This window comes from Somniosus microcephalus, chromosome 5 (genome assembly GCF_052327205.1).
Source record: "Somniosus microcephalus isolate GS21.2 chromosome 5, FLI_Smic_1.0, whole genome shotgun sequence".
Taxonomy (NCBI): Eukaryota; Metazoa; Chordata; class Chondrichthyes; order Squaliformes; family Somniosidae; genus Somniosus; species Somniosus microcephalus.
Window position 1 is genome coordinate 4,936,234 of NC_140991.1, and position 71,681 is coordinate 5,007,914.

General features: G+C 50.1%; 1 protein-coding gene across 1 annotated transcript; it reads left to right on the forward strand.

Annotated features, from left to right (window-relative positions):
* Positions 1 to 372: 372 nt before the first annotated feature.
* LOC147116827 (uncharacterized) lies at positions 373 to 47,443 on the forward strand. Its single transcript, XM_085987240.1, has 16 exons — positions 373 to 625; positions 1,167 to 1,345; positions 1,503 to 1,600; positions 1,676 to 1,809; positions 1,892 to 2,081; positions 2,325 to 2,472; positions 2,632 to 2,704; positions 3,341 to 3,451; positions 44,905 to 45,083; positions 45,241 to 45,338; positions 45,414 to 45,547; positions 45,630 to 45,819; positions 46,063 to 46,210; positions 46,362 to 46,434; positions 47,070 to 47,180; positions 47,253 to 47,443. Exons 1-16 carry the CDS (start codon positions 403 to 405, stop codon positions 47,402 to 47,404), a joined length of 2,241 nt encoding a protein of 746 aa, XP_085843366.1. The 5' UTR covers positions 373 to 402; the 3' UTR covers positions 47,405 to 47,443.
* Positions 47,444 to 71,681: the final 24,238 nt, after the last annotated feature.

Here is a 71,681-nt window from a genome sequence, read left to right on the forward strand (position 1 = left end):
GTTTACTTTGTAATTGATGAGTTGTGACAAGTACTACCATATTGAAAAAATGTATTATTTTATTTGTATTGTTAATCTTAAAGTTGATTTTTTGTTAAAACTAGCCTTATTGTGGTTAATGAATGTAATGGATTTATTATGAAGTTGATGTATTGTAATAAGTATTACCAGATTTAAATAAAAGATTAGTACTACCATATTTAAATAAATATGTTCGACACAAAAAAAGAAAAAAATAAGTTTAAACAAGGCCCCAATATCTCCGTGTGCCCCGTGGGAATGCGGGTTCACATGGGGAGCCCGTGGGCCAATGAGACCATTCATTTACTGCCGGTTAAACAGGGGATAAAAAGGGGGAGTCGGCTCTACAGCCTCACTTATCTGGGAGCCTTGCTTGTTAGAATGGAGGGGCTGCGGGTTCTGGGCTTGTTCTTTCTTACAATCTGTTCATCTCAGCCGCCCTCTCTCCTTCTCCCCGCCGATCAATGTTGGCTGTCTCCCAAATTCCGCCAAGACTGCGGGTTTGGGGGAATTGAAGGCAGTGAGTGTGTGCGGAGAGGCTGCTGCTTTGATGCCGGGAGCCGGGATGTGCCGTCGTGTTTCTATTCACTCCACAATCTGCCAGGTGGGTGTATTCTCGGCTCGCCTATATTCTGGGCCAGGGCTTCCCAGGACCAGCCGCAATCCAACTGCACTGGGGATTCCCTGGACAGTATCCACTCTCTCTCCTCCTGTCCTGAAACATCAGCTGGAGTCTCCAACCTCTCCAGTCCGGGAGCTGGCGGGTTTAGGAACCGTGTTCAGTTCTACAGTTTGAAAGTCTGATCATTGAGATCCTGACCCAGGATCTCTCCTTCCTTCTCTATGCCACTTGGGACTTCTGATGGTTGAATTGCGCCCCAGGATAGGAGGGCAGAGTGAAGATCAGTCCCTGGCTGGCACTGACCGGACAGGCTGTGGATTTGATGCCGGTCTTGTGTAACCAGTCCAGTAGGGATGGAGTTGGTGACCCGTCTCCATTAGATGGAGAATTGGGGTGTGGACGGGGAGAGAAGGAAACTAGAAGCCGGTGCTGCGCTGGGCGGAGTTTCTCCCCCTCCCGGTAACGGTTCCCTTGCCATTCCCCGTGCAGCAACTAACCGCCTTTCATTGACTCTCTCCTGCAGTGTGCACCAAGGATGGGCGGGTCCTGATCGCCATCTCCAAGGATTTGACGCTGCCTCCTGTAAACCTGACAACGGTCCATCTGAAGGATGGACACGGAGCGGAGTGCAGTCCGACCGTGGCCTCTGCAGACACTGTGCTCTTTCAGTTCGCAGTCACTGAGTGTGGCACTACTCAGCGGGTAGGTATTGTGGGCTGGGAGCCCCATCAATGGCTGTCAGTCGGGTGGGAAAGAGGGGGTCTAAAGGGCAATGGGGGCCCTTAAAGACACTACATGTGATAAGGCAATGGCAGACTTGCTCAATTTCTCTGTAATGATGGTCTTCTGTCTCTTGTAGCTGGACGGGGTGAACGCCGTCTATGAAACGGATGTGTTGGGTCAGTTTGAGATCTTGGATGGAGCTTTGGGATCGGTGACCCGGGACAGCCCCTTCAGGTGAGACTGGGAGCACATGGAGCGGGTAGAGAAGGTGAGGAGCTGAATTCTCCAGCCGTGTCCGTTCTCTTGCAGGCTCCATGTCCAGTGCAGTTACAAGGGGAGCCAGGAGTCTGAATTGCAGGTGAAGCCCAGAGTTTACAGCCTTTCTCCGCCACTGCCTGCCACTGAGGCCGGGATCCTGGTTCTGGAGCTGAGAATAGCGAGAGGTAGCGAGTGCTGCTGATGGTCAGTGTCCAACTTCAGGCTCTTTCTACAAATAGTGGCCGTCCTTCATCTTTCTCTTTCCAGATGGTGGCTTCCGGAGCTGGTACGTGGCCAGTGACTACCCGATCCTGAGTGTGCTCCGGGACCCCGTGTTTGTGGAGGTTCGAGTCCTGAACCGGAACGATCCGTCCCTTGTGCTGGTGCTCAATGACTGCTGGGCGACCCCCACCCCCGAGCCGCATTCGGGGCTCCGATGGGACCTCCTGGTGGGCAGGTAAGGCAGCGAGTGAGGGACCTTGGGGCAGGCTGGTGATCGGGGAGGGGGGCGACATGGACTGGGTGAAGGAACGGCCAATAATCAAACCAATCTGAGCTCCAGGTTGACGATTGGTGACTTGAATGGACTGGTTTCTTTATCCAGTCTAATCTCGGGACTTTGCTTTGATGTGCCGCTGTAACTCTGTAGTTGGGAGTTCCAGGTGCCCTCTCCATATAACCCGCTCTTTCTCTGTTCCAGGTGCCCCTTTACTGGTGACAATTACAAAACCCGCCTCCTCCCGGTAGACGCCGCTTCCCATTCGCCGTTCCCAACTCACCACAATCGGTTTGTAGTCAGCACTTTCGCTTTCTGGGACCGAGTTTCGGGCCGGGCTCTGAGCGGGGAGGTGAGTTTCCTTCAGTCTTTCTCTCTGGCTCTCTTGGTTGAACTTGTTCCCTGGGTCTTGCTCACAGTGAGGAGGCCCCTGTTGACCCTTTGACTGTAGAAGCATGAATCTCCTGACTGGGAGCTGTGGCACTGACCACACCGCACTGTCTCTTTCCAGGTTCACTTCCACTGCAGTGCTGAGGTTTGCTTCCCTTCCACCCGAGAGAACTGCACGGCTCCCTGCAGCCCCAGTAAGTAGCTGGGATCTGACTAGAAACTGAACCCTGATGGGGAGGGGTGGGTGTGGGGCATCTGGACACTGGGCTCACTCGGCAAGGGCCCAACACTGGGCACAGGAGCAGTGTCCTCAATCTGCCCGCTCAACTCTATCCCAGTTAGTCTACAGCAGGATGGCAATCTGGCTCAGCGGCTCTGAGCACATCTTGCACTGGTTCTGAATGGAATCCACCTCTGGCCTTAAACATTGATCTAGCATCCTGCTGTCACCGGGAGTTCCAGGGTGGAACCGAACCGATATCTGGGGGAGACTTGGGCAATGTGTGTATGTCCAGTGTAACCGCTGGTCAAACTAGTGCTTAAAACGGGCCTCTTTCCCTCCCCCCGCCCCCAGGAGACCAGACTGGCCATTGGACCCGTCAACGACTGCAAACTTTGCTGGGTTGAAGCGGGTCTTTCTGAGAATAGGGAGTGAATCTTAGTCTGACAGTGAGGGAACCGTATTTAACTAGTACAATCTCACTCCGGTACTCACTGCCCGAGGGTTTTTGCATTGGGCCATCGGATTGACCATCTGATTTGGGGCTTCAGACAGCTGCACATTGAATCGCCCACCTTGAACTCTTGTCTCTTCCTCTTGTCTCCCCCAGAGAGGCGAAGAAGCGCCGATGACCGGGCTGGGTCCTTGGTGACTGCTGATGGAGCCATCATTTTCCTGGAAGATGAGAGATTGGCTGCTGGGATCCACCGGGAAGAGAAAGGTAAAGGAGGCCCCTGCTACACTCTAGTGATGGAGTAACTAGTGCCCATCTAAGCCTCCCTTCTCCCCACAGATGCTGCTGCTGATTCCCCCTCCCGTGTTCTTCCTGGAGTTGCGGTTGGGGTAGCTCTGCTCTCCGTGGCCCTGTTGGTCGGGACTGTTGCCATGTGGAAAATGGACCATCGCCGCAGGGTGGGCTCCGAGTGCAGCTCCGTGGAACTGTAGATGTGTCTGTTGGATAATAAACCCCTGTTATACATGAAACCTGATCTCGTTATATTCAAAGTTCTGGCTGGATTTTACTGTCCTGGTGTTAATTGGTAGCCTGTTTTGGGAATCTATTGGGCCGCTTCTCTCAGCTGCCTTAACAATTGTGCCTCCCAAAAAGAAATCAGCCAAATTTGAGTTCCAGAGCAGTTTTCTATTCGTTCCTGGGATGTGGGTGTCACTGCAAGGGCCGCGTTTATTGCCCTTGTGGTGGTGGTGAGGTGCCTTCTTGAACTGCTACAGTCTGTGGTGAAGATACACTCCCAGTGCTGTTGGGGAGGGAGTTTCAGGATTTTGACCCAGTGATGAAGGAATAGCGATACTGTATTACCAAGTCAGGATGTTGTGATTTGTAGGTGGTGGTGTTCCCATGCACTTGCTGCCCTTGTCATTCTAGGTGGAAGAGGTCACCGGTTTGGGAGGTGCTGCTGGAGCAGCCTTGGCGAGTTGCTGCAGTGCATCTTGTAGATGGTCCACAGTGCACCGGTGGGGCAGTGATTGTGTAAGATGGTGGATGGGGTGCCAATCAAGTGGGCTGCTTTGTCCTGGATGGAGTAGCGCTTCAAGTGGTGTTGGATCTGTACTCATCCAGGCAAGTGGAGAGTATTCCATCACACTTAGTCTTGAAGTCCAGATGCTTGGAGATTACTGGATCTGTGACTGGAGCCTGGCAGAGATACAGGTCTCCAGGCTCCCGTTGTTTCACTGGTCAGGGGTGATGTGGGTACATGTGACTGGCATTCTCTACAGATAAACTACAATAAATGGTTGGGTTGGGCCTCACTAAAGCGGCAGTGGAAACATTGGGCTAGAAATTCAGTTGTTAGCGCCGGAGAAGTGGGGCGCAAAGCAGCTAGCACCCAGGCATGGCGCGATCTGCGCCTCTCGTGAACTTCAGTCAAGATTTAGCGGCCGCGCAAAACTGCAGTGCCCACTCAGAAGCGCGCACAGATCCTGAAGTCATTTCATGGTGCAACGCCCTTGGTGTGCCCTGATCTGGAACTTCAGTGGCACCCCCTCTGTGCGCCTGGCGCCCCAGCAACTGGTAGGGGGAACGGTTCCCAGTTGCTGCGGGGGGTGCTATTTAAAGGGGACTCCTCCTGCATTATAAGTGGCAGCCATTTTGTGCCAATCCTTCTGGGAGAGACAAGGGGAGAGAGCGTTCTGCTTTGACTCAGTGCTTGCACAGGTACTTCTGGCTTTAGGCCAGAGCTTTGTACTTGGATTTAACTTTCAGTGCCACAGCCTAGAGTCACCACATCTAATAGGGGCTGCAATGGGTGGAAACGTTGGCTTTCTGCATTGCATTCAAACGACTCGGATGCCGTGAGTGCCAATCGTGGCCAGACAGAAGGGCCAACAGGTGTTGGCACAGGAGGCCATACCCACCCAGGCTATACCGCCAGCAGTTCTCATATCTGAACATGTCTGAGGAGTAGTGTTTGGAGGCTGTGATGCAGAAGGGAGGTGGTCACTGAGATCTGCCACCTGCTTCGCAGAGATCTGCAGCCACAGATGAGGAGCAGGATGTCTGTCGGTGGCAGTGAAGGTGATGGTGGCTCAACTTCTATGCCACTGGCTCCTTCCAATCTGCTATTGGGGACATTGCCAATATCTCCCAGTTCGCGGTACATTGCTGCATCCAGCAGGTGACCAATGCCCTTGTCAGAAGACCGAGGTTCTGCTGAGTGAGTTTGAGCAGCTAGGGGTCAAATTAAAAAGCAGAACCACAAGGGTAATAATCTCTGGATTACTACCTGAGCCACGTGCAAATTTGGCTAGGGTAAATAAAATTAGTTAAATATGTGGCTCAAAGCCTGGTGTGGGAGAAATGGGTTTTGCTTCCTTGGACACTGGCATCAGTACTGGGACAAGAGAGAGCTGTTCTGTTGGGATGCACTTCACTTGGCCAGTGCTGGGACGAGTGCTGGCGAATCGAATAACTAGGGCTGTAGAGAGGGCTTTAAACTAATTAGTGGGGGGCGGGGGGGAGGTTTTAAGAGCTAAAAATGACAGCAGAGAAGGCAATAGAGTAAGGTAGCAGTGGGGGAATTAAAAACCAGAGCGTGTCAGGAAGGGACAGAATGTATAATAAAGGTAAAGTAGTAAAAGCAGGAATAAATTGCCAAAACATATTTGAAAGTTCTTTATCTGAATGCACGCAGCATTCGTAACAAAATTGACGAGTTGACGGTACAAATAACTACACATGGGTATGATCTGGTGGCCATTACGGAAACATGGCTGCAAGATAATCATGACTGGGAACTAAACATACAAGGGTATTTAACTATTAGGAAGGACAGACCGGAAGGAAAGGGAGGTGGGGTTGCTATGTTAATCAAGGATGGAATCACTGCAATAGTCAGAAATGATATTGGGTCAAAGGATCAGGGTAGTGAAATAGTTTGGGTGGAGATGAGGAATAAGAAGGGGGGGGGAAAAGTCACTAGTGGGTGTAGTCTATAGGCCTCCTAACAGTTGTAACTCTCTGGGTTGGATTATAAATCCGGAAATAGTTGGGGCTTGTAATAAGGGAACAGCTATAATCATGGGGGATTTTAACTTTCATATTGACTGGACTAATCAAATTGGGCATGGCAGCCTTGAGGAAGAGTTCATAGAGTGTATTAGGGATGGGTTCCTTGAGCAGTATGTAACTGAACCAACCAGGGGGCAGGCAATCTTAGATCTGGTCCTGTGTAATGAGACCGGATTAATAAAAAATGTCCGAGTAAAGGATCCCCTTGGAATGAGTGACCATAATATGGTTGAATTCCAAATTCCGTTTGAGGGTGAGTTGGATCTCAAACCAGCATACTGAGCTTAAATAAAGGAGACTATGAAGGTATGAGAGTAGAATTGACTAAAGTGGACTGGGAAAACAGATTAAAGTGTAAGACGGTACAAGAGCAGTGGTCTACATTCAAGGAGATATTTCACATCTTTCAAGATAAATATATTCCACTGAGGAAAAAGGGAGTAAAAGAAAAGACAGCCATCTATGGCATGGTAAAGTAATAAAGGATAGTATCCAACTGAAAACAAGGGCATATAAAGTAGCCAAATCTAGTGGGAGGATAGAAGATTGGGAAGCATTTAAAAGCCAGCAAACAATAACTAAAAGATTAATTAAGAAAGGGAAGATAGATTATGAAAGTAAACTAGCAAAAAATATAAAAACATAGCAAGAGATTCTACGGCTATATTTAGAAAAAGAAAAAGGGTGGCTAAAGTGAACGTTGGTCCCTTAGAGGATGGGACCGGGACACTACTGGTGGGGAACATGGAGATGGCAAAGATGCTGAACAAATATTTTGCATCAGTCTTTATGGTAGAGGGCACTAAATATCCCAACACTGGACAAACAGGGGGCAATGAGGGGGGAGAGAGGAGCTAAAGACGATTAAAATCACTAAGGAGATGATCTCAGTAAAATAATGGGACTTAAGGCGGATAAATCCCCCGGACCTGATGGCTTACATCCTAGGGTTTTGAGAGAAGTGGCGGTAGGGATTGTGGATGCATTGGTGATTATTTTCCAGAACTCCCTGGACTCGGGAAAGGTCCTGGCAGATTGGAAAACTGCTAATGTAACACCCTTATTTAAGAAGGGAAGTAGACGAAAAAGCTGGAAACTATAGACCAGTTAGCCTAACATCTGTGGTTGGCAAAATGTTGCAGTCCATTATTAAGGAAACAGTAACAGAGCATTTGGATAAACATAATTTAATAGGACAGAGTCAGCATGGTTTTATGAAGGGGAAGTTGATGTGCCTTCAATAACCACGAAACTAGAAGTTTTAGACTTTAACAAGTTGGCTATTAATCACTAAGATCAGAGCTAACATCTCAACACACTGACTGGCTCGCAGGAATGAGTCATACAGATCCTGGGATCTTTATGTAAGAGAAGTCAGGGGCGGAGCCAAGACCTGGAACATTCCAGGTTAGTCAGGAAAGAGGAAGTGAAACTATACACTGTGTGGGGGAGGGTAATATACATGAGTGCAAAAACGAATACAGGCAAGCCAAACACATTTCATTACATTCACCCCTTCTTTAGATTTAGTCCATTGGGGTGATGTTTCTTCAAAGTTGGTATAAGTGAGTCTGTCAGGAGGTTTTGCGGTTCTCGGTGATTGGCGCAAAGCCGGTTGGGGTGCCTCTAGGGGAGTGGATTCTGGTTCCTCTGCTGTCCGGGCCTCCGCAGTGTCTTCCAGGTTATCTGCAGTGTCCTCCAGGTTAAAGTTGGGTATTGATACCTCTGGGCGTCCTGTCTCTTTTTGGTGTAGGTCTTCCTCGGGTAGTCTCTCATCGTTCTCTCCGCTCCCCGAGGGAGCGAGGTCTTTTATGGAAACAGTGTCCTCTCACCCGTCAGAGTATTCGATATAGGCGTACTGAGGGTTTGTATGGAGGAGCTGTACCTTTTCCACAAGGGGGTCCGTTTTATGGCCTCTCGCGTGCTTCCGCAATAGTACTGTCCCCGGAGACATCAGCCACGCGGGTAGAGATATGCCCGAGGTAGATTTCTGGGGGAAAACGAACATCTTTCGTGAGGGGTAGCGTTAGTGGCTGTACATAACAGAGACCTTATGGAGTGGAGCACGTCTGGGAGGACTTCCTGCCAGCGGGAGGTCGGAAGGCCTTTTGACTTTAAGGCTAACGTGACAGCCTTCCAAACAGTAGCATTCTCCCTTTCCACTTGCCCATTACCCCGGGGGTTGTAGCTAGTGGTTCTGCTAGTGGCTATCCCCTTTGAGAGCAAGAACTGGCGCAGTTCGTCACTCATAAATGACGTCCCCCTATCGCTGTGTATGTAGTTCGGCATGCCAAACATGCAGAATAGATTACAGAGACACTTGATGACTGTGGCACTGGTCATGTCTGGGCAGGGAATGGCGAAGGGGAAGCGGGAATATTCATCGATGATATTGAGGAAGTATACGTTACGGTCGGCAGAAGGAAGGGGTCCCTTGAAGTCCACACTTAGGCGCTCGAATGGCCGTGTGGCTTTGATAAGGTGTGCACGGTCAGGCCTGTAGAAACGAGGCTTGCATTCCGCACAGATGCGGCAGGCTCTGGTCATTGCCCTGACCACCTCGATGGAGTGGGGTAGATTGCGGGACTTTATAAAATGGTATAGTCGGGTGACCCCCTGGGTGACAGAGGTCGTTGTGGAGACCCTGTAATTTGTCCGTATGAATGCTGGCACACATTCCCCGTGATAGGGCGTCTGGGGGTTCATTAAGTGCTCCCGGCCTGTACATAATATCATAGTCGAACGTGGATAGTTCGATCCTCCACCTGAGTATTTTGTCATTCTTGATTTTCCCCCTTTGTTTGTTATTAAACATGAAAGCCACCGACCGCTGGTCGGTGAGCAGGGTGAAACGTTTGCCGGCTAGGTAGTGTCTCCAGTGCCGCACTGCCTCCACTATAGCCTGTGCCTCCTTCTCGACAGAAGAGTGCCTGATTTCAGGTCCCTGAAGGGTTCGGGAGAAGAAGGCCACAGGTCTCCCAGCCTGATTGAGGGTCGCAGCTAACGCAAAGCCTCATGCATCGCTTTCGACTTGAAAGGGAATGCTTTCGTCCACTGCACACAGTGCAGCCCTTTCAATGTCCTGTTTGATACTGGTGAAAGCCTCCCGAGCTTCAGCTGATAGTGGGAAGGATGTCGATTTAATGAGGGGTCGGGCCTTATCAGAGTAATTGGGCACCCATTGGGCATAATACGAAAAAAATCCCAGGCACCTTTTTAAAGCTTTGGGATTGTGTGGCAGGGGCAGTTCCTTTAGGGGGCGTAATCGGTCAGGGTCCGGTCCAATTACCCCATCTTCCACCACACAGCCGAGGATACAGAGACGGGTTGTGTTGAAGACACATTTGTCTTCGTTGTAGGTTAGATTCAGCTTTAGGGCAGTTTTTAAAAATCTCGCAAGATTTAGATCGTGGCCTTGCTGGTTGTGCCCGCAGATAGAGACATTCTCCAGATAGGGGTAGGTAGCTTGTAGTTTATTCTCGTCAACCATGCGGTCCATCTCACGTTGGAAGACCGAGACCCCATTTGTTACCCCGAAGGGCACTCTGAGAAAATGGTAGAGGCATCCGTTCGCCTCGAAGGCGGTGTATGGGCGGTCCTCCGTTCTAATGGGGAGCTGGTGATACGCGGATTTGAGGTCGATAGTCGAGAAGACTCGGTATTGCGCGATCTGGTTGACCATTTCTGATATGCGGGGTAAAGGGTAGGCATCCAGCTGGGTATAAATATTAACAGTCTGGCTGTAGTCAATTACCATCCGTTTCTTTTCGCTATTTTTAACTATGACTACTTTGGGCACGCCACGGACTGGTACTGCATTCAATAATGCCTTCCCGCAGGAGTCTGTCCACTTCCGCCTTGATAAAGTGTCTGTCTTCCAGACTGTACCGTCTACTTTTGGTCGCTATGGGCCTACAGTTCGGAGCGAGATTAGCGAATAGAGGGCGGGCTGATTTTTAAGGTTGATAGGCCACAGACTGTGAGTGGCGGCTGGGACCCGCCATATGCTAGCGTGACACTTTCGTGGTGGCACTGGAAGTCCAGGCCCAAGATTACATTAACAGAGTTCTGGCATCACGAGGAGTTTAAAATCCTTGTAGTCCGTGCCTTTTACAGTCAGTGTTACCACACAGTAGCCCAAAATGTCCGAAATGTGGGGCTTAGCAGCCATAGCAATTCTGCTCCGTGTAGGGGTTACCGTTAATGAGTGCTGCCGTACCAGGCTAGGGTGGATAAAACTCTCGGTACTCCCACAGTCAATTAAACATTTCGTTAAATTCCCGTTTACCTGTATGTCCATCATGGATTTTGTCAACGGGTGTGGAATCGCGGACCAATTCGTCAGAGTACACGTTGGCCATCATGGCCTTGCAGTTACAGTCCCGGACCAAGTCCTTTAGGCCCTGTAAGAAATCGTCCATTGATTCCTCAGGTCGCTGCTTGCGTGTAGCCAGCAGATGTCTGGCGTACACTTCGTTTACTGGCCTCTGGTATTGGGCCTTCAGGATAGTGATGGCCTCCATGTAAGAGGTGGCGTCCCGGATGGACGAATAAATCCGATGATTAACGCGAGTAGTCAGTAGACTCAGTTTATCTACCTTGCTAGCGGATGAGGCCCTCGCGAAGAGTTCGAAGCATTTGAGCCAGTGTCCAAATTGATTTGATGCTTCAGCAGAATATGGATCCAAGTCCAGACGCTCTGGTTTTAGGAGTCGATCCACCCTAGTATTCTTCAGTGATTAAAATTGATGTGCCTTCAATAACCACAAAACTAGAAGTTTTAGACTTTAACAAGTTGGCTTTTAATCACTAAGATCAGAGCTAACATCTCAACACACTGGCTCGCAGGAATGAGTCATACAGATCCTGGGATCTTTATGTAAGAGAAGTCAGGGGCGGAGCCAAGAGCCAAGACCTGGAACATTCCAGGTTAGTCAGGAAAGAGGAAGTGAAACTATACACCGTGTGGGGGAGGGTAATATACATGAGTGCAAAACGAATACAGGCAAGCCAAACACATTTCATTACAGAAGTCATGTTTGACAAATTTGCTCGTATTCTTTGAGGATGTAACATACAGTGCGGCATCGGCAGCGGGTGGAGGCGGAGCTGAGCGGCAGAGCGACTACAAGAGGCCCCAGAGGCTCAGGTAGGCCTCCGTGCGGCATCGGCAGTGGGTGGAGGCGGAGTCGGGACCAGCGGGAGCAGCGAGGAGGAGCTCGGGAGAAAACCCGGCGACCAGCGAGGCCCGAGACCAGTCGGGAGCAGTGAGTCGGAGCCCGGTATAAAAACCGGAGAGAGGCGAGGCCCGAGACCACAGCTGGGGCAGTCGGGAGAGCAGGAGGCCAGTAACTGCTGGGGCAGTCGGGAGAGCAGGAGGCCAGTAACTGGAGTTTAAAAGCTCACCTTTCGCGGGCTTTTTCTTTCACAGCTGGTGCAGTCGGGAGAGCAGGAGGCCAGTAACTCTTATATAGGTGGAGCTGTTGCTAAACCCGAAACACTACAGTGTAGTGTCTCCCACCCTTCCACCTCCTCTAACCTTTTAGGGGTTAGGGGAAGTTGAAAAGGTAGGTTCAATTTATTTTATTTCAGGAGCCTAACCTAGGTGGAAAAGGTTCCAGGACAGGAGGCGGCAGTGAAAATACAACACCAGAAAACAGGTAGGTGACTGGTTGGTGAGTACTTTCACAAACTTATTCTAAGTAGAATTCAATAATTAAGCTAAATCATAGTAAATAAAAGGGTATTGTAAGGGTTAAGTCATGGAAGGGCAGCTCAGACCCGTGTCATGCTTCTCCTGTGCCATGTGGGAAATCAGGGACACTGTCCCTGACAACTATGTGTGCAGGAAGTGTGTCCAGCTGCAGCTCCTAGCAGACCGCATGGCGGCGCTGGAGCTGCGAATGGACTCACACTGGAGCATACGCGATGCTGAGGATGTTGTGGATAGCACATTCAGTGAGTTGGTCACACCGCAGGTAAAGGCTAGCTCAGACAGTAAATGGGTGACCAAAAGGCAGGGTAAAGGCAGGAAGGTAGTGCAGGAGTCACCTGCGGTCATCTCCCTCCAAAACAGGTTTACCGTTTTGGGTACTGTTGGGGGAGATGACTTATCAGGGGAAGGCACCAGCAGCCAGGTTCAGGGCACCATGACTGGCTCTGCTGCACAGAAGGGCGGGAAAAAGAGGGATAGGGCTATAGTGATAGGGGATTCAATTGTAAGGGGGATAGATAGGAGTTTCTGTGGCCGAGACCGAGACTCCAAGATGGTATGTTGCCTCCCTGGTGCAAGGGTCAAGGATGCCTCGGAGCGGGTGCAGAGCATTCTGAAGGGGGAGGGGGGATCAGCCAGTTGTCGCGGTACATGTAGGTACCAACGATGTAGGTAAAAAGAGGGAGGAGGTCCTACAAGCTGAATTTAGGGAGTTAGGAGCTAAATTGAAAAGTAGGACTTCAAAGGTAGTAATCTCTGGATTGCTACCAGTGCCACGAGCTAATAAGTTTAGAGAGAGTAAGATAGATAAGCTAAATACGTGGCTTGAGCAGTGGTGCAAGGGAGAGGGATTTAAATTCTTGAGGCATTGGAACCAGTTCTTGGGGAGGAGTGACCTGTACCAAGGGGACGGTCTACACCTGAACTGTGAGGGAACCGATGTCCTCGGGGTAATATTTTCTAGGGCGGTTCGGGAGGATTTAAACTAATTTGGCAGGGGGATGGGAACCTAGGTAGTGGAAAAGAGGGAAGTCATATGAAGTCAGAAATAGATGGTAGAAAGGTGAGAAGCAATAAGCAAAGGAGAGAAACACAAAGGGCCAAACTAATTCATAATGAGAGTGTGAAAAAAGCAAGCCTGAAGGCTTTGTATCTTAATGCTAGAAGCATTAGGAACAAGGTGGATGAATTAGTTGTGGAAATAGAGGTAAACAAGTATGATTTGATTGGGATTACAGAAACGTGGCTGCAGGGTGGGCAAGGCTGGGAACTTAACATCCAGGGATATACAATATTTAGGAAGGATCGGCAAAAAGGTAGGGGAGGTGGGGTAGCATTGCTGGTAAAGGAGGGGATTAATGCAATGGAAAGGAAGGATATTAACTCGGATGAAACGGAATCTATGGGTAGAAATGAGAAATAGCAAGGGGAGGAAAACGTTAGTGGGTGTGATATATAGGCCTCCAAATAGTAATATGGAGGTGAGGGAAGGCATAAAAAAGGAAATTAGAGAAGCGTGCGATAAGAGCACAGCTGTCATCATGGGTGACTTTAATTTACATATTGATTGGACTACCCAAATTAGTAAAAATTCTGAGGAGGAGGAATTCCTGGAATGTTTTCGGGACGGTTATCTGGACCAATATGTCGAGGAGCCGACTCGAGATCAGGCCATTTTAGACTGGGTATTGTGCAATGAGAAGGGACTTATCAGCAATCTTCTTGTACGAGGCCCCTTGGGTCAGAGCGATCATAATATGATCGAGCTCTCAGTCGAGATGGAGAGTGAGGAAATTGAATCAGAGACTAAGGTCCAGAACTTAAATAAAGGGAATTACGAGGGTATGAGACGGGAATTGGGTAAGATTGATTGGGTGGTGTTTCTGGGGGGATTGACAGTGGAGAGACAATGGCAAGCATTCAAAGATAGAATGGAAGAATTCCAGAACATGTTTATACCGGTTTGGCATAAAAATAAACCTAAAAAGGTGACTCAACCGTGGATAACGAGGGAAATTAGGGACAGCATAAAATCAAAAAAAAGGGCATATCAACTGGCAAAAAAAAGCACCAGACCGGAAGATTGGGGGCAGTACAGGATACAGCAAAAGAGGACAAAGGGATTAATCAGGAAGGGGAAAATAGAATACGAAAGTAAACTTGCAGCAAACATAAAGACAGACTGCAAAAGCTTTTATCGGTATATCAGGAGGAAAAGACTGGTAAAATCCCAAGTCGGTCCCTTGCAGTCCGATTCAGGAGAATATATAATGGAGAATAAGGAAATGGCAGACCAATTAAACTCATACTTTGGTTCTGTATTCACAAAGGAGGACACAAATAACCTCCCAGGAATATCGGCAAACATAGGGACTAATGAGAGGGAGGAGCTGACAGAAATTAGTATCTCTAGGGATATGGTGTTGGGTAAGTTGAGGGGACTGAAGGCCGACAAATCCCCGGGGCCTGATAAACTACATCCTAGGGTACTTAGGAGGTGGCCCTGGAGATAGCAGATGCTCTAAGGATCATCTTCCGGAACTCCATTGACTCGGGAACAGTACCCGTGGATTGGAGGGTAGCTAATGTTACCCCAATATTTAAAAAGGGGGGTAGAGAGAAAGCAGGTAATTATAGACCAGTAAGCCTTACATCGGTTGTGGGCAAAATGCTAGAGTCCATTATTAAGGATAAAATAGCGGAGCACTTGACAAATGGGGAAAGGATCGGACAGAGTCAACATGGATTTACAAAGGGTAAATCGTGTTTGACTAATCTGCTGGAATTTTTTGAGGAAGTAACTGGTAAAATAGATGGGGGAGAGCCAGTGGATGTGGTGTACCTTGACTTCCAGAAAGCCTTCGATAAGGTTCCACACAAAAGATTATCATGCAAAATTAAGGCTCATGGGATTGGGGGCAAAGTATTAACGTGGATAGAGAACTGGCTGGCGGATAGAAAACAGAGAGTTGGAATAAACGGCTCGTTTTCGGAGTGGCAGGCAGTGACCAGCGGGGTGCCGCAAGGATCTGTCCTGGGACCCCAGCTGTTCACAATATATATAAATGATCTGGATCAGGGAATTGGATGCAATATTTCCAAATTCGCTGACGACACTAAACTAGGAGGAGGGGTGGGCTCTGATGAGGATGTCAGGAGGCTACAGTGCGATTTGGACAGGTTGGGGGAATGGGCGGATACGTGGCAGATGCACTATAATGTGGATAAATGCGAGGTTATCCACTTTGGGGGTAAAAACAGGAGGGTGGATTATTATCTAAATGGCAATAGATTGGGAGATGGGGAAGTGCAGAGGGACCTGGGTGTTCTTGTGCACCAGTCACTGAAGGAGAGCATGCAGGTGCAACAGGCGATTAAGAAGGCAAATGGTATGTTGGCCTTCATATCAAGGGGGTTCGAGTATAGGAATAGGGATACCTTACTACAGCTGTACAAGGTGCTGGTGAGACCGCATCTGGAGTATTGTGTACAGTTTTGGTCGCCCCATCTGCGGAAGGATGTTCTTGCCATGGAAAGAGTGCAGCGGCGATTCACCAGGCTGATACCTGGAATGGCGGGAATGACCTACGAGGAGAGATTGAATAGTTTGGGCTTGTACTCACTGGAGTTTAGAAGATTGAGAGGGGATCTCATCGACACATATAAAATTATGGCAGGCCTGGACAGGCTGAATTCAGAGAGAATGTTTCCAATGGCAGGGGAGCACAGAACCAGGGGCCACAGTCTAAAAATAGCGGGCAAATCATTTAAAACAGAGATGAGGAAGAATTTCTTCACTCGGAGTGGTGAGCCTGTGGAATTCCCTGCCACAGAGGGCTGTGAAGGCTAATTCAATAAATATTTTCGAGAGAATTGGATATATTTCTGAAGGCTAAGGGGATTAAGGGTTACGGAGAAAAGGCGGGGACGGGGTACTGAACTGGTAAGATCAGCTATGATCTCAGACGAAGATCAGCCATGATCTCATTGAATGGCGGAGCAGGCTCGAAGGGCCGAATGGCCTACTCCTGTTCCTATCTCTATGTTTCTATAAAGGGGAACCAGTGGATGTAGTCCATTTGGACTTCCAAAAGGCATTTGACAAGGTTCCACACAAGATTACTGATCAAGATAAGAAATCATGGGATTGGGGGTAATATACTGGCATAGGTGGAAGATTGGCTATCTAACAGAAAACAAAGAGTCGGGATAAATGGTTCATTCTCGGGCTGGCAATCGGTAACTCGTGGTGTTCTGCAGGGGTCAGTGCTGGGACCCCAACTCTTTACAATCTATATTAACGATTTGGAGGAAGGGACCGAGTGCAACATATCCAAGTTTGCCGACGATACAAAGATGTGAGGGAAAGCAATGAGTGAGGAGGACATAAAAAACCTGCAAAAGGATATAGACAGGCTAAGTGAGTGGGCAGAGATTTGGCAGATGCAATATAATGTTGGAAAGTGTGAGGTTATGCACTTTGGCAGAAAAAATCAAAGAGCAAGTTATTATCTAAATGGAGAGAAACTGCAAAGTGCTACAGTACAAAGGGATCTGGGGGTCCTGGTGCATGAAACACAAAAAGTTAGTATGCAGGTGATCAAGAAGGCCAATGGAATCTTGGCTTTTATTGCAAGGGGGATGGAGTATAAAAACAGGGAAGTCTTGCTGCAGTTATACAGGGTATTGTTGAGGCCACACCTGGAATACTGCGTGCAGTTTTGGTTTCCATATTTAAGAAAAGATATACTTGCTCTCGAGGCGGTTCAGAGAAGGTTCATTCGGTTGATTCCGGAGATGAGGGGGTTGACGTATGAGGAAAGGTTGAGTAGGTTGGGACTCTACTCATTGGAGTTCAGAAGAATGAGAGGCGATCTTATCGAAACATATAAGATTGTGAGGGGGCTTGATCGGGTGGATGCGGGGAGGATGTTTCCACTGATGGGTGAGACTAGAACTAGGGGGCATAATCTAAGAATAAGGGGCTGCACTTTCAAAACTGAGATCAGGAGAAACTTCTTCACTCAGGGTAGTAAATCTATGGAATTTGCTACCCCAGAGAGCTGTGGAAGCTGCAACATTAAATAAATTAAAAATGGAGATAGACAATTTCCTAGCAGATAAGGGAATTAGGGGTTACGGGGAGAGGCCAGGGAAGTGGACGTGAATCTAGATTCGGATCAGCCATGATCCTATTGAATGGCGGAGCAGGCCTGAAGGGCCGTATGGCCTACTCCTGCTCCTACTACTTATGTCCTTCCCCATGACCCTGGACAAGCAGCAAGAGCGTGCAATGGGATTTGGGAGAATAGCGGGATTCCCCGTGGTGCAGGGCGCCATTGACTGCACGCATGTGGCTTGACGGGCACCTTTACAGCATGCGGAGGATTACCGCAACCACAAGGGCTACCATTCACTCAACGTCCAGTTGGTGTGTGACCACAGGCAGCTCATACTAGCTGTTAATGCCTGCTTTCCAGGCAGAAGCCACGATGCCTTCATCCTGCGCCAGACTTCTGTGGCATACATTTTCGAAGCCCAGGCTCACCCATGAGGATGGCTTCTCGGGGACAAGGGTTTTCCTTTGTGCACCTGCCTGATGACCCCGCTCCCTGCGCCTAGCACCCCTGCTGAAGAGCGATACAATGACAGCCATCAAGCTACCAGGAACATCATTGAGCACACAATCGCTATGCTCAAGTAACGGTTCCACTGTCTAGACTGTTCCTGCCATGGAAGGAGTGCAGCAAAGATTCATCAGGATGATACCTGGGGTGGCAGGAATGACTTATGAGGAGAGATTGTGTCGATTGGGCTTATACTCACTGGAGTTTAGAAGATTGAGAGGGGATCTCATTGAAACCTATAAATTCTGTCAGGCCTGGATAGACTAGATGCAGGAAGGATGTTCCCGATGGCCGGGGAGTCCAGAACTAGGGGTCATAGTCTAAGGATAAGGGGTAAGCTATTTAGGACTGAAATGAGGAGGAATTTCTTCACCCAGAGAGTGGTGAACCTGTGGAATTCTCTGCCACAGAGGGTGGTGGAGGCCAGTTCATTAAATATATTCAAGAAGTAGTTGGATATATTCAGGCTAAAGGGATATGGGGAGAAGGCCGGGACAGGGTACTGAATTTGGATGATCAGCCATGATCTCATTGAATGGTGGAGCAGGCTCAAAGGGCCGAATGGCCTGCTCCTATCTTCTATGTGCCACAGGAGCCCTACCATACTCGCCTGAGTGAGTCTCCCATTTCATTGTAGTGTGATGCATGCTGCACAACCTGGCTATCCTCAGGACTCAGCCACTGCCAGCAGACATTGGAGGACCACCAGAGGAGGAGAACCAAGACGGCAGGGAGGCACAAAGTGCAAGGGCCGTCCGTCGGTGGCTTATTGCAACTCAGTTCTAGGCCCCCTTTCCGGGAATGGCTTTTGCCAATGAAAGAACATGAATGGAGCTGCTCCGCAAGCCTTCAGCCGGTTGAGGCAACAACTAGTTCAAAGTGCAAACATGGACAATGTGAATAAAGGGAATTTTTTATTGTGTAAACTCTGTGCCCTTCCCGCATGACAAACTAATTCAGATAAACCCCCCAAAAAACAGTCAGAGACATAACTAGCTCTCACAACCTTCAGAAAATCAAAAAAACAGTTAAACAAAAATGACCATGATCCTTGGCCTTCATATAAAAAACAAACATTCCTGCCCCGCATATAAAAAACAAACACAACATTCCTGGCCCTCATATAAAAAACAAACCCAACAGTCTCAGCCTTCATATATAAAAAGAACATTCTCGGCCTTCATATGTAAACACAACATTTGGCCACACCTACTTTTTTCCCTGCGAGGGTGATCTGCCTCACTTCTGCGAGTGGCCCCTTCCCGCCCTGCAGCAGCTCCTCAATGGGACCCCAGTGGCTGCAGCAAGGCTGGGGGAAGGCTGCTGAGGGTCACATGGTGAGACGGCAGATGCCCTTGGGGGACGGCCTGGACCAGCTCTGGGCTTGGAGGGCCTGGCTGCTGTCTGCTCCAACTCTGCTTGGGCGGCAGCAGTCTGTCCTATGGGTGATGGCAGCTGCAGTGGAGGAGGAATGCTGCCAACCTGACAGAGCACAGGCACTCCCTGGTCGGCTGATACACTGGCATTCGCACGGGCCAGCACTGCAGCATGCGCAGCAATCTGCTGAAGCACAGACTGCTGGGCTTCTGCGGCACGGCGAGACCCCGGCGATGCCTCGCCGATCCAGCGAGGGTGTCAGCAGTTAGTTCCCGTGTGGCCCTGATCTGTGTCTGCATCAGGCCAGCCAGTGAATGCACGGCACGACTGAGCACTTGGCTGGAAGCCGCCTGTGATGCAGCGAAGTCCTGCTGACTCCTAGCCTGTGCTGCCGCGAAGTCCTGCAGACTCCTTGCCTGTGCTGCACTGAATTTCTGCAGACCCCTGGCCTGTGCTGCCCTGAATTCCTGCAGACTCCTGGCCTGTGCTGCCCCGAATTCCTGAACACTCCTTGCCAGTGACTCTATGGAGTCAGGCATCCTTGCCACTGCAGCCATGAGCTCAGTGTGCCTGCGCTCAGCCTGGATGCCCATTTCACCAAGGAGCCGCAACTCCTCTGCGCTCACCGTAGCAGGACTGGAGGCCGCACTCACCCTCCGGGGAGAAGGCCGCCGAGCTTCCCCACCGCTCCCGCGTTGCTGCTGCCCGCTGGGCCCCGGAGCTTCACTCTCCTCAGACCCTTCCCCCCTGCTCCCCTCCAGGGAAGACGTGTCCCCATCATGGCCATGGGCTGCCTCGGCTGAGGGTGTCACTGATGGGCCAGCTTCCTCTTCCTCCTCCTTGAATTCAGAATCACTGACAGTGGCAGCTTGAGGGGCCGCCTCCTCACCTGGCGAATCAACATCTGAAAGCAGGGAGGCACAAGAGTTGCTTTAGAGTGAGGACAGGGCGGCAGCGAGGGAGGCATGAGTGCTGCTATGCACTGCATTGGTTCGATAGTGGCAAAGCATGCTGGTGTGAGGCACAAGTGGAAAGAGAGAGGTCAAAAAGGTGATGACCTTACCATTTCTGTCCAGAACAGGGTCAGCATCTCCACTGGCGACGGGGCCAATCAGCCGGCCTGCCATAATGCGCTCCACACGCTGCTCCAGGTCGCTGAGTTGTTTGAGGTCAGGATGGCCTCCCCCAGTCCGTAGCTGCTGCCTGGGATTGTGGGCCAGCTTGCCCTGCAAGAGAAAGGACGGCCTCTGAGTACAATGTCAAGCCCTGATCTTGCCTGCACTGCTTCCCATGGTGGAATAGCCCTGACAGTGTCAAGCCCTCATCTTGCCTGCACTGCCTCCCATGGTGGAATAGCCCTGACAGTGTCAAGCCCTGATCTTGCCTGCACTGCCTCCCATGGTGGAATAGCCCTGACAGTGTCAAGCCCTCATCTTGCCTGCACTGCCTCCCATGGTGGAATAGCCCTGACAGTGTGTAAAGTGCTGAATGTGCAAGTGGTTTTCATGAGAGTCCCATAGCTCTTGGATGAGGGCTGGGCATTGGGGTTTTCAGGTCCCTTTGGCCAGAAACTTAGGTGCACATGCCGGGATGAAGAGGATAGTGGAAAGGGTACTCACCCTGATAACCCGAGTGAGGTCGTTGAAATTTTTTCTGCATTGAACTGGAGTCCTGGCAACCATGCTGTTGGTGGTCACCCTGTTTGCCACCTTCCTCCAGGCTTTTCGGTACTTGCTGGGAAGCAGCCTCCTCCCACTGTCAGGGAAGAGGACAGGTCGCCTGCGCTCCACTGCGCCAACCGGTAGCCTCGGCACCCTCGCTGAAGCGCTCCGCTCGCTTCCTAGCCATCTCCATTGTCCTGGGCATTGAACTGTTGAACCAGCAATGGTCAGGCCTTGCTTCAGGGCTGCAGTGTGCAGGGCGTGGCAGCCAAACAAATCGACCCTCCCCCTTTAAGAGCTGACCGGCGCCAGCGTGTCTGCCTTCAATCAGCAACTTGCCGCACCTGTGCTGCGCCCGCCCTCGGTGTTAGCACCTCGGCTCGCCGGCTTAGCACCTTATGATAGGCGTGCATCGCCTGCTTTAGCGCAGCAGCAACCTCTTGGGGCGATGCAACTCAATTTCGGCGAAGGTGGCGCTAAGTTGCGCCGGACGCTAAATTTAGCGAACGCCCGGCTGTAGCGCCCCAAACGTGGCGATACTGAATTTCTAGGCCATTGAACTTTCTTTCCTCCAATGCCCCCAGGGCTGCGAATGTTAGGACAATTGGAATGGCCAAGGTTGAGCTTCAGGTTTAACTCTGGTAACGAGGGATATAAATCGAATGGGCTCGGTTCAGTGTTCACTCACTGATACAATTTGCTCTTTTGGTGCAAAACTGATGAAATATCTAACTTGAGAGGGACCCAGGAAGGGAATGCAAACTAATTTCTAATTGGTTCCTGATGGTGCACTGGAACACGGGCCGGAGAGACGATGGCAAATGACACTGATGGCCAGCATTCTCGGGTCAGTTTTTAAAAATGTGTTTGAGATGTGGGTGTCACTGGCAAGGCTGGCATTTATTGCCCATCCCTAATTGCCCTTGAGGAGGTGGTGAGCTGCCGTCTTGAACCACTGCAGTCCGTGTGGTGAAAGTGCTCCCACAGTGCTATTAGGGAGTTCCAGGACTTTGATCCAGTGACGATGAAGGATCGACAATATATTTCCAAGTCAGGATAGTGTAACTTGGAGGGGAATTTGGAGGTGGTGGTGTTCCCATGCGCCTGCTGCCCTTGTCCTTCTAGGTGGAAGAGGTCGTGGGTTTGGGAGGTGCTGTCAAAGAAGCCTTGGCGAGTTGCTGCAGTGCATCTTGTAGATGGTACACACTGCAGCCACAGTACGCCACTTTCAGCCCAATAACCTCTCTACACTGTCCCATCAGTCTCTTCCAGGTCAAGTATGGCACAGGGCTTTGTAACTTGGACTTGCTGTCCATTTCATGTCCAGTGGATGGGAAATCTGATTTAATGCTCCCTCTTCAGCATCATCTACCCTCCTTTCCATTTCCCACACCAGCGTTCCTAGTGGTCTCCCTAAGGGAGGATTGTAGTGCCACCAGGTTTTTGCTGCACCCATTGGGACAGGCTCAAAATCCCTGATCTTTCTCATGGGACCTGTGTAAGTAGTGGAGAGAAGCTACACGCCCCTACACGTGGGCAAGGGGGAGCTCTTGTGAGAAGCGCAGAGAGAATGCTGTTAATGCACAGAATGTCTGTATGAAATTTAAAAGTTCAAGCTGAGAATTTGACCTTCAGTGTTTGCCCATGTGAAGGGGCTTCAGCCTCACTGCTGTATAATTCTGGAACCAATTCCCTCAGAGCTCTGGTGCTGAGTGTCCTGGGCCCCCAAGAGAAAGCTAGGTGCGCAAACTCATTGACCCCCGCCCTGCCCGCTGCTCCCTAACCACCCCCCCCACAAAGTCTGCTGACCATCCAAGTTACTGCTGGAACCCCCAGACTGGGGCTACCTGTGGCTGCAGGGTGAAGGACTGATGCTGGTCTCACTGACTGGCAAACAATAAGGGTCCTTGCAGGAAAGGGGCAGACTTGCATTTCTGTAGCACCTTTCACAATGTCATAGAGTCATAGAGTTTTACAGCACAGAAAGAGGCCCTTCGGTCCATCGTGTCTGCGCCGCCCATCCATCCCTGTCCAGTCTAATCCCATTTTCCAGCATTTGGTCCATAGCCTTGTATGCAATGGCATTTCAAGTGCTCATCCAAATGCTTCTTGAATGTTGTGAGGGTTCCTGCCTCCACCACCCTTTCAGGCATTGAGTTCCACATTCCAACCACCCTCTGGGTGAAAAAGTTCCTCCTCAAATCCCCTCTAAATCTCCTGCCCCTTACCCTGAATCTATGCCCCCTTGTTATTGACCCCCCCACTAAGGGGAAAAGTTCCTCTTTATCTACCCTATCTATGCCCCTCATTATTTTGTACACCTCAATCAGGTCCCCCCTCAGCCTTCTCTGCTCCAAGGAAAACAACTCCAGCCTGTCCAGCCTCTCTTCATAGCTGAGGCGCTCCATCCCAGGTAACATCCTGGTGAATCTTCTCTGCACCCTCTCCAAAGCAATCACATCCTTCCTATAGTGAGGCGACCAGAACTGCACACAGTACTCCAGCTGTGGCCTCACCAGCGTTTTGTACAGCTCCATCATAACCTCCCTGCTCTTATATTCTATGCCTCGGCTAATGAAGGCAAGTATCCCATATGCCTTTTTAACCACCTTATCTACCTGCTCCGCTGCCTTCAGGGATCTATGTACATGTACACCAAGGTCCCTCTGACCCTCTGTACTTCCTAGGGTCCTACCACTCATTGTGTATTCCCTTGCCTTATTTGTCCGTCCAAAATGCATCACCTCGCACTTTTCAGGGTTAAATTCCATTTGCCACTTTTCCGCCCATCTGACCAACCCGTTTATATCGTCCTGTAGCCGGAGGCTTTCCTCCTCGCAATTTACCACCCCACCAATTTTCGTGTCATCTGCGAACTTACTGATCATACCTTTTACATTTTCATCCAAATCATTTATGTAGATCACAAACAATAAGGGACCCAGCACCGATCCCTGAGGTACCCCACTGGACACAGGCTTCCAGTCACAAAAGCAACCTTCGACCATCACCCTCTGCCTCCTGCCACTCAGCCAGTTTAGGATCCAACGCGCCAAGGCACCCTGGATCCCATGGGCTCTTACCTTCTTGACCAGTCTCCTATGCGGGACTTTGTCAAAAGCTTTACTGAAGTCCATGTACACCACATCCACAGCATTTCCCTCATCCACCCCACTAGTCACCCCCTCGAAAAATTCGATCAGATTTGTTAGACATGATTTACCCTTGACAAAGCCATGCTGACTATCCCCGATTAATCCTTGCCTCTCCAAGTGGAGATTAATTTTGTCCCTCAGAATTTTTTCCAATAATTTCCCCACCACAGATGTTAGACTCACTGGCCTGTAATTCCCTGGTTTATCCCTGCTACCCTTCTTGAATAATGGTACTACGTTAGCTGTTCTCCAGTCCTCTGGTACATCCCCTGTGGCCAGAGAGGTTCTGAAAATTAGTGTCAGAGCCCCTGCAATCTCCTCCCTTGCCTCCCACAGCAGCCTGGGATACATCTCGTCCGGGCCTGGGGATTTATCCACTTTTTGGCCCGCTAAAACCGCTAGCACCTCCTCCCTCTCGATGCTAATATGTTCAAGTATGTCACAGTCCCCTTGCCCGATTTCTATGTCTGCATTGTCTTTCTCCATAGTGAACACAGATGCAAAAAATTCATTTAAAACCCCGCCTACATCCTCTGGCTCTACACACAGATTGCCACTTTGGTCCCTAATGGGCCCTACCCTTTCCCTGGTTATCCTCTTGCCCTTAATATACTTATAAAACATCTTAGGATTTTCCTTTATTTTGCTCGCCAGTGTTATTTCATGGCCCCTCCTCGCCCTCCTAATTTCTTTTTTAAGTATGCCCCTGCACTTTTTATACTCCTCTAGGGCTTCTTCTGTCTTTAGTCTTTTGTAACTGCCAAAAGCCCCCCTCTTATTTCTAATGCATTTTTGTATATCCCTTGTCATCCAAGGTTCCCTTTGCTTGTTGGTCCCACCCTTGACCTTTACAGGAACATGTTGGCGTTGTACTCTCTCTATTTCCCTTCTGAAAGTCTCCCACTGTTTTGATGTGGATTTTCCTATCAGCAGCTGCTCCCAGTCCACTTTGGCCAGATCCTGCCTTATCATATTAAAATCGGCCTTCCCCCAATTTAGAACCCTTATTTCCGGGCCGTCTTTGTCTTTTTCCATGACCACCTTAAATCTCACCGAATTATGGTCACTGTCGCCAAAATGCTCTCCTACTGACACTTCCACCACTTGCCCGGCTACATTCCCCAGAATTAGGTCCAGTACCGCCCCCTCTCTTGTAGGACTTTCTACATGTTGGCTCAAAAAGCTCTCCTGGATGCACTTTAAGAATTCTGCACCCTCTAAGCCTTTCACACTCTGACTGTCCCAATTTATATTGGGGAAGTTGAAATCCCCCACTATTATTACCCTATTATTTTCGCACTTCTCGGAGATTTGCCTACATATCTGTTCCTTTATCTCCCCCTGACTGTTTGGGGGCCTATAGTACACTCCCAGCAAAGTGCTTGCCCCCTTTTTGTTTTTAAGTTCTACCCATATGGCCTCATTAGAGGAACCCGCTAATATATCATCCCTCCTTACAGCAGTAATTGACTCCTTAATTAATATTGCAACACCCCCTCCCCTTTTACACCCCCCTCTGTCTCGCCTGAAGATTCTATACCCCGGAATATTGAGCTGCCAGTCCTGACCCTCCCTCAACCATGTCTCCGTGATAGCAACAATATCGTACTCCCATGTGTTCAACAACAACTTCAGTTCATCCACCTTATTTGCAAGACTCCTTGCATTAAAATAAATGCCTTCCAGCCCTGCCATATTCTCTTTTGCCTTCACATATTTGCTCTGCCTTCCCAGCTGACTTGTTTTTCCCTCTGTATTTGGCCGTAAATCACCCCCTACTATAGCTCCACTCTGTACCCCAACCCCCTGCCAAGTTAGTTTAAACCCTCCCCAGCAGTGCTAGCAAACCTCCCCGCAAGGATATTGGTTCCCCCCTGGTTCAGGTGTAAACCGTCCGACTTGTACAAGTCCCACCTTTCCCAGAAGCAGACCCAGTGATCCAGGAAACTAAAGCCCTCCCCCTTGCACCATCCCTTTAGCCACGCATTCATCTGTTCTATCTTCCTATTCCTATACTTACTAGCACGTGGCACCGGGAGTAATCCAGAGATTACAACCTTTGAGGTCCTGCTCCTTAATCCTTCACCTAGCTCCCTAAATTCTTGCTGCAGGACCTCATCCCTCTTTTTACCTATGTCGTTGGTACCAATGTGGACCACGACCACTGGCTGTTCTCCCTCCCCCTCCAGAATGCCCTGCAGCCGCTCAGTGACATCCTTGACCCTGGCACCAGGGAGGCAACAAACCATCCTGGATTCACGTCTACGGCCACAGAAACGCCTATCTGTTCCCCTTACTATAGAATCCCCTACCACTATTGCTCTCCCACTCTTTTTCCCCCCTTCCTGGGCAGCAGGAGCACCCCCAGTGCCAGGAAGTTGGCCGCTGCTGCCTTCCCCTGGTGAGTCATCCCCCTCAACAGTATCCAAAGCGGTATACTTGTTTGAAAGGGGGATGTCCGCAGGGGTTCCCTGCACTACCTGCCTGCCTTTGTTGCTCCGCCTGATGGTCACCCCCGTGCTGCCCTACCCTGAGGCGTGCACAACTCGCTAAACGTGTTATCCACGAGCCTTTCAGCATCGCGCATGCTCCAAAATTCATCCACCCGCAGCTCGAGCGCCGCAATGCGGTCTACAAGTAGCTGCAGCTGGATGCATTTCCCGCACACATGGTCATCAGGGACACTGGCAGCATCCCTGACTTCCCACATAGAGCAGGAGGAGCAGAGCACGGGTCTGAACTCTCCTGCCATGACTTACCCCTTTAATTTCTTTTAAAATGTATTCAATACCCCAGTTACAGGTATGCTCTAGGGCGCTTTATTTACCAACTATCCCCACTACACCACAGAAATTTAACACCACAGAATTCAAGCTTGTATTGAAAAAAGAGAAATACTCACCAACCAATCACCTACCTGCTCCCTGGTGACGTCACACACTGATTACTTTTTACCTCTCTCCCCGCTGCTGAGTTGGTAGGCCTCGCCTCTCTCCTGCTTTTATACCGGGCTCCGACTCACTGCTCCCGACTGGTCTCGGGCCTCGCTGGTCGCCGGGTTTTCTCCCGAGCTCCTCCTCGCTGCTCCCGCTGGTCCCGACTGGTCTCGGGCCTCGCCTCTCTCCGGTTTTTATACCGGTCTCACCACACTGCTCCCGACTGGTCTCGGGCCTCGCTGGTCGCCGGGTTTTCTCCCGAGCTCCTCCTCGCTGCTCCCGCTGGTCCCGACTGGTCTCGGGCCTCGCCTCTCTCCGGTTTTTATACCGGGCTCCGACTCACTGCTCCCGACTGGTCTCGGGCCTCACTGGTCGCCGGGTTTTTACAGCCAAGAGAAGTACTTTTATTTTTCAAGTGTTGTCACTGTTGAAGTGTAGGTAACACAGCTGCCAATTTGTGCACAGCAAGCTGCCACACACAGCAATGAGAGAATCTGCTTTCACAATGTAGGTCGAGGGGGTAAATGTGTGGCCAGCACACCTGGGTGAACTCCCCTGCTTTTGGTTGACAGTGCCCTGGGATCTTGTATGCCCACCTGAGAGGGCACCATTTGAGAGATGGCCCCTCCCACAGTGCAGCACCCCCTCAGTACTGCCCTGAAGTGTTAGTCTGGATTATAGGCTTCAGTCTCTGGAGCGGGGCTTGAACCCACAACACTCTGACTCAGGGGTGAGAGAGCTACTCACTGAACCAAGGCTGACAATAGGGGTACTTGGGACTCCATGGGATTATACCAGGGAAAAGTGTTCCTTTGTTTGCGGTTTTGAACCATTATAGACTTAATGATAAAACTATTAGGACACGATTGGTCTGCGTACAGCACATTCAAGAAGTTTATTTTGGATTAGTTTAGAGTTAGTCAGTGTTACACTAAATCATTGCGATGCATCAGTAAATGCAGCTGCTGTTAATGGTCTTTCCAACACAAGCCAATCAGCTGCCTTTGAGAAATCGCACCCCGAGATCTGAAATGAACAAATAAAGAGCGTTAGAATTGGCTTCCTCAATTCCAGAAGAAAGAACAGATGTGCAGTGATCCAGGATTTCACCAGCATAGCCCAACATCGCAACCACTGGCTCACTTTTGAAGTATTGACACTGGTGCAGTTAAACATGGCAGTCATTGGTGTACAGCAAGATCCCACAGACAACAATGGGATGTAAAACCAGTTGGTCTGTATTTGTTTGGTGGTAGTGGAGAGCAGAATGTTCCCTATCCTTCCAATAGTGTCCTTTACCTGACCCATAAATGGAACATAGAAACATAGAGATAGGAACAGGAGTAGGCCATTCGGCCCTTCGAGCCTGCTCCGCCATTCAATGAGATCATGGCTGATCTTCGTCTGAGATCATAGCTGATCTTACCAGTTCAGTACCCCGTCCCCGCCTTTTCTCCGTAACCCTTAATCCCCTTAGCCTTCAGAAATATATCCAATTCTCTCTTGAAAATATTTATTGAATTAGCCTTCACAGCCCTCTGTGGCAGGGAATTCCACAGGCTCACCACTCTTTGAGTGAAGAAATTCTTCCTCATCTCTGTTTTAAATGATTTGCCCGCTATTTTTAGACTTCGGCTACGGTCTCATCAAAGAGATAGCAGCTCTGACAATGCAGCACTCCCTCAGTACTGACCCGTCGACAGTGCAGCGCTCCCTCAGTAATGACCCGTCAACAGTGCAGCGCTCCCTCAGTAATGACCCTCCGACAATGCAGCGCTCCCTCAGTACTGTCCCTCCGACAGTGCGGCGCTCCCTCAGTACTGCCCCTCTGACAGTGCAGTGCTCCCTCAGTACTGCCCCTCCGACAGTGCAGTGCTCCCTCAGTACTGACCCGCCGACAGTGTGGCGCTCCCTCAGTACTGTCCCTCCGACAGTGCGGCGCTCCCTCAGTACTGCCCCGCCGACAGTGCAGTGCTCCCTCAGTACTGACCCGCCGACAGTGTGGCGCTCCCTCAGTACTGCCCCTCCGACAGTGCAGCGCTCCCTCAGTACTGACCCGTCGACAGTGCAGCGCTCCCTCAGTACTGACCTGCCGACAGTGCAGCACTCCCTCAGTACAGATCCTCCGACAGTGCAGCACTCCCTCAGATCTTCCCCCCCGTGGCCACCAACCTCATAGTTCCCCAACCCCACACAACCCGCTTCTACCTCCTTCCCAAGATCCACAAACAGGACTGCCCCGGTAGACCCATCGTTTCAGCCTGTTTTTGCCCCACGGAACTTATCTCTTCCTATCTCGACTCTATCTTTTCTCCCCTTGTCCAGTCTCTTCCCACCTACATCCGCGACTCTTCTGACACCCTCCGCCACTTTAACAGTTTCCACTTTCCTGGCCCCAACCGCTTCCTTTTCACCATGGACGTACAATCCCTCTACACCTCCATCCCCCACCAGGATGGCCTGACGGCGCTCCGCTTCTTCCTTGAACAGAGGCCCAACCAGTCCCCATCCACCACCACCTTCCTCTGCCTGGCTGAAATTGTTCTCACATTGAACAACTTCTCCTTTGACTCCACTCATTTCCTCCAAATCAAAGGTGTTGCCATGGGTACCAGCATGGGTCCTAGCTATGCCTGCCTTTTCCTGGGATATGTGGAACACTCTTTGTTCCAGTCCTACTCGGGTCCCCTCCCTCACCTCTTTTTCCGGTACATTGATGACTGTATTGGTGCCGTTTCCTGCTCTCGCCCTGAACTAGACAATTTCATTCACTTTGTCCCCAATTTCCACCCTTCCCTCACCTTCACATGGTCCATCTCTGACTCTTCCCTTCCCTTCCTCGACTTCTCCGTCTCCATCTCTGGGGATAGGTTACTGACCAACATTCACTATAAGCCCATTGACTCCCACAGCTACCTGGACTACACTTCCACCCACCCCGCCTCCTGTAAGGACTCTATTCCATTCTCCCAGTTTCTCCGTCTCTGCCGCATCTGCTCCGACGATGCCACCTTCCACACCAGTGCTTCCGACATGTCTTAATCTAGAGCCGTCTTTTGTCTCTTTACTGGTCCCATCACCATCTCGTCTGGTTTTGAATATCTCTTAATGTCTCTTCACTTCTCTTTTGTTCTTTATCCCCATTTCCCAGCCTCCAAACTGGCCTTTTAATCTGTTTCATTTCCTGTGTTTTTTCTGAGTCCTGTCGAAGGGTTTTGATCTGAAACGTTGACTCTGTTTCTCTCTCTATAGATGATGCCTGGCCTGCTGAGTTTTTCCACCAGTTTCTGTTGTTATTTCGGATTTCCAGCATCCGCAGTATTTTGCTATCAGAAATAAACCAGTACCGCAGCCTCTTCTACAGCAGCGCCCCTCGCAGACAGTCACCGGTACTGCAGCCTCATCTACAGCAGCGCCCCTCGCAGACAGTCGCCGGTACCGCAGCCTCATCTACAGCAGCGCCCCTCGCAGACAGTCGCCGGTACCGCAGCCTCATCTACAGCAGCGCCCCTCGCAGACAGTCGCCGGTACCGCAGCCTCATCTACAGCAGCGCCCCTCGCAGACAGTCGCCGGTACCGCAGCCTCATCTACAGCAGCGCCCCTCGCAGACAGTCGCCGGTACCGCAGCCTCATCTACAGCAGCGCCCCTCGCAGACAGTCACCGGTACCGCAGCCTCATCTACAGCAGCGCCCCTCGCAGACAGTCGCCGGTACCGCAGCCTCATCTACAGCAGCGCCCCTCGCAGACAGTCACTGGTACTGCAGCCTCATCTACAGCAGCGCCCCTCGCAGACAGTCGCCGGTACCGCAACCTCATCTACAGCAGCGCCCCTCGCAGACAGTCACCGGTACCGCAGCCTCATCTACAGCAGCGCCCCTCGCAGATAGTCGTCGGTACTGCAGCTTCATCTACAGTAGCGCCCCTCGCAGTTAACAGGAGGAGGCGGCTCCAAAAATATCCCCATCCTCATTGATGGTGGAGCCCAGCATGTGAGTGCAAAAGACAAGGCTGAAGCATTTGCAACTATCTTCAGCCAGAATTGCCGAGTGGATGATCCATCTCGGCCTCCTCCTGAGGTCCCCAGCATCACAGATGGCGGTCTTCAGCCCATTCAATTCACTCCACGTGATGTCAAGAAACGGCTGAAGACACTGGATACTGCAAAGGCTATGGGCCCTGACAACATTCCGGCAATAGTACTGAAGACTTGTGCTTCAGAACTAGCTGCGCCCCTAGCCAAGCTGTTCCAGTACAGCTACAACACTGGCAGCTACCCGGCAATGTGGAAAATTGCCCAAGTATGTCCTGTTTACAAAAAGCAGGACAAATCCAACCTGGCCAATTACCGTCCCATCAGTCTACTCTCAATCATCAGCAAAGTGATGGAAGGTGTCGTCGACAGTGCTATCAAGCGGCACATACTCAGCAATAACCTGCTAACTGACGCCCAGTTTGGGTTCCGCCAGGGCCACTCAGCTCCTGACCTCATTACAGCCTTGGTCCAAACATGGACAAAAGAGCTGAACTCAAGAGGTGAGGTGACAGTGACTGCCCTTGACATCAAGGCAGCATTTGATCGAGTGTGGCATCAAGGAGCTCTAGCAAAACTGAAGTCAATGGGAATCAAGGGGAAAACTCTCCATTGGTTGGAATCATACCTAACACAAAGGAAGTAGGCTGTGGTTGTTGGAGGTCATTCATCCCAATCACATGACATCACTGCAGGAGTTGCTCAGGGCAGTGTCCTAGGCCCAACCATCTTCAGCTGTTTCATCAATGACCTTCCCTCCAATGTGGAAGTACAGTTTCTCATTTAGACATAAAATGGCTTCCTGGGCATAGAATGAAATCCATTTAAACTTTAAAATGGCCAACAGCATGATTCACTAATCATGTTTCAAGGGAACGAGATAATTTAGGAATGCTATATACGTACTCCTTGTTTGTGATAAGCTTAACAAGGAGCCTCATTTACCAAACAAACAGCCAAGGACATGATAAGGTAAACATCGGCCCACAGGCCCAGTTGGTACAGTGAGAGAACAGAGGGAACAGAGAGATCCCATAATAAAGGATTAGTTAATCTTATCCCAAGGTATTTCCGTTCGTTATTCTAACGCAGCCCGGAATACGTTGTTTCAATAATTCGCAAGGTCTGTGCCTTTGTAATCAGTTATGATTCAATACTATGTCATGTGGCATAGAAAGCCTGTTTTGCTTCTGTACTGTATAAATATACTACAACTCCTGTATTACTTTGAAGAGGTCTGATGTAGCCCTTGTCTACACAACTCTTCCCTTGCAAGCAAATAAAGCCTGTCTTTAATGATACTTTGTGTTTAAGAGTCTTACTCGGGAGTCGAGACTTCGACACCATCATAAGGTCAGAAGTGGGGATGTTCGCTGATGATTGCACACTGTGCAGCACCATTCGAGACTCGTCAGATACTGACGCAGTCCGTGTCCATATGCAGCAAGACCTGAACAACATTCAGACTTGGGCTGACAAGTGGCAAGTAACATTCGCATCACACAAGTGCCAGGCAATGACCATCTCCAACAAGCGAGACTTTAACCATCTCCCCTTGACATTCAATGGCATTACCATCGCTGAATCCCCCACTATCAACATCCTGGGGGTTACCATTGATCAGAAACTGAACTGGACCAGCCATATAAATACTGTGGCTACAAGAGCAGGCCAGAGGCTGGGAAATCTGCGGCGAATGTCTCACCTCCTGACTCCCCAAAGCCTTTCCACCATCTACAAGGCACAAGTCAGGAGTGTGATGGAATACTCTCCACTTGCCTGGATGAGTGCAGCTCCAACAACACTCAAGAAGCTCGACACCATTCAGCATAAAGCAGCCTGCTTGATTGGCACTCCATCCACCTTCAACATTCACTCCCTCCACCACCGGCGCACTGTGGCTGCAGTGTGTACCATCTATAAGATGCACTGCAGCAACTCGCCAAAGCTCCTTCAACAGCACCTTCCAAACCCGCGACCTCTACCACTTAGAAGGACAAGGGCAGCAGACGCATGGGAACATCACCACCTACAAGTTCCCCTCCAAGCCACACACCATCCTGACTTGGACCTGTATCGCCGTTCCTTCACTGTCACTGGGCCAAAATCCTGGAACTCCCTTCCTAACAACATTGTGGGTGTACCTACACCATATGGACTGCAGCGGTTCAAGAAGGTGGCTCACCACCATCTTCTTAAGGGCAATTAGGGATGGGCACTAAATGCAGGCCAAGCCAGCCAGCGACGCCTGTTATGTGTTTTGTGTTCTCCTCCCACCTGTGGTGGCGCTGTCACAGGAGATAAATGGTTGGGTGTTCTCTGTTAAGTTTAGCTCTCTTTGTTCGGAACTTTCCAGAACTTCCTTTCCTTCCAATAAAGCACTTCATGTTTGAATCTCTGAGCTCTGAGTCCTAAATTGTGTCTAGGTAGAAAGGTACCGACACAACAAGTGGCAACGAGGAGCGGATGAATCTGTGTACGTTACGGGTGCAGCGAGTAAACAGAAATTTTAATTTGAAACGTGAGATGGCTACTATATTAGGAAACATCGGTGATTTTGATGAAAATGTGGAGCAATGGAGCGCATATACGGAACGTTTTGACTATTTTGTATTGGCGAATGCGGTGGCAAATGAAAAGGTCGTGCCTACCTTTTTGAGTGTAATCGGGCCGAAGACATTCAATTTACTTCGCAGCCTCGTGCAGCCAGATAAGCCAGGAACTAAAACATATAAGCAACTAGTGGAAATTCTTGGAGCACATTTTTCACCAAAACCTCTGGTTATTGCTGAGAGATTTAGATTTCACAAACGGAATCAAGAGGAGGGGGAATCAGTGACGATGTTTATTGCTGCTTTAAAAAGGTTATCAGAACACTGCGAGTTCAAGGAGGTGCTGAAGGACACCATTAGAGACAGACTCGTGTGTGGTCTGCAAAATGCAGCCACACAGAAGCGCCTTCTTACTGAGGACAACCTTACTCTTGAAAAGGCCATTGAAGTTAGTGTCTCCATGGAGATGGCAGAAAAGGAGGCTCACCAGTCGAGTTCAACAGGGAGAGTTCACAAGGTGTCGTCTGAGCCTAAAGGTGCGCGGAACGGCACATGTTGCCGTTGTGGGAAAATGGGCCATCACGCTAATGGCTGCTGGTGTACGGACCTGGAATGCCAAAATTGTGGCAAAAAGGGTCACATTGAACGCGCCTGTAGAGGTAAAAAAAAGAACAGACAGAGCTGGGAAGCATGGAAGCAAAATGTCTGTATTTGTACAAGAGAGGAAAAAGAGTGTTCATTCAGTGCAGTATGATGGAACAAGCAAAACAGAGGGGAGCGACACCTCTGAGGAGGAAGAGGTGCACATACTGACGGTTGCAGGTGATTCAAATGGCTACTGGGTGTCACCACTGGTGGAGGGACAATCAGTGCGGATGGAGGTGGACACAGGCGCGGCTGTGTCCCTTGTTTCAGAAACTGTCTACAACAAAATGCTAAAGCATCTTACCCTTCAGCCGACAAACATTGTGCTAAAGACGTATACCGGCGAACCTGTGGCCATGAGAGGCGTCATTGAGGTGACAGTTAAATTGAACGGACAGACTGCAAAACTGCCACTATATGTGGTAAAGGGAAATTACCCATCGCTACTGGGATGTGCGTGGCTAGAGAAAATCACGCTGGACTGGCCTGCAGTCCGCATGATGTCAAAAGGGGAGTCAGGTCTGACTGCAGTGTTAAACAAACATGCAGAACTCTTCAATGGGGAACTTGGGAGCATGAAAAAGATCAGCGTGAGACTGGACATTAAACCTGACAGCAAGCCGAAGTTTCACAAAGCCCGACCTGTACCCTATGCAATTAGGCCAAAAGTTGAGGCTAACTTGGAGGCCTCAGTCGAGAATGGAGACCTGGAGCCTGTGAGCGTGAGCAAATGGGCCACACCCATTGTTCCTGTCCTGAAAAAGGATGGATCTGTTCGAATCTGCGGGGATTTTAAAGTGACTATTAACCCGGTGCTGTTTGCGGAACAGTACCCTCTTCCCCTCATTGATGATCTTTTTACGGGCCTGGCCGGAGGGCCAAAGTTCAGCAAAATAGACTTATGCCAGGCTTATCTACAAATGCATGTCAATGACAAATCATAGGAGCTGCTGACAATTGTGACACACAAAGGGCTATACAGGTACTGCCGTCTTCCGTTTGGAATTACGTCGGCCCCTGCTCTATTCCAAAGGGCAATGGATCAGATTTTGAGTGGACTGCCAGGAGTCCAGTGCTACCTGGACGACATCCTTGTCACTGGGACAAATGAGGAGGATCATCTTCTGAACTTGGATGCGACACTACAACGACTGAAAGAGTACGGACTCAGAGTTCGTAAAGACAAATGTGAATTCTTTCAGTCTTCAGTTGAGTACCTGGGGCATGTGATTGACGCTACTGGCCTGCATAAGGCGCCGTCAAAGGTCAAGGCGATCGTGGAGGCCCCAGCACCCCAGAATGCGAGCCAGTTACGTTCATTTCTGGGGCTACTTAACTACTATGGGAAGTTTATTCCAGACTTAGCAACATTGCTGAAGCCGTTACATCAGTTGCTATGTCAAGGCAAAACATGGAAATGGACTGAACTGTGCAACGAAGCTTTCGCCCAAGCAAAGAAAGCATTGCTGAAATCGGAGGTCCTGACACACTTCGACCCAAAGCGACCCGTGCAGCTAGCATGTGATGCATCACCAGATGGTGTGGGAGCAGTCAAATCCCACATCATGCCTTTGGGTGAAGAGAAATCTATCGCCTCTGCATCACGCACCTTGAACAAGGCCGAGAGTAACTATGCGCAGATCGAGCGCGAGGCCTTGGGAATCGTTTTTGGAATTCGAAAATTTCATCAGTACCTGTTTGGGAGAAGGTTCACACTCCTGACAGACCACCGTCCATTGACTTCAATCTTCGGGCCCCACACCGGAATTCCGTCTCTCGCTGCAAGCAGGATGCAAAGGTGGGCTTTACTGTTGTCAGGACACACATACGACATCAAATATCGCAAATCAGACTTGCACGGCAACGCAGGCGGTCTCTCGAGGCTACCCTTGCCTGTTACTCCCCCAGAGCCTCGTCAGATAGACATCTTCTACTTTAGACAAGTGGAGGGAGCACCTGTCACTGCAGTTCAGGTGCGAAGGTACACCCGCAACGATCCAGTCCTGTCTGAGGTAATGGACGATGTCATTCGAGGGAGAGCTATAGGAGATTCTCCTAGTTTGAAACCTTACGTTTCAAAAAGAAATGAGCTCTCCATCCAGGCAGGTTGTCTTCTTTGGGGACGCCGTGTCATCATTCCGCCACCTCTGAGGGAATCTATACTGCAACAACTTCATACAGGCCACAGTGGGATGGTTCGGATGAAGGAAATGGCAAGAAGCTACTTCTGGTGGCCAGGTCTCAATGGGAATATTGAGGAGAAAGCCAAAACATGTTCCCCATGTCAAAGGGTCCAGAATGTTCCACAGCTGGCAACCCTACACCCCTGGGATTGGCCTGCAGAAGTGTGGCAGCGAGTACATGTGGACTTCGCCGGTCCTTTCGAAGAGAAGATGTTTATGGTGGTTGTAGATGCTCGTAGCAAGTGGCCGGAGGTCGCTGTAATGAGGTCTACCATGGCAGAGAAAACAATTGAGAAACTTGGTGAGATGTTCAGCCGTTATGGCTCACTGGAACAACTCGTAAGTGACAACGGTCCACAATTTGTATCACAGGAGTTTGCAACCTTCCTGCATGTGAATGGTGTCCAACACATCAGGTCTGCGCCCTATCATCCCTCTACTAACGGCCAGGCAGAAAGGTTCATGCAAACTTTGAAGCACGCCTTGAAGGCATCGCAAGGTCAGGACACAATCCACCAACGTCTGAACAGCTTCCTGTTGTCCTACAGGAACGAGCCGCATGCCACAACCAAAACTTCCCCCGCTTCGCTCATGATGAAGAGGCAGTTGCGGACAAGTTTTGACTTACTCAAACCTCCAAGGGCAGAGCAGGTTGTCCATCGTCAACAACAAGCTCAAGTTGAAAAGAGAGAGAAAAGAGCCAAGGAGAGACGGTTTCATCCGGGAGAGCACGTCCTAGCTCGAAACTACAACACTGGACCGAAATGGGTTCCTGCTACGGTGATCGTGCAGACGGGCCCTGTGTCTTACACGGTTGAGACTGCTGAGGACGTCGTCTGGAGAAGACACACAGATCAACTGTTGGTAGGAGCAGAGACAGCCACAGAGGCTCCAACGGCTGTTTGGCCTGAACTGTTTCCGGATGATACCGCAAACCAGCATCCTTTGCCACAGTGCTCTTCTCCAACACAGGAAGTCAAAGAGACTGTTCCACCTGTGCAAACTCCTGACTTTCGACTGACACAGGCACCTTCTCCATCCAGGCCTGTGTCAATGCCTACTGCTGTGGAAGCCAGCGATGACCGCCGGTATCCTGTCAGAGAGCGGCGGCCTCCAAGACGCTTGGATCTGTAGGCTTAGTGACTTACCCACAAGACTGGGGCAGAATAAACCCCAGGGTAAAGTCAGGGGTTGAGGCAGTCTACCTCTACCCTAGGTTCGTTGAGTGCAATGAAAGTAACTTACCTGTTGAGGAATAATGTGGACCTTCCATTTAAGAGGGGAGGAAATGTTATGTATTTTGTGTTCTCCTCCCACCTGTGGTGCCGCTGTCACAGGAGATAAATGGTTGGGTGTTCTCTGTTAAGTTTAGCTCTCTTTGTTCGGAACTTTCCAGAACTTCCTTTCCTTCCAATAAAGCACTTCATGTTTGAATCTCTGAGTCCTAAATTGTGTCTAGGTAGAAAGGTACCGACACAACAACGCCCACATCCCATCAATGAATTAAAAAAAAAGATAGTCGCCGGTACCGCAGCCTCATCTACAGCAGCGCCCCCCTCGCAGACAGTCGCCGGTACTGCAGCCTGATCTTCAGCAGCGCCCCCTCGCCGACAGTCGCCGGTACTGCAGCCTCATCTACAGCAGCGCCCCTCGCAGACAGTCATAGAAACATAGAAGATAGGAGCAGGAGTAGGCCATTCGGCCCCTCGAGCCTTCTCCGCCATTCAATGAGATCATGGCTAATCATCCAAATTCAGTACCCTGTCCCTTCCTTCTCCCCATATCCCTTGATCCCTTTAGCCTTAAGAAATATATCTAAATCCTTCCTGAATATATTTAATGAATTGGCCTCCACTGCCTTCTCTGGTAGAGAATTCCACAGGTTCACCACTCTCTGGGTGACAAAATTCCTCCTCATCTCTGTCCTAAATGGCTTACCCCTTATCCTTAGACTGAGACCCCTGGTTCTGGACTCCCCGGCCATCGGGAACATCCTTCCTGCATCTAGTCTGTCTAGTCCTGTCATAATTCTATAAGTTTCAATGAGATCCCATCTCATTCTTCTAAACTCCAGCGAGTATAAGCCCAATCGACCCAATCTCTCCTCATATGTCATTCCTGCCATCCCAGGTATCAGTCTGGTGAATATTCACTGCACTCCCTCCATGGCAAGAACATCCTCCCTCAGATAAGGCGACCAAAACTGCACACAATACTCAAGGTGTGGTCTCACCAAGGCCCTGTACAACTGCAGCAAGACATCCTTGTTCCTGTACTCGAACCCTCTCGCTATGAAGGCCAACATACCATTTGCCTTCTTAACCGCCTGCTGCACCTGCATGCTTACCTTCAGCGACTGGTGCACAGGGACACCCAGGTCTCGTTGCACTTCCCCTTCTCCCAATCTATTGCCGTTCAGATAATAATCTGCCTTCCTGTTTTTGCCACCAAAGTGGATAACCTCGCATTTATCCACATTATACTGCATCTGCCATGCTTTTCACAGAATCACAGAATCACAGAAACCCCACAGTGCAGATAGAGGCCATTTCGGCCCATCGAGCCTGCACTGACACATATCCCACCCGATCCCCGTAACCCCTACACCGACACATATCCCACCCGATCCCCGTAACCCCTACACCAACACATATCCCACCCTATCCTTGTAACCCCACGTATTTAATCCCCCTAACAATAAGGGTCAATTTATCATAGCCAATCAACCTAACCCGCACATCTTTGGACTGTGGGAGGAAACCGGAGCACCCGGAGGAAACCCACGCAAACACGGGGAGAATGTGCAAACTCTACACAGATGGATCTTTTGCCCAATCACCTCTTCCTCCTCCTCTATGTCTGACTCGGACACAGTGTCAGCTTGAGGGGCCGCCTGCTCACCTGGCGAGTCACCATCTGAAAGCAGGGAGGCACAAGAGTTGCTTTAGAGTGAGGACAGGGCGGCAGCGAGGGAGGCATGAGAGCTGCTGTGCACTGCATTGGTTCGATAGTGGCAAAGGATGCTGGTGTGAGGCGCAAGTGGAAAGGGAGAGGTCAAAAAGGTGATGACCTTACCATTGGTGCCCAGAACAGGGTCAGCATCTCCAGTGGCGACGGGGCCACTCAGCCGGCCTGCCATGATCTGCTCCACTCTCTGCTCGAGGTCGCTCAGCTGTTTCAGGTCAGGACGGCCTCCCCCGGTCTGTCGCTGCTGTCTTCTGTTATGCGCCAGCTTGGACTGCAAGAGAAAGGACCGCCTCTAAGTGCAGTGTCAAGCCCTGATATTGCCCGCACTGCCTCCCATGGTCGAATAGCCCTGACAGTGTCTAAAGTCCTGAATGTGCAAGTGCTTTTCATGACAGTCCCATAGCTGCTGGATGAGGGCTGGCCATTAGAGCTTTCAGACTCGTTTGGCCATAAAGTGAGGTGCACATGCAGGGATGAGGAGGATACTGGAAAGGGTTCTCACCCTGACAACCCGAGTGAGGACGTTGAATTTTTTCCGGCACTGGGTTGGTGTCCTGCCAACCACGCTGTTGGACATGACCTTGTTTGCCACATCCCTCCAAGCTTTCCGATATTCGGCGGGCAGCGGCCTCCTGCCACCCTCAGGGAAGAGGATATGGCACCTGCGGTCCACTGCACCAACCAGCAGCCTCAGGTCAGCCTCGCCGAAGCGCTGCACTCTCTCCCTGGCCTTCTGCATTCTCCTGGGCATGGAGCTGTTCCAGAAGCAGTGTTCAGGCCTTGCCTTAGGGCTGCAGTGTGCAGGGCGTGGCAGCCAAGCAATTCCACCCTCCCCCTTTAAGTGCTGACCGGCGCCTGACTGTCTGCCCTCAATGAGCAACTCGCCGCACCTGCGCTGTGCCCACCCTCGGTGTTTGCGCCCTGGATCGCCGGCTTAGCGCCTAATGATAGTCATGCATCGCCTGCTTTAGTGCAGCAGCAACCTCTTGGGGCGATGCAACTGAATATCGGCGAAGGTGGTGCTAAGTTGCGCCGGGCGCAAAAGTTAGCGAACGCCATGCCGTAGCGCCCCAAACATGGCTATACTGAATTTCTAGGCCTTGGTGTCTAAATTCTATTGGTGCTGCCTCCTTAAGAGGGACACTTGTGGAGCTGACTCTTCTTATTACTGGCAATTGCCAATTTAAAGTCAACTACAATTTCCACACTTTTGTACTCTATACCTCTATTTATGAAGCCCAGAATCCCGTAAGCCTTTTTAACTGCTTTCTCAACCTGTCCTTCCACCTTCAATGATTTGTGCACACATACCCCCAGGTCTCTCTGTTCCTGCACCCCCTTCAGGATTGTACCAGTTAGTTTATATGTCCTCTCCTCATTCTTTCTAACAAAATGTATCACTTCACACTTTTCTGCGTTAAATTTCATCTGCCACGTGTCCGCCCATTTCACCTGCCTGTCTATGTCTTCCTGACTTCTATCACTCTCCTCCTCACTGTTCACTATACTTCCAAGTTTAGTCTCATCTGCATATTTTGAAATTGTGCTCTGTACACCCACGTCCAAGTCATTAATATGTATCAAGAAAAGCAGTGGTCCTAGAACCGACCCCTTAGGATCACCACTGTATACCTTCCTCCAGTCCAAAAAATAACCGTTCACCACTACCCTCTGTTTCCTGCCACTCAGCCAATTCTGTATCCATGTCCACTGTCCCTTTTATACCATGGGCTTCAACTTTGCTGGCAAGCCTATTATGTGGCACTTTGTCGAACGCCTTTTTGAAATCCATGTTCACTACGTCAACTGTATTACCCTCATCAATCCTCGCTGTTGCCTCATCAAAGAACTCGTGAAGTTAGTTAAACACGATTTGCCTTTAACAAATCCGTGCTGGCTTTCCTTAATTAAACCACACTTGTCCAAGTGACTGTTAATTTTGTCCCTGATTACCGTTTCTAAAAGCTTCCCCACTACCGAGGTCAAACTGAATGGCCTGTAGTTGCTGGGTTTATCTTTACACACTTTTTTGAACAAGGGAATAAAATTTGCAGTTCTCCAGTCCTATGGCACCACCCCCGTATCTAAGGAGGATTGGAAGATTATGGCCAGTACCACCACGATTTCCTCCCTAAATTCCCGCAGCATCCAAGGATGCATCCCATCCACTCCTGGTGATTTATCTACTTTAAATACAGCCAGCCTTTCTAATACCTCTTTTTTATTAATTTTTATCCTATCAACTATCTCCACTACCTCCTCCTTTACTATGCCTATGGCAGCATCCTCTTCCTTGGTGAAGACTGATGCAAAGTACTCATTTAGTACCTCAGCCATACCTTCTGCCTCCATGAATAGTTCTCCTTTTTGGTCCCTAATCGGCCCCATCACTCCTCTTACTACCCTTTTACTACTTATATGCCTATAGAAGACTTTTGGATTACCTTTTATGTTGGCTGCCATTCTATTCTCATACCCTCTCTTTTCCCGTCTTATTTGATTTTTCACTTCTCCTCTGACCTTTCTATATATAGCCTGATTCTCAGATGCATTTGCAACTTGACATCTGTCATACTCGCTCTTTTTCTGCTTCATCATATTCTCTATCTCTTTCATCATCCAGCGAGCCCTGACTTTAGTTGTCCTGCCTTCCCCCCTCGTTGGAAAGTACCTCAACTGCACCTGAACTATTTCCTCTTTAAAGGCAGCCTATTGTTCATTACAGTTTTTCCTGCCAATCTTTGATTCCAGTTTAGCCGGGCCAGATCCATTCTCATCCCACTGAAATTGCATTTCCCCCTGTTAAACATTTTTACTCTAGATTGCTCTCTGTCCTTTTTCATAGCTAACCAAAACATTATGATACTATGATCACTGTTCCCTAAATGTTCACCTATTGAAACTTGCTCCACCTGACCAACCTCATTCCCCAGTCTGGAGTACAGTTACGTTGAAAGAGTGAAGAAGCTGGCGTTGTTCTCCTTGGAGCAGAGAGAATTGAGAGGAGATTTGATAGAGGTGTTCAAATCCATGAGGGGTGTGGACAGAGTAGATAGAGAGAAACTGTTCCCATTGGCAGAAGGGTGGAGAACCGGAGGACAGAGATTTAAGGTGATTGGCAAAAGAACCAAAGGTCACGTAAGAAAGACTTTTTTACGCAGCGAGTGGTTAGGATTTGGAATGTTCTCCCTGAAAGGGCGGTGGAGGCAGATGCAATCACAGCTTTCAAAAGGGAGTTGGATAAGTATCTGAAGGGAAGAAATGTGCAGGGCTACGGGGAAAGGGCGGGGGAGTGGGACTGGCTGAAGTGCTCTTGCAGAGAGCCGGCACGGGCTCGATGGGCCGAGTGGCCTCCTTCCCCGCTGTAACCATTCTATGATTCGATGGTTCTATGACCATGTGCTGTAACTTTAAAAAAGGTTAAAAGGAAATTGAACAAATTAAATTAAAGTACTGTTCCTTATGGTGATGCAGCACTCCAGGTCCTGTGATGCCCATCGGTCTCGGAAGGCCTCGCGCGTGCCGGCGGACACCGCGTGCTCCATCTCCAGGGCCAGCCAGGGGTGAACGTGGCCGCGGAAGAGAGGCAGGTAGTCGGGCCGAACAACCCCCTGGACCGCCCGCTGCCTGGACCAGTTAATGGCCACTTTGGCCAGGCCCAGGAGCAGTCCCACGAGGAGGTCCGCCGACCTGCCCGCTCCCTTCCGCACCGGGTGACCGAAGATCAGGAGCGTGGGACTGAAGTGCAGCCAATAATCGAGGAGCAGCCCCTTCAAATTCGCTCCCCAGGATGAAGGTCGGCATCCTATTGGGTGAGCGTGAGGCCTGTCTGGACAGATGAACGAACGCACGCATGCACGCAGGGAGACAAATGACACGCACGCACGCAGACATTCACGATGGAATTTACACTTGAGCGAACGAACAGAGAAATGAATGACTGAATGATTCAGCGATGCCAGTAGGACTGGCGACTACAGGTTCTTTCTTTTCTTGGTTTATTAAACAGTGGCAGTTTGTACTGTAAACATTATTGATTTACCTGTAAAAATGTATTATTGTATTTATATTTGTGGTAAACCACTGTTATTGTATATTGTTACCTCTGGGTGGCACTGTGTACCAAGGCATGCCTCAGCTGACTCCGCCCACATGACCAGTTATAAAGGTGGGGGTTTCGCCGACTCACTTCCTTCTTGGAACCAGCCACCCACGAGAGGCATGCTCTGTTCTCTAGTTAATAAAAGCCTTTTCATCACCTTCCTGATTCATCGTCTTTTATGGAGTAATTGATAAGCGTATCAATATTGTTGACCATTAAGATGTTTTCGAGGCTTTATCCTTTTTATTGTGGTCAATGAATGTAATGGATTTACTATGTAACTGATGAGTTGCATAAGTAATGTTGTACATGAATATTAAAATTTTAAAAAAGGACAGCAGGTAATACCAAGCAAAAACGAAGAGTTACTACATTGCCAATAGGACTGGCGTAAAATTGTTTTTCACTATGGGTACCTGTACTGTTAATATTGTTGATTTGTCTGTAAAATTTACCACTGCATTTGTACTGTTAGTCCTAAAGCTGTTTTTAAGGCTTTGTTTTATTGCGGCTAATGAATGTAATGGGTTTACTTTGTAATTGATGAGTTGTGACAAGTACTACCATATTGAAAAAATGTATTATTTTATTTGTATTGTTAATCTTAAAGTTGATTTTTTGTTAAAACTAGCCTTATTGTGGTTAATGAATGTAATGGATTTATTATGAAGTTGATGTATTGTAATAAGTATTACCAGATTTAAATAAAAGATTAGTACTACCATATTTAAATAAATATGTTCAACACAAAAAAAGAAAAAAATAAGTTTAAACAAGGCCCCAATATCTCCGTGTGCCCCGTGGGAATGCGGGTTCACATGGGGAGCCCGTGGGCCAATGAGACCATTCATTTACTGCCGGTTAAACAGGGGATAAAAAGGGGGAGTCGGCTCTACAGCCTCACTTACCTGGGAGCCTTGCTTGTTAGAATGGAGGGGCTGCGGGTTCTGGGCTTGTTCTTTCTTACAATCTGTTCATCTCAGCCGCCCTCTCTCCTTCTCCCCGCCGATCAATGTTGGCTGTCTCCCAAATTCCGCCAAGACTGCGGGTTTGGGGGAATTGAAGGCAGTGAGTGTGTGCGGAGAGGCTGCTGCTTTGATGCCGGGAGCCGGGATGTGCCGCCGTGTTTCTATTCACTCCACAATCTGCCAGGTGGGTGTATTCTCGGCTCGCCTATATTCTGGGCCAGGGCTTCCCAGGACCAGCCGCAATCCAACTGCACTGGGGATTCCCTGGACAGTATCCTCTCTCTCTCTCCTCCTGTCCTGAAACATCAGCTGGAGTCTCCAACCTCTCCAGTCCGGGAGCTGGCGGGTTTAGGAAGTGTGTTCAGTTCTACAGTTTGAAAGTCTGATCATTGAGATCCTGACCCAGGATCTCTCCTTCCTTCTCTATGCCACTTGGGACTTCTGATGGTTGAATTGCGCCCCAGGATAGGAGGGCAGAGTGAAGATCAGTCCCTGGCTGGCACTGACCGGACAGGCTGTGGATTTGATGCCGGTCTTGTGTAACCAGTCCAGTAGGGATGGAGTTGGTGACCCGTCTCCATTAGATGGAGAATTGGGGTGTGGACGGGGAGAGAAGGAAACTAGAAGCCGGTGCTGCGCTGGGCGGAGTTTCTCCCCCTCCCGGTAAGGGTTCCCTTGCCATTCCCCGTGCAGCAACTAACCGCCTTTCATTGACTCTCTCCTGCAGTGTGCACCAAGGATGGGCGGGTCCTGATCGCCATCTCCAAGGATTTGACGCTGCCTCCTGTAGACCTGACAACGGTCCATCTGAAGGATGGACACGGAGCGGAGTGCAGTCCGACCGTGGCCTCTGCAGACACTGTGCTCTTTCAGTTCGCAGTCACTGAGTGTGGCACTACTCAGCGGGTAGGTATTGTGGGCTGGGAGCCCCATCAATGGCTGTCAGTCGGGTGGGAAAGAGGGGGTCTAAAGGGCAATGGGGGCCCTTAAAGACACTACATGTGATAAGGCAATGGCAGACTTGCTCAATTTCTCTGTAATGATGGTCTTCTGTCTCTTGTAGCTGGACGGGGTGAACGCCGTCTATGAAACGGATGTGTTGGGTCAGTTTGAGATCTTGGATGGAGCTTTGGGATCGGTGACCCGGGACAGCCCCTTCAGGTGAGACTGGGAGCACATGGAGCGGGTAGAGAAGGTGAGGAGCTGAATTCTCCAGCCGTGTCCGTTCTCTTGCAGGCTCCATGTCCAGTGCAGTTACAAGGGGAGCCAGGAGTCTGAATTGCAGGTGAAGCCCAGAGTTTACAGCCTTTCTCCGCCACTGCCTGCCACGGAGGCCGGGATCCTGGTTCTGGAGCTGAGAATAGCGAGAGGTAGCGAGTGCTGCTGATGGTCAGTGTCCAACTTCAGGCTCTTTCTACAAATAGTGGCCGTCCTTCATCTTTCTCTTTCCAGATGGTGGCTACCGGAGCTGGTACGTGGCCAGTGACTACCCGATCCTGAGTGTGCTCCGGGACCCCGTGTTTGTGGAGGTTCGAGTCCTGAACCGGAACGATCCGTCCCTTGTGCTGGTGCTCAATGACTGCTGGGCGACCCCCACCCCCGAGCCGCATTCGGGGCTCCGATGGGACCTCCTGGTGGGCAGGTAAGGCAGCGAGTGAGGGACCTTGGGGCAGGCTGGTGATCGGGGAGGGGGGCGACATGGACTGGGTGAAGGAACGGCCAATAATCAAACCAATCTGAGCTCCAGGTTGACGATTGATGACTTGAATGGACTGGTTTCTTTATCCAGTCTAATCTCGGGACTTTGCTTTGATGTGCCGCTGTAACTCTGTAGTTGGGAGTTCCAGGTGCCCTCTCCATATAACCCGCTCTTTCTCTGTTCCAGGTGCCCCTTTACTGGTGACAATTACAAAACCCGCCTCCTCCCGGTAGACGCCGCTTCCCATTCGCCGTTCCCAACTCACCACAATCGGTTTGTAGTCAGCACTTTCGCTTTCTGGGACCGAGTTTCGGGCCGGGCTCTGAGCGGGCAGGTGAGTTTCCTTCAGTCTTGCTCTCTTGGTTGAACTTGTTCCCTGGGTCTTGCTCACAGTGAGGAGGCCCCTGTTGACCCTTTGACTGTAGAAGCATGAATCTCCTGACTGGGAGCTGTGGCACTGACCAGACCGCACTGTCTCTTTCCAGGTTCACTTCCACTGCAGTGCTGAGGTTTGCTTCCCTTCCACCCGAGAGAACTGCACGGCTCCCTGCAGCCCCAGTAAGTAGCTGGGATCTGACTAGAAACTGAACCCTGATGGGGAGGGGTGGGTGTGGGGCATCTGGACACTGGCCTCACTCGGCAAGGGCCCAACACTGGGCACAGGAGCAGTGTCCTCAATCTGCCCGCTCAACTCTATCCCAGTTAGTCTACAGCAGGATGGCAATCTGGCTCAGCGGCTCTGAGCACATCTTGCACTGGTTCTGAATGGAATCCACCTCTGGCCTTAAACATTGATCTAGCATCCTGCTGTCACCGGGAGTTCCAGGGTGGAACCGAACCGATATCTGGGGGAGACTTGGGCAATGTGTGTATGTCCAGTGTAACCGCTGGTCAAACTAGTGCTTAAAACGGGCCTCTTTCCCTCCCCCGCCCCCAGGAGACCAGACTGGCCATTGGACCCGTCAACGACTGCAAACTTTGCTGGGTTGAAGCGGGTCTTTCTGAGAATAGGGAGTGAATCTTAGTCTGACAGTGAGGGAACCGTATTTAACTAGTACAATCTCACTCCGGTACTCACTGCCCGAGGGTTTTTGCATTGGGCCATCGGATTGACCATCTGATTTGGGGCTTCAGACAGCTGCACATTGAATCGCCCACCTTGAACTCTTGTCTCTGCCTCTTGTCTCCCCCAGAGAGGCGAAGAAGCGCCGATGACCGGGCTGGGTCCTTGGTGACTGCTGATGGAGCCATCATTTTCCTGGAAGATGAGAGATTGGCTGCTGGGATCCACCGGGAAGAGAAAGGTAAAGGAGGCCCCTGCTACACTCTAGTGATGGAGTAACTAGTGCCCATCTAACCCTCCCTTCTCCCCACAGATGCTGCTGCTGATTCCCCCTCCCGTGTTCTTCCTGGAGTCGCGGTTGGGGTAGCTCTGCTCTCCGTGGCCCTGTTGGTCGGGACTGTTGCCATGTGGAAAATGGACCATCGCCGCAGGGTGGGCTCCGAGTGCAGCTCCGTGGAACTGTAGATGTGTCTGTTGGATAATAAACCCCTGTTATACATGAAACCTGATCTCGTTATATTCAAAGTTCTGGCTGGATTTTACTGTCCTTGTGTTAATTGGTAGCCTGTTTTGGGAATCTATTGGGCCGCTTCTCTCAGCTGCCTTAACAATTGTGCCTCCCAAAAAGAAATCAGCCAAATTTGAGTTCCAGAGCAGTTTTCTATTCGTTCCTGGGATGTGGGTGTCACTGCAAGGGCCGCGTTTATTGCCCTTGTGGTGGTGGTGAGGTGCCTTCTTGAACTGCTACAGTCTGTGGTGAAGATACACTCCCAGTGCTGTTGGGGAGGGAGTTTCAGGATTTTGACCCAGTGATGAAGGAATAGCGATACTGTATTACCAAGTCAGGATGTTGTGATTTGTAGGTGGTGGTGTTCCCATGCACTTGCTGCCCTTGTCATTCTAGGTGGAAGAGGTCACCGGTTTGGGAGGTGCTGCTGGAGCAGCCTTGGCGAGTTGCTGCAGTGCATCTTGTAGATGGTCCACAGTGCACCGGTGGGGCAGTGATTGTGTAAGATGGTGGATGGGGTGCCAATCAAGTGGGCTGCTTTGTCCTGGATGGAGTAGCGCTTCAAGTGGTGTTGGATCTGTACTCATCAGGCAAGTGGAGAGTATTCCATCACACTTAGTCTTGAAGTCCAGATGCTTGGAGATTACTGGATCTGTGACTGGAGCCTGGCAGAGATACAGGTCTCCAGGCTCCCGTTGTTTCACTGGTCAGGGGTGATGTGGGTACATGTGACTGGCATTCTCTACAGATAAACTACAATAAATGGTTGGGTTGGGCCTCACTAAAGCGGCAGTGGAAACATTGGGCTAGAAATTCAGTTGTTAGCGCCGGAGAAGTGGGGCGCAAAGCAGCTAGCACCCAGGCATGGCGCGATCTGCGCCTCTCGTGAACTTCAGTCAAGATTTAGCGGCAGCGCAAAACTGCAGTGCCCACTCAGAAGCGCGCACAGATCCTGAAGTCATTTCATGGTGCAACGCCCTTGGTGTGCCCTGATCTGGAACTTCAGTGGCACCCCCTCTGTGCGCCTGGCGCCCCAGCGACTGGTAGGGGGAACGGTTCCCAGTTGCTGCGGGGGGTGCTATTTAAAGGGGACTCCTCCTGCATTATAAGTGGCAGCCATTTTGTGCCAATCCTTCTGGGAGAGACAAGGGGAGAGCTTTCTGCTTTGACTCAGTGCTTGCACAGGTACTTCTGGCTTTAGGCCAGAGCTTTGTACTTGGATTTAACTTTCAGTGCCACAGCCTAGAGTCACCACATCTAATAGGGGCTGCAATGGGTGGAAACGTTGGCTTTCTGCATTGCATTCAAACGACTCGGATGCCGTGAGTGCCAATCGTGGCCAGACAGAAGGGCCAACAGGTGTTGGCACAGGAGGCCATACCCACCCAGGCTATACCGCCAGCAGTTCTCATATCTGAACATGTCTGAGGAGTAGTGTTTGGAGGCTGTGATGCAGAAGGGAGGTGGTCACTGAGATCTGCCACCTGCTTCGCAGAGATCTGCAGCCACAGATGAGGAGCAGGATGTCTGTCGGTGGCAGTGAAGGTGATGGTGGCTCAACTTCTATGCCACTGGCTCCTTCCAATCTGCTATTGGGGACATTGCCAATATCTCCCAGTTCGCGGTACATTGCTGCATCCAGCAGGTGACCAATGCCCTTGTCAGAAGACCGAGGTTCTGCTGAGTGAGTTTGAGCAGCTAGGGGTCAAATTAAAAAGCAGAACCACAAGGGTAATAATCTCTGGAATACTACCTGAGCCACGTGCAAATTTGGCTAGGGTAAATAAAATTAGTTAAATATGTGGCTCAAAGCCTGGTGTGGGAGAAATGGGTTTTGCTTCCTTGGACACTGGCATCAGTACTGGGACAAGAGAGAGCTGTTCTGTTGGGATGCACTTCACTTGGCCAGTGCTGGGACGAGTGCTGGCGAATCGAATAACTAGGGCTGTAGAGAGGGCTTTAAACTAATTAGTGGGGGGCGGGGGGGAGGTTTTAAGAGCTAAAAATGACAGCAGAGAAGGCAATAGAGTAAGGTAGCAGTGGGGGAATTAAAAACCAGAGCGTGTCAGGAAGGGACAGAATGTATAATAAAGGTAAAGTAGTAAAAGCAGGAATAAATTGCCAAAACATATTTGAAAGTTCTTTATCTGAATGCACGCAGCATTCGTAACAAAATTGACGAGTTGACGGTACAAATAACTACACATGGGTATGATCTGGTGGCCATTATGGAAACATGGCTGCAAGATAATCATGACTGGGAACTAAACATACAAGGGTATTTAACTATTAGGAAGGACAGACCGGAAGGAAAGGGAGGTGGGGTTGCTATGTTAATCAAGGATGGAATCACTGCAATAGTCAGAAATGATATTGGGTCAAAGGATCAGGGTAGTGAAATAGTTTGGGTGGAGATGAGGAATAAGAAGGGGGGGGGAAAAGTCACTAGTGGGCGTAGTCTATAGGCCTCCTAACAGTTGTAACTCTCTGGGTTGGATTATAAATCCGGAAATAGTTGGGGCTTGTAATAAGGGAACAGCTATAATCATGGGGGATTTTAACTTTCATATTGACTGGACTAATCAAATTGGGCATGGCAGCCTTGAGGAAGAGTTCATAGAGTGTATTAGGGATGGGTTCCTTGAGCAGTATGTAACTGAACCAACCAGGGGGCAGGCAATCTTAGATCTGGTCCTGTGTAATGAGACCGGATTAATAAAAAATGTCCGAGTAAAGGATCCCCTTGGAATGAGTGACCATAATATGGTTGAATTCCAAATTCCGTTTGAGGGTGAGTTGGATCTCAAACCAGCATACTGAGCTTAAATAAAGGAGACTATGAAGGTATGAGAGTAGAATTGACTAAAGTGGACTGGGAAAACAGATTAAAGTGTAAGACGGTACAAGAGCAGTGGTCTACATTCAAGGAGATATTTCACATCTTTCAAGATAAATATATTCCACTGAGGAAAAAGGGAGTAAAAGAAAAGACAGCCATCTGTGGCTTGGCAAAGTAATAAAGGATAGTATCCAACTGAAAACAAGGGCATATAAAGTAGCCAAATCTAGTGGGAGGATAGAAGATTGGGAAGCATTTAAAAGCCAGCAAACAATAACTAAAAGATTAATTAAGAAAGGGAAGATAGATTATGAAAGTAAACTAGTAAAAAATATAAAAACATAGCAAGAGATTCTACGGCTATATTTAGAAAAAGAAAAAGGGTGGCTAAAGTGAACGTTGGTCCCTTAGAGGATGGGACCGGGACACTACTGGTGGGGAACATGGAGATGGCAAAGATGCTGAACAAATATTTTGCATCAGTCTTTATGGTAGAGGGCACTAAATATCCCAACACTGGACAAACAGGGGGCAATGAGGGGGGAGAGAGGAGCTAAAGACGATTAAAATCACTAAGGAGATGATCTCAGTAAAATAATGGGACTTAAGGCGGATAAATCCCCCGGACCTGATGGCTTACATCCTAGGGTTTTGAGAGAAGTGGCGGTAGGGATTGTGGATGCATTGGTGATTATTTTCCAGAACTCCCTGGACTCGGGAAAGGTCCTGGCAGATTGGAAAACTGCTAATGTAACACCCTTATTTAAGAAGGGAAGTAGACGAAAAAGCTGGAAACTATAGACCAGTTAGCCTAACATCTGTGGTTGGCAAAATGTTGCAGTCCATTATTAAGGAAACAGTAACAGAGCATTTGGATAAACATAATTTAATAGGACAGAGTCAGCATGGTTTTATGAAGGGGAAGTTGATGTGCCTTCAATAACCACAAAACTAGAAGTTTTAGACTTTAACAAGTTGGCTATTAATCACTAAGATCAGAGCTAACATCTCAACACACTGACTGGCTCGCAGGAATGAGTCATACAGATCCTGGGATCTTTATGTAAGAGAAGTCAGGGGCGGAGCCAAGACCTGGAACATTCCAGGTTAGTCAGGAAAGAGGAAGTGAAACTATACACTGTGTGGGGGAGGGTAATATACATGAGTGCAAAAACGAATACAGGCAAGCCAAACACATTTCATTACATTCACCCCTTCTTTAGATTTAGTCCATTGGGGTGATGTTTCTTAAAAGTTGGTATAAGTGAGTCTGTCAGGAGGTTTTGCGGTTCTCGGTGATCGGCGCAAAGCCGGTTGGGGTGCCTCTAGGGGAGTGGATTCTGGTTCCTCCGCTGTCCGGGCCTCCGCAGTGTCTTCCAGGTTATCTGCAGTGTCCTCCAGGTTAAAGTTGGGTATTGATACCTCTGGGCGTCCTGTCTCTTTTTGGTGTAGGTCTTCCTCGGGTAGTCTCTCATCGTTCTCTCCGCTCCCCGAGGGAGCGAGGTCTTTTATGGAAACAGTGTCCTCTCACCCGTCAGAGTATTCGATATAGGCGTACTGAGGGTTTGTATGGAGGAGCTGTACCTTTTCCACAAGGGGGTCCGTTTTATGGCCTCTCGCGTGCTTCCGCAATAGTACTGTCCCCGGAGACATCAGCCACGCGGGTAGAGATATGCCCGAGGTAGATTTCCGGGGGAAAACTAACATCTTTTCGTGAGGGGTAGCGTTAGTGGCTGTACATAACAGAGACCTTATGGAGTGGAGCACGTCTGGGAGGACTTCCTGCCAGCGGGAGGTCGGAAGGCCTTTTGACTTTAAGGCTAACGTGACAGCCTTCCAAACAGTAGCATTCTCCCTTTCCACTTGCCCATTACCCCGGGGGTTGTAGCTAGTGGTTCTGCTAGTGGCTATCCCCTTTGAGAGCAAGAACTGGCGCAGTTCGTCACTCATAAATGACGTCCCCCTATCGCTGTGTATGTAGTTCGGCATGCCAAACATGCAGAATACATTACAGAGATACTTGATGACCGTGGCACTGGTCATGTCTGGGCAGGGAATGGCGAAGGGGAAGCGGGAATATTCATCGATGATATTGAGGAAGTATACGTTACGGTCGGCAGAGGGAAGGGGTCCCTTGAAGTCCAGACTTAGGCGCTCGAATGGCCTTGTGGCTTTGATAAGGTGTGCACGGTCAGGCCTGTAGAAACGAGGCTTGCATTCCGCACAGATGCGGCAGGCTCTGGTCATTGCCCTGACCACCTCGATGGAGTGGGGTAGATTGCGGGACTTTATAAAATGGTATAGTCGGGTGACCCCCTGGGTGACAGAGGTCGTTGTGGAGACCCTGTAATTTGTCCGTATGAATGCTGGCACACATTCCCCGCGATAGGGCGTCTGGGGGTTCATTAAGGGCTCCCGGCCTGTACATAATATCATAGTCGAACGTGGATAGTTCGATCCTCCACCTGAGTATTTTGTCATTCTTGATTTTGCCCCTTTTGTTTGTTATTAAACATGAAAGCCGCCGGTCGGTGAGCAGGGTGAAACGTTTGCCGGCTAGGTAGTGTCTCCAGTGCCGCACTGCCTCCACTATAGCCTGTGCCTCCTTCTCGACAGAAGAGTGCCTGATTTCAGGTCCCTGAAGGGTTCGGGAGAAGAAGGCCACAGGTCTCCCAGCCTGATTGAGGGTCGCAGCTAAAGCAAAGTCTGATGCATCGCTTTCGACTTGAAACGGAATGCTTTCGTCCACTGCACACAGTGCAGCCCTTTCAATGTCCTGTTTGATACTGGTGAAAGCCTCCCGAGCTTCAGCTGATAGTGGGAAGGACGTCGATTTAATGAGGGGTCGGGCCTTATCAGAGTAATTGGGCACCCATTGGGCATAATACGAAAAAAATCCCAGGCACCTTTTTAAAGCTTTGGGATTGTGTGGCAGGGGCAGTTCTTTTTAGGGGGTGTAATCGGTCAGGGTCCGGTCCAATTACCCCATCTTCCACCACACAGCCGAGGATACAGAGACGGGTTGTGTTGAAGACACATTTGTCTTCGTTGTAGGTTAGATACAGCTTTAGGGCAGTTTTTAAAAATCTCGCAAGATTTAGATCGTGGTCTTGCTGGTTGTGCCCGCAGATAGTGACATTGTCCAGATAGGGGTAGGTAGCTTGTAGTTTATTCTCGTCAACCATGCGGTCCATCTCACGTTGGAAGACCGAGACCCCATTTGTTACCCCGAAGGGCACTCTGAGAAAATGGTAGAGGCATCCGTTCGCCTCGAAGGCGGTGTATGGGCGGTCCTCCGTTCTAATGGGGAGCTGGTGATACGCGGATTTGAGGTCGATAGTCGAGAAGACTCGGTATTGCGCGATCTGGTTGACCATTTCTGATATGCGGGGTAAAGGGTAGGCATCCAGCTGGGTATAAATATTAACAGTCTGGCTGTAGTCAATTACCATCCGTTTCTTTTCGCTATTTTTAACTATGACTACTTGGGCACGCCACGGACTGGTACTGCATTCAATAATGCCTTCCCGCAGGATTCTGTCCACTTCCGCCTTGATAAAGTGTCTGTCTTCCAGACTGTACCGTCTACTTTTGGTCGCTATGGGCCTACAGTTCGGAGCGAGATTAGCGAATAAAGAGGGCGGGCTGATTTTTAAGGTTGATAGGCCACAGACTGTGAGTGGCGGCTGGGACCCGCCATATGCTAGCGTGACACTTTCGTGGTGGCACTGGAAGTCCAGGCCCAAGATTACATTAACAGAGTTCTGGCATCACGAGGAGTTTAAAATCCTTGTAGTCCGTGCCTTTTACAGTCAGTGTTACCACACAGTAGCCCAAAATGTCTGAAATGTGGGGCTTAGCAGCCATAGCAATTCTGCTCCGTGTAGGGGTTACCGTTAATGAATGCTGCCGTACCAGGCTAGGGTGGATAAAACTCTCGGTACTCCCACAGTCAATTAAACATTTCGTTAAATTCCCGTTTACCTGTATGTCCATCATGGATTTTGTCAACGGGTGTGGAATCGCGGACCAATTCGTCAGAGTACGCGTTGGCCATCACGGCCTTGCAGTTACAGTCCCGGACCAAGTCCTTTAGGCCCTGTAAGAAATCGTCCATTGATTCCTCAGGTCGCTGCTTGCGTGTAGCCAGCAGATGTCTGGCGTACACTTCGTTTACTGGTATTGGGCCTTCAGGATAGTGATGGCCTCCATGTAAGAGGTGGCGTCCCGGATGGACGAATAAATCCGATGATTAATGCGAGTAGTCAGTAGGCTCAGTTTATCTACCTTGCTAGCGGATGAGGCCCTCGCGAAGAGTTCGAAGCATTTGAGCCAGTGTCCAAATTGATTTGATGCTTCAGCAGAATATGGATCCAAGTCCAGACGCTCTGGTTTTAGGAGTCGATCCATCCTAGTATTCTTCAGTGACTAAAATTGATGTGCCTTCAATAACCACAAAACTAGAAGTTTTAGACTTTAACAAGTTGGCTTTTAATCACTAAGATCAGAGCTAACATCTCAACACACTGACTGGCTCGCAGGAATGAGTCATACAGATCCTGGGATCTTTATGTAAGAGAAGTCGGGGCGGAGCCAAGAGCCAAGACCTGGAACATTACAGGTTAGTCAGGAAAGAGGAAGTGAAACTATACACCGTGTGGGGGAGGGTAATATACATGAGTGCAAAATGAATACAGGCAAGCCAAACACATTTCATTACAAAAGTCATGTTTGACAAATTTGCTTGTATTCTTTGAGGATGTAACATACAGGTTGGATAAAGGGGAACCAGTGGATGTAGTCCATTTGGACTTCCAAAAGGCATTTGACAAGGTTCCACACTAGATTACTGATCAAGATAAGAAATCATGGGATTGGGGGTAATATACTGGCATAGGTGGAAGATTGGCTATCTAACAGAAAACAAAGAGTCGGGATAAATGGTTCATTCTCGGGCTGGCAATCGGTAACTAGTGGTGTTCCGCAGGGGTCAGTGCTCAGTGCTGGGACCCCAACTCTTTACAATCTATGTTAACGATTTGGAGGAAGGGACCGAGTGCAACATATCCAAGTTTGCCGACGATACAAAGATGTGAGGGAAAGCAATGAGTGAGGAGGACATAAAAAACCTGCAAAAGGATATAGACAGGCTAAGTGAGTGGGCAGAGATTTGGCAGATGCAATATAATGTTGGAAAGTGTGAGGTTATGCACTTTGGCAGAAAAAATCAAAGAGCAAGTTATTATCTAAATGGAGAGAAACTGCAAAGTGCTACAGTACAAAGGGATCTGGGGGTCCTGGTGCATGAAACACAAAAAGTTAGTATGCAGGTGATCAAGAAGGCCAATGGAATCTTGGCTTTTATTGCAAGGGGGATGGAGTATAAAAACAGGGAAGTCTTGCTGCAGTTATACAGGGTATTGTTGAGGCCACACCTGGAATACTGCGTGCAGTTTTGGTTTCCATATTTAAGAAAAGATATACTTGCTCTCGAGGCGGTTCAGAGAAGGTTCATTCGGTTGATTCCGGAGATGAGGGGGTTGACGTATGAGGAAAGGTTGAGTAGGTTGGGACTCTACTCATTGGAGTTCAGAAGAATGAGAGGCGATCTTATCGAAACATATAAAATTGTGAGGGGGCATGATCGGGTGGATGCGGGGAGGATGTTTCCACTGATGGGTGAGACTAGAACTAGGGGGCATAATCTAAGAATAAGGGGCTGCGCTTTCAAAACTGAGATCAGGAGAAACTTCTTCACTCAGGGTAGTAAATCTATGGAATTTGCTACCCCAGAGAGCTGTGGAAGCTGCAACATTAAATAAATTAAAAATGGAGATAGACAATTTCCTAGCAGATAAGGGAATTAGGGGTTACGGGGAGAGGCCAGGGAAGTGGACGTGAATCTAGATTTGGATCAGCCATGATCCTATTGAATGGCGGAGCAGGCCTGAAGGGCCGTATGCCCTACTCCTGCTCCTACTTATGTCCTTCCCCATGACCCTGGACAAGCAGCAAGAGCGTGCAATGGGATTTGGGAGAATAGCGGGATTCCCCGTGGTGCAGGGCGCCATTGACTGCACGCATGTGGCTTGACGGGCACCTCTACAGCATGCCGAGGATTACCGCAACCGCAAGGGCTACCATTCACTCAACGTCCAGTTGGTGTGTAACCACAGGCAGCTCATACTAGCTGTTAATGCCTGCTTTCCAGGCAGAAGCCACGATGCCTTCATCCTGCGCCAGACTTCTGTGGCATACATTTTCGAAGCCCAGGCTCACCCATGAGGATGGCTTCTCGGGGACAAGGGTTTTCCTTTGTGCACCTGCCTGATGACCCCGCTCCCTGCGCCTAGCACCCCTGCTGAAGAGCGATACAATGACAGCCATCAAGCTACCAGGAACATCATTGAGCACACAATCGCTATGCTCAAGTAACGGTTCCACTGTCTAGACTGTTCCTGCCATGGAAGGAGTGCAGCAAAGATTCACCAGGGTGATACCTGGGGTGGCAGGAATGACTTATGAGGAGAGATTGTGTCGATTGGGCTTATACTCACTGGAGTTTAGAAGATTGAGAGGGGATCTCATTGAAACCTATAAATTCTGTCAGGCCTGGATAGACTAGATGCAGGAAGGATGTTCCCGATGGCCGGGGAGTCCAGAACTAGGGGTCATAGTCTAAGGATAAGGGGTAAGCTATTTAGGACTGAAATGAGGAGGAATTTCTTCACCCAGAGAGTGGTGAACCTGTGGAATTCTCTGCCACAGAGGGTGGTGGAGGCCAGTTCATTAAATATATTCAAGAAGTAGTTGGATATATTCAGGCTAAAGGGATATGGGGAGAAGGCCGGGACAGGGTACTGAATTTGGATGATCAGCCATGATCTCATTGAATGGTGGAGCAGGCTCAAAGGGCCGAATGGCCTGCTCCTATCTTCTATGTGCCACAGGAGCCCTACCATACTCGCCTGAGTGAGTCTCCCATTTCATTGTAGTGTGATGCATGCTGCACAACCTGGCTATCCTCAGGACTCAGCCACTGCCAGCAGACATTGGAGGACCACCAGAGGAGGAGAACCAAGACGGCAGGGAGGCACAAAGTGCAAGGGCCGTCCGTCGGTGGCTTATTGCAACTCAGTTCTAGGCCCCCTTTCCGGGAATGGCTTTTGCCAATGAAAGAACATGAATGGAGCTGCTCCGCAAGCCTTCAGCCGGTTGAGGCAACAACTAGTTCAAAGTGCAAACATGGACAATGTGAATAAAGGGAATTTTTTATTGTGTAAACTCTGTGCCCTTCCCGCATGACAAACTAATTCAGATAAACCCCCCAAAAAACAGTCAGAGACATAACTAGCTCTCACAACCTTCAGAAAATCAAAAAAACAGTTAAACAAAAATGACCATGATCCTTGGCCTTCATATAAAAAACAAACATTCCTGCCCCGCATATAAAAAACAAACACAACATTCCTGGCCCTCATATAAAAAACAAACCCAACAGTCTCAGCCTTCATATATAAAAAGAACATTCTCGGCCTTCATATGTAAACACAACATTTGGCCACACCTACTTTTTTCCCTGCGAGGGTGATCTGCCTCACTTCTGCGAGTGGCCCCTTCCCGCCCTGCAGCTCCTCCTCAATGGGACCCCAGTGGCTGCAGCAAGGCTGGGGGAAGGCTGCTGAGGGTCACATGGTGAGACGGCAGATGCCCTTGGGGGACGGCCTGGACCAGCTCTGGGCTTGGAGGGCCTGGCTGCTGTCTGCTCCAACTCTGCTTGGGCGGCAGCAGTCTGTCCTATGGGTGATGGCAGCTGCAGTGGAGGAGGAATGCTGCCAACCTGACAGAGCACAGGCACTCCCTGGTCGGCTGATACACTGGCATTCGCACGGGCCAGCACTGCAGCATGCGCAGCAATCTGCTGAAGCACAGACTGCTGGGCTTCTGCGGCACGGCGAGACCCCGGCGATGCCTCGCCGATCCAGCGAGGGTGTCAGCAGTTAGTGCCCGTGTGGCCCTGATCTGTGTCTGCATCAGGCCAGCCAGTGAATGCACGGCACGACTGAGCACTTGGCTGGAAGCCGCCTGTGATGCAGCGAAGTCCTGCTGACTCCTAGCCTGTGCTGCCGCGAAGTCCTGCAGACTCCTTGCCTGTGCTGCACTGAATTTCTGCAGACCCCTGGCCTGTGCTGCCCTGAATTCCTGCAGACTCCTGGCCTGTGCTGCCCCGAATTCCTGAACACTCCTTGCCAGTGACTCTATGGAGTCAGGCATCCTTGCCACTGCAGCCATGAGCTCAGTGTGCCTGCGCTCAGCCTGGATGCCCATTTCACCAAGGAGCCGCAACTCCTCTGCGCTCACCGTAGCAGGACTGGAGGCCGCACTCACCCTCCGGGGAGAAGGCCGCCGAGCTTCCCCACCGCTCCCGCGTTGCTGCTGCCCGCTGGGCCCCGGAGCTTCACTCTCCTCAGACCCTTCCCCCCTGCTCCCCTCCAGGGAAGACGTGTCCCCATCATGGCCATGGGCTGCCTCGGCTGAGGGTGTCACTGATGGGCCAGCTTCCTCTTCCTCCTCCTTGAATTCAGAATCACTGACAGTGGCAGCTTGAGGGGCCGCCTCCTCACCTGGCGAATCAACATCTGAAAGCAGGGAGGCACAAGAGTTGCTTTAGAGTGAGGACAGGGCGGCAGCGAGGGAGGCATGAGTGCTGCTATGCACTGCATTGGTTCGATAGTGGCAAAGCATGCTGGTGTGAGGCACAAGTGGAAAGAGAGAGGTCAAAAAGGTGATGACCTTACCATTTCTGTCCAGAACAGGGTCAGCATCTCCACTGGCGACGGGGCCAATCAGCCGGCCTGCCATAATGCGCTCCACACGCTGCTCCAGGTCGCTGAGTTGTTTGAGGTCAGGATGGCCTCCCCCAGTCCGTAGCTGCTGCCTGGGATTGTGGGCCAGCTTGCCCTGCAAGAGAAAGGACGGCCTCTGAGTACAATGTCAAGCCCTGATCTTGCCTGCACTGCTTCCCATGGTGGAATAGCCCTGACAGTGTCAAGCCCTCATCTTGCCTGCACTGCCTCCCATGGTGGAATAGCCCTGACAGTGTCAAGCCCTGATCTTGCCTGCACTGCCTCCCATGGTGGAATAGCCCTGACAGTGTCAAGCCCTCATCTTGCCTGCACTGCCTCCCATGGTGGAATAGCCCTGACAGTGTGTAAAGTGCTGAATGTGCAAGTGGTTTTCATGAGAGTCCCATAGCTCTTGGATGAGGGCTGGGCATTGGGGTTTTCAGGTCCCTTTGGCCAGAAACTTAGGTGCACATGCCGGGATGAAGAGGATAGTGGAAAGGGTACTCACCCTGATAACCCGAGTGAGGTCGTTGAAATTTTTTCTGCATTGAACTGGAGTCCTGGCAACCATGCTGTTGGTGGTCACCCTGTTTGCCACCTTCCTCCAGGCTTTTCGGTACTTGCTGGGAAGCAGCCTCCTCCCACTGTCAGGGAAGAGGACAGGTCGCCTGCGCTCCACTGCGCCAACCGGTAGCCTCGGCACCCTCGCTGAAGCGCTCCGCTCGCTTCCTAGCCATCTCCATTGTCCTGGGCATTGAACTGTTGAACCAGCAATGGTCAGGCCTTGCTTCAGGGCTGCAGTGTGCAGGGCGTGGCAGCCAAACAAATCGACCCTCCCCCTTTAAGAGCTGACCGGCGCCAGCGTGTCTGCCTTCAATCAGCAACTTGCCGCACCTGTGCTGCGCCCGCCCTCGGTGTTAGCACCTCGGCTCGCCGGCTTAGCACCTTATGATAGGCGTGCATCGCCTGCTTTAGCGCAGCAGCAACCTCTTGGGGCGATGCAACTCAATTTCGGCGAAGGTGGCGCTAAGTTGCGCCGGACGCTAAATTTAGCGAACGCCCGGCTGTAGCGCCCCAAACGTGGCGATACTGAATTTCTAGGCCATTGAACTTTCTTTCCTCCAATGCCCCCAGGGCTGCGAATGTTAGGACAATTGGAATGGCCAAGGTTGAGCTTCAGGTTTAACTCTGGTAACGAGGGATATAAATCGAATGGGCTCGGTTCAGTGTTCACTCACTGATACAATTTGCTCTTTTGGTGCAAAACTGATGAAATATCTAACTTGAGAGGGACCCAGGAAGGGAATGCAAACTAATTTCTAATTGGTTCCTGATGGTGCACTGGAACACGGGCCGGAGAGACGATGGCAAATGACACTGATGGCCAGCATTCTCGGGTCAGTTTTTAAAAATGTGTTTGAGATGTGGGTGTCACTGGCAAGGCTGGCATTTATTGCCCATCCCTAATTGCCCTTGAGGAGGTGGTGAGCTGCCGTCTTGAACCACTGCAGTCCGTGTGGTGAAAGTGCTCCCACAGTGCTATTAGGGAGTTCCAGGACTTTGATCCAGTGACGATGAAGGATCGACAATATATTTCCAAGTCAGGATAGTGTAACTTGGAGGGGAATTTGGAGGTGGTGGTGTTCCCATGCGCCTGCTGCCCTTGTCCTTCTAGGTGGAAGAGGTCGTGGGTTTGGGAGGTGCTGTCAAAGAAGCCTTGGCGAGTTGCTGCAGTGCATCTTGTAGATGGTACACACTGCAGCCACAGTACGCCACTTTCAGCCCAATAACCTCTCTACACTGTCCCATCAGTCTCTTCCAGGTCAAGTATGGCACAGGGCTTTGTAACTTGGACTTGCTGTCCATTTCATGTCCAGTGGATGGGAAATCTGATTTAATGCTCCCTCTTCAGCATCATCTACCCTCCTTTCCATTTCCCACACCAGCGTTCCTAGTGGTCTCCCTAAGGGAGGATTGTAGTGCCACCAGGTTTTTGCTGCACCCATTGGGACAGGCTCAAAATCCCTGATCTTTCTCATGGGACCTGTGTAAGTAGTGGAGAGAAGCTACACGCCCCTACACGTGGGCAAGGGGGAGCTGTTGTGAGAAGCGCAGAGAGAATGCTGTTAATGCACAGAATGTCTGTATGAAATTTAAAAGTTCAAGCTGAGAACTTGACCTTCAGTGTTTGCCCATGTGAAGGGGCTTCAGCCTCACTGCTGTATAATTCTGGAACCAATTCCCTCAGAGCTCTGGTGCTGAGTGTCCTGGGCCCCCAAGAGAAAGCTAGGTGCGCAAACTCATTGACCCCCGCCCTGCCCGCTGCTCCCTAACCACCCCCCCCACAAAGTCTGCTGACCATCCAAGTTACTGCTGGAACCCCCAGACTGGGGCTACCTGTGGCTGCAGGGTGAAGGACTGATGCTGGTCTCACTGACTGGCAAACAATAAGGGTCCTTGCAGGAAAGGGGCAGACTTGCATTTCTGTAGCACCTTTCACAATGTCATAGAGTCATAGAGTTTTACAGCACAGAAAGAGGCCCTTCGGTCCATCGTGTCTGCGCCGCCCATCCATCCCTGTCCAGTCTAATCCCATTTTCCAGCATTTGGTCCATAGCCTTGTATGCAATGGCATTTCAAGTGCTCATCCAAATGCTTCTTGAATGTTGTGAGGGTTCCTGCCTCCACCACCCTTTCAGGCATTGAGTTCCACATTCCAACCACCCTCTGGGTGAAAAAGTTCCTCCTCAAATCCCCTCTAAATCTCCTGCCCCTTACCCTGAATCTATGCCCCCTTGTTATTGACCCCCCCACTAAGGGGAAAAGTTCCTCTTTATCTACCCTATCTATGCCCCTCATTATTTTGTACACCTCAATCAGGTCCCCCCTCAGCCTTCTCTGCTCCAAGGAAAACAACTCCAGCCTGTCCAGCCTCTCTTCATAGCTGAGGCGCTCCATCCCAGGTAACATCCTGGTGAATCTTCTCTGCACCCTCTCCAAAGCAATCACATCCTTCCTATAGTGAGGCGACCAGAACTGCACACAGTACTCCAGCTGTGGCCTCACCAGCGTTTTGTACAGCTCCATCATAACCTCCCTGCTCTTATATTCTATGCCTCGGCTAATGAAGGCAAGTATCCCATATGCCTTTTTAACCACCTTATCTACCTGCTCCGCTGCCTTCAGGGATCTATGTACATGTACACCAAGGTCCCTCTGACCCTCTGTACTTCCTAGGGTCCTACCACTCATTGTGTATTCCCTTGCCTTATTTGTCCGTCCAAAATGCATCACCTCGCACTTTTCAGGGTTAAATTCCATTTGCCACTTTTCCGCCCATCTGACCAACCCGTTTATATCGTCCTGTAGCCGGAGGCTTTCCTCCTCGCAATTTACCACCCCACCAATTTTCGTGTCATCTGCGAACTTACTGATCATACCTTTTACATTTTCATCCAAATCATTTATGTAGATCACAAACAATAAGGGACCCAGCACCGATCCCTGAGGTACCCCACTGGACACAGGCTTCCAGTCACAAAAGCAACCTTCGACCATCACCCTCTGCCTCCTGCCACTCAGCCAGTTTAGGATCCAACGCGCCAAGGCACCCTGGATCCCATGGGCTCTTACCTTCTTGACCAGTCTCCTATGCGGGACTTTGTCAAAAGCTTTACTGAAGTCCATGTACACCACATCCACAGCATTTCCCTCATCCACCCCACTAGTCACCCCCTCGAAAAATTCGATCAGATTTGTTAGACATGATTTACCCTTGACAAAGCCATGCTGACTATCCCCGATTAATCCTTGCCTCTCCAAGTGGAGATTAATTTTGTCCCTCAGAATTTTTTCCAATAATTTCCCCACCACAGATGTTAGACTCACTGGCCTGTAATTCCCTGGTTTATCCCTGCTACCCTTCTTGAATAATGGTACTACGTTAGCTGTTCTCCAGTCCTCTGGTACATCCCCTGTGGCCAGAGAGGTTCTGAAAATTAGTGTCAGAGCCCCTGCAATCTCCTCCCTTGCCTCCCACAGCAGCCTGGGATACATCTCGTCCGGGCCTGGGGATTTATCCACTTTTTGGCCCGCTAAAACCGCTAGCACCTCCTCCCTCTCGATGCTAATATGTTCAAGTATGTCACAGTCCCCTTGCCCGATTTCTATGTCTGCATTGTCTTTCTCCATAGTGAACACAGATGCAAAAAATTCATTTAAAACCCCGCCTACATCCTCTGGCTCTACACACAGATTGCCACTTTGGTCCCTAATGGGCCCTACCCTTTCCCTGGTTATCCTCTTGCCCTTAATATACTTATAAAACATCTTAGGATTTTCCTTTATTTTGCTCGCCAGTGTTATTTCATGGCCCCTCCTCGCCCTCCTAATTTCTTTTTTAAGTATGCCCCTGCACTTTTTATACTCCTCTAGGGCTTCTTCTGTCTTTAGTCTTTTGTAACTGCCAAAAGCCCCCCTCTTATTTCTAATGCATTTTTGTATATCCCTTGTCATCCAAGGTTCCCTTTGCTTGTTGGTCCCACCCTTGACCTTTACAGGAACATGTTGGCGTTGTACTCTCTCTATTTCCCTTCTGAAAGTCTCCCACTGTTTTGATGTGGATTTTCCTATCAGCAGCTGCTCCCAGTCCACTTTGGCCAGATCCTGCCTTATCATATTAAAATCGGCCTTCCCCCAATTTAGAACCCTTATTTCCGGGCCGTCTTTGTCTTTTTCCATGACCACCTTAAATCTCACCGAATTATGGTCACTGTCGCCAAAATGCTCTCCTACTGACACTTCCACCACTTGCCCGGCTACATTCCCCAGAATTAGGTCCAGTACCGCCCCCTCTCTTGTAGGACTTTCTACATGTTGGCTCAAAAAGCTCTCCTGGATGCACTTTAAGAATTCTGCACCCTCTAAGCCTTTCACACTCTGACTGTCCCAATTTATATTGGGGAAGTTGAAATCCCCCACTATTATTACCCTATTATTTTCGCACTTCTCGGAGATTTGCCTACATATCTGTTCCTTTATCTCCCCCTGACTGTTTGGGGGCCTATAGTACACTCCCAGCAAAGTGCTTGCCCCCTTTTTGTTTTTAAGTTCTACCCATATGGCCTCATTAGAGGAACCCGCTAATATATCATCCCTCCTTACAGCAGTAATTGACTCCTTAATTAATATTGCAACACCCCCTCCCCTTTTACACCCCCCTCTGTCTCGCCTGAAGATTCTATACCCCGGAATATTGTGCTGCCAGTCCTGACCCTCCCTCAACCATGTCTCCGTGATAGCAACAATATCGTACTCCCATGTGTTCAACAACAACTTCAGTTCATCCACCTTATTTGCAAGACTCCTTGCATTAAAATAAATGCCTTCCAGCCCTGCCATATTCTCTTTTGCCTTCACATATTTGCTCTGCCTTCCCAGCTGACTTGTTTTTCCCTCTGTATTTGGCCGTAAATCACCCCCTACTATAGCTCCACTCTGTACCCCAACCCCCTGCCAAGTTAGTTTAAACCCTCCCCAGCAGTGCTAGCAAACCTCCCCGCAAGGATATTGGTTCCCCCCTGGTTCAGGTGTAAACCGTCCGACTTGTACAAGTCCCACCTTTCCCAGAAGCAGACCCAGTGATCCAGGAAACTAAAGCCCTCCCCCTTGCACCATCCCTTTAGCCACGCATTCATCTGTTCTATCTTCCTATTCCTATACTTACTAGCACGTGGCACCGGGAGTAATCCAGAGATTACAACCTTTGAGGTCCTGCTCCTTAATCCTTCACCTAGCTCCCTAAATTCTTGCTGCAGGACCTCATCCCTCTTTTTACCTATGTCGTTGGTACCAATGTGGACCACGACCACTGGCTGTTCTCCCTCCCCCTCCAGAATGCCCTGCAGCCGCTCAGTGACATCCTTGACCCTGGCACCAGGGAGGCAACAAACCATCCTGGATTCACGTCTACGGCCACAGAAACGCCTATCTGTTCCCCTTACTATAGAATCCCCTACCACTATTGCTCTCCCACTCTTTTTCCCCCCTTCCTGGGCAGCAGGAGCACCCCCAGTGCCAGGAAGTTGGCCGCTGCTGCCTTCCCCTGGTGAGTCATCCCCCTCAACAGTATCCAAAGCGGTATACTTGTTTGAAAGGGGGATGTCCGCAGGGGTTCCCTGCACTACCTGCCTGCCTTTGTTGCTCCGCCTGATGGTCACCCCCGTGCTGCCCTACCCTGAGGCGTGCACAACTCGCTAAACGTGTTATCCACGAGCCTTTCAGCATCGCGCATGCTCCAAAATTCATCCACCCGCAGCTCGAGCGCCGCAATGCGGTCTACAAGTAGCTGCAGCTGGATGCATTTCCCGCACACATGGTCATCAGGGACACTGGCAGCATCCCTGACTTCCCACATAGAGCAGGAGGAGCAGAGCACGGGTCTGAACTCTCCTGCCATGACTTACCCCTTTAATTTCTTTTAAAATGTATTCAATACCCCAGTTACAGGTATGCTCTAGGGCGCTTTATTTACCAACTATCCCCACTACACCACAGAAATTTAACACCACAGAATTCAAGCTTGTATTGAAAAAAGAGAAATACTCACCAACCAATCACCTACCTGCTCCCTGGTGACGTCACACACTGATTACTTTTTACCTCTCTCCCCGCTGCTGAGTTGGTAGGCCTCGCCTCTCTCCTGCTTTTATACCGGGCTCCGACTCACTGCTCCCGACTGGTCTCGGGCCTCGCTGGTCGCCGGGTTTTCTCCCGAGCTCCTCCTCGCTGCTCCCGCTGGTCCCGACTGGTCTCGGGCCTCGCCTCTCTCCGGTTTTTATACCGGTCTCACCACACTGCTCCCGACTGGTCTCGGGCCTCGCTGGTCGCCGGGTTTTCTCCCGAGCTCCTCCTCGCTGCTCCCGCTGGTCCCGACTGGTCTCGGGCCTCGCCTCTCTCCGGTTTTTATACCGGGCTCCGACTCACTGCTCCCGACTGGTCTCGGGCCTCACTGGTCGCCGGGTTTTTACAGCCAAGAGAAGTACTTTTATTTTTCAAGTGTTGTCACTGTTGAAGTGTAGGTAACACAGCTGCCAATTTGTGCACAGCAAGCTGCCACACACAGCAATGAGAGAATCTGCTTTCACAATGTAGGTCGAGGGGGTAAATGTGTGGCCAGCACACCTGGGTGAACTCCCCTGCTTTTGGTTGACAGTGCCCTGGGATCTTGTATGCCCACCTGAGAGGGCACCATTTGAGAGATGGCCCCTCCCACAGTGCAGCACCCCCTCAGTACTGCCCTGAAGTGTTAGTCTGGATTATAGGCTTCAGTCTCTGGAGCGGGGCTTGAACCCACAACACTCTGACTCAGGGGTGAGAGAGCTACTCACTGAACCAAGGCTGACAATAGGGGTACTTGGGACTCCATGGGATTATACCAGGGAAAAGTGTTCCTTTGTTTGCGGTTTTGAACCATTATAGACTTAATGATAAAACTATTAGGACACGATTGGTCTGCGTACAGCACATTCAAGAAGTTTATTTTGGATTAGTTTAGAGTTAGTCAGTGTTACACTAAATCATTGCGATGCATCAGTAAATGCAGCTGCTGTTAATGGTCTTTCCAACACAAGCCAATCAGCTGCCTTTGAGAAATCGCACCCCGAGATCTGAAATGAACAAATAAAGAGCGTTAGAATTGGCTTCCTCAATTCCAGAAGAAAGAACAGATGTGCAGTGATCCAGGATTTCACCAGCATAGCCCAACATCGCAACCACTGGCTCACTTTTGAAGTATTGACACTGGTGCAGTTAAACATGGCAGTCATTGGTGTACAGCAAGATCCCACAGACAACAATGGGATGTAAAACCAGTTGGTCTGTATTTGTTTGGTGGTAGTGGAGAGCAGAATGTTCCCTATCCTTCCAATAGTGTCCTTTACCTGACCCATAAATGGAACATAGAAACATAGAGATAGGAACAGGAGTAGGCCATTCGGCCCTTCGAGCCTGCTCCGCCATTCAATGAGATCATGGCTGATCTTCGTCTGAGATCATAGCTGATCTTACCAGTTCAGTACCCCGTCCCCGCCTTTTCTCCGTAACCCTTAATCCCCTTAGCCTTCAGAAATATATCCAATTCTCTCTTGAAAATATTTATTGAATTAGCCTTCACAGCCCTCTGTGGCAGGGAATTCCACAGGCTCACCACTCTTTGAGTGAAGAAATTCTTCCTCATCTCTGTTTTAAATGATTTGCCCGCTATTTTTAGACTTCGGCTACGGTCTCATCAAAGAGATAGCAGCTCTGACAATGCAGCACTCCCTCAGTACTGACCCGTCGACAGTGCAGCGCTCCCTCAGTAATGACCCGTCAACAGTGCAGCGCTCCCTCAGTAATGACCCTCCGACAATGCAGCGCTCCCTCAGTACTGCCCCTCTGACAGTGCAGTGCTCCCTCAGTACTGTCCCTCCGACAGTGCGGCGCTCCCTCAGTACTGCCCCTCTGACAGTGCAGTGCTCCCTCAGTACTGCCCCTCCGACAGTGCAGTGCTCCCTCAGTACTGACCCGCCGACAGTGTGGCGCTCCCTCAGTACTGTCCCTCCGACAGTGCGGCGCTCCCTCAGTACTGCCCCGCCGACAGTGCAGTGCTCCCTCAGTACTGACCCGCCGACAGTGTGGCGCTCCCTCAGTACTGCCCCTCCGACAGTGCAGCGCTCCCTCAGTACTGACCCGTCGACAGTGCAGCGCTCCCTCAGTACTGACCTGCCGACAGTGCAGCACTCCCTCAGTACAGATCCTCCGACAGTGCAGCACTCCCTCAGATCTTCCCCCCCGTGGCCACCAACCTCATAGTTCCCCAACCCCACACAACCCGCTTCTACCTCCTTCCCAAGATCCACAAACAGGACTGCCCCGGTAGACCCATCGTTTCAGCCTGTTTTTGCCCCACGGAACTTATCTCTTCCTATCTCGACTCTATCTTTTCTCCCCTTGTCCAGTCTCTTCCCACCTACATCCGCGACTCTTCTGACACCCTCCGCCACTTTAACAGTTTCCACTTTCCTGGCCCCAACCGCTTCCTTTTCACCATGGACGTACAATCCCTCTACACCTCCATCCCCCACCAGGATGGCCTGAGGGCGCTCCGCTTCTTCCTTGAACAGAGGCCCAACCAGTCCCCATCCACCACCACCTTCCTCTGCCTGGCTGAAATTGTTCTCACATTGAACAACTTCTCCTTTGACTCCACTCATTTCCTCCAAATCAAAGGTGTTGCCATGGGTACCAGCATGGGTCCTAGCTATGCCTGCCTTTTCCTGGGATATGTGGAACACTCTTTGTTCCAGTCCTACTCGGGTCCCCTCCCTCACCTCTTTTTCCGGTACATTGATGACTGTATTGGTGCCGTTTCCTGCTCTCGCCCTGAACTAGACAATTTCATTCACTTTGTCCCCAATTTCCACCCTTCCCTCACCTTCACATGGTCCATCTCTGACTCTTCCCTTCCATTCCTCGACTTCTCCGTCTCCATCTCTGGGGATAGGTTACTGACCAACATTCACTATAAGCCCATTGACTCCCACAGCTACCTGGACTACACTTCCACCCACCCCGCCTCCTGTAAGGACTCTATTCCATTCTCCCAGTTTCTCCGTCTCTGCCGCATCTGCTCCGACGATGCCACCTTCCACACCAGTGCTTCCGACATGTCTTAATCTAGAGCCGTCTTTTGTCTCTTTACTGGTCCCATCACCATCTCGTCTGGTTTTGAATATCTCTTAATGTCTCTTCACTTCTCTTTTGTTCTTTATCCCCATTTCCCAGCCTCCAAACTGGCCTTTTAATCTGTTTCATTTCCTGTGTTTTTTCTGAGTCCTGTCGAAGGGTTTTGATCTGAAACGTTGACTCTGTTTCTCTCTCTATAGATGATGCCTGGCCTGCTGAGTTTTTCCACCAGTTTCTGTTGTTATTTCGGATTTCCAGCATCCGCAGTATTTTGCTATCAGAAATAAACCAGTACCGCAGCCTCTTCTACAGCAGCGCCCCTCGCAGACAGTCACCGGTACTGCAGCCTCATCTACAGCAGCGCCCCTCGCAGACAGTCGCCGGTACCGCAGCCTCATCTACAGCAGCGCCCCTCGCAGACAGTCGCCGGTACCGCAGCCTCATCTACAGCAGCGCCCCTCGCAGACAGTCGCCGGTACCGCAGCCTCATCTACAGCAGCGCCCCTCGCAGACAGTCGCCGGTACCGCAGCCTCATCTACAGCAGCGCCCCTCGCAGACAGTCGCCGGTACCGCAGCCTCATCTACAGCAGCGCCCCTCGCAGACAGTCACCGGTACCGCAGCCTCATCTACAGCAGCGCCCCTCGCAGACAGTCGCCGGTACCGCAGCCTCATCTACAGCAGCGCCCCTCGCAGACAGTCACTGGTACTGCAGCCTCATCTACAGCAGCGCCCCTCGCAGACAGTCGCCGGTACCGCAACCTCATCTACAGCAGCGCCCCTCGCAGACAGTCACCGGTACCGCAGCCTCATCTACAGCAGCGCCCCTCGCAGATAGTCGTCGGTACTGCAGCTTCATCTACAGTAGCGCCCCTCGCAGTTAACAGGAGGAGGCGGCTCCAAAAATATCCCCATCCTCATTGATGGTGGAGCCCAGCATGTGAGTGCAAAAGACAAGGCTGAAGCATTTGCAACTATCTTCAGCCAGAATTGCCGAGTGGATGATCCATCTCGGCCTCCTCCTGAGGTCCCCAGCATCACAGATGGCGGTCTTCAGCCCATTCAATTCACTCCACGTGATGTCAAGAAACGGCTGAAGACACTGGATACTGCAAAGGCTATGGGCCCTGACAACATTCCGGCAATAGTACTGAAGACTTGTGCTTCAGAACTAGCTGCGCCCCTAGCCAAGCTGTTCCAGTACAGCTACAACACTGGCAGCTACCCGGCAATGTGGAAAATTGCCCAAGTATGTCCTGTTTACAAAAAGCAGGACAAATCCAACCTGGCCAATTACCGTCCCATCAGTCTACTCTCAATCATCAGCAAAGTGATGGAAGGTGTCGTCGACAGTGCTATCAAGCGGCACATACTCAGCAATAACCTGCTAACTGACGCCCAGTTTGGGTTCCGCCAGGGCCACTCAGCTCCTGACCTCATTACAGCCTTGGTCCAAACATGGACAAAAGAGCTGAACTCAAGAGGTGAGGTGACAGTGACTGCCCTTGACATCAAGGCAGCATTTGATCGAGTGTGGCATCAAGGAGCTCTAGCAAAACTGAAGTCAATGGGAATCAAGGGGAAAACTCTCCATTGGTTGGAATCATACCTAGCACAAAGGAAGTAGGCTGTGGTTGTTGGAGGTCATTCATCCCAATCACATGACATCACTGCAGGAGTTGCTCAGGGCAGTGTCCTAGGCCCAACCATCTTCAGCTGTTTCATCAATGACCTTCCCTCCAATGTGGAAGTACAGTTTCTCATTTAGACATAAAATGGCTTCCTGGGCATAGAATGAAATCCATTTAAACTTTAAAATGGCCAACAGCATGATTCACTAATCATGTTTCAAGGGAACGAGATAATTTAGGAATGCTATATACGTACTCCTTGTTTGTGATAAGCTTAACAAGGAGCCTCATTTACCAAACAAACAGCCAAGGACATGATAAGGTAAACATCGGCCCACAGGCCCAGTTGGTACAGTGAGAGAACAGAGGGAACAGAGAGATCCCATAATAAAGGATTAGTTAATCTTATCCCAAGGTATTTCCGTTCGTTATTCTAACGCAGCCCGGAATACGTTGTTTCAATAATTCGCAAGGTCTGTGCCTTTGTAATCAGTTATGATTCAATACTATGTCATGTGGCATAGAAAGCCTGTTTTGCTTCTGTACTGTATAAATATACTACAACTCCTGTATTACTTTGAAGAGGTCTGATGTAGCCCTTGTCTACACAACTCTTCCCTTGCAAGCAAATAAAGCCTGTCTTTAATGATACTTTGTGTTTAAGAGTCTTACTCGGGAGTCGAGACTTCGACACCATCATAAGGTCAGAAGTGGGGATGTTCGCTGATGATTGCACACTGTGCAGCACCATTCGAGACTCGTCAGATACTGACGCAGTCTGTGTCCATATGCAGCAAGACCTGAACAACATTCAGACTTGGGCTGACAAGTGGCAAGTAACATTCGCATCACACAAGTGCCAGGCAATGACCATCTCCAACAAGCGAGACTTTAACCATCTCCCCTTGACATTCAATGGCATTACCATCGCTGAATCCCCCACTATCAACATCCTGGGGGTTACCATTGATCAGAAACTGAACTGGACCAGCCATATAAATACTGTGGCTACAAGAGCAGGCCAGAGGCTGGGAAATCTGCGGCGAATGTCTCACATCCTGACTCCCCAAAGCCTTTCCACCATCTACAAGGCACAAGTCAGGAGTGTGATGGAATACTCTCCACTTGCCTGGATGAGTGCAGCTCCAACAACACTCAAGAAGCTCGACACCATTCAGGATAAAGCAGCCTGC

Bases quoted from the DNA above. Each gene is read 5' to 3' on its own strand.
- LOC147116827 (XM_085987240.1), top strand. From the start codon at position 403: ATGGAGGGGCTGCGGGTTCTGGGCTTGTTCTTTCTTACAATCTGTTCA. The intron at 1,810-1,891 runs GTAGCGAGTGCT...TTCTCTTTCCAG, and splicing joins GGAGCTGAGAATAGCGAGAG to ATGGTGGCTTCCGGAGCTGG. The intron at 45,084-45,240 runs GTAGGTATTGTG...TGTCTCTTGTAG, and splicing joins AGTGTGGCACTACTCAGCGG to CTGGACGGGGTGAACGCCGT.